This window comes from Limanda limanda, chromosome 6 (genome assembly GCF_963576545.1).
Source record: "Limanda limanda chromosome 6, fLimLim1.1, whole genome shotgun sequence".
Classification (NCBI taxonomy): domain Eukaryota; kingdom Metazoa; phylum Chordata; class Actinopteri; order Pleuronectiformes; family Pleuronectidae; genus Limanda; species Limanda limanda.
This window is the reverse complement of record NC_083641.1, coordinates 16,531,755-16,582,822: the sequence shown is the minus strand read 5'-3', so window position 1 is coordinate 16,582,822 and position 51,068 is coordinate 16,531,755. Positions and strand designations below refer to the sequence as shown.

Here is a 51,068-nt window from a genome sequence, read left to right as displayed (position 1 = left end):
TGTCAGGGGGGTCGATGTTTGATTACAGGTTTTGCAAGGGAATGTCTTCATCTGGTGTTTTTGATTCATGTTGCAGGACCATCGTGCCTTGGAAGGTCTTCCGTCAGTCTCTGCACGAGTTCCATTCCATCAGCTCGGGACTGGAGGCCATGGCGCTCAAGTCCACCATAGACCTCACCTGCAATGACTACATCTCTGTGTTTGAGTTTGACATCTTCACAAGGCTATTTCAGGTAGGGAACACTCACGCCGCTGCAAACACTGCACCGTCTCTCTTTGTTTTGTCAATCGCTTGCGAGTCAGTTAGAGAAGAAATGTGCAAAGGATTACAGTGACGTAGAGTGCCAGTCATTCATTGCAGTTTGTTCTCCTTGGTGAAAGGAAACAAATTTAATTTAAAGCTGCACATAATGAACTTAAACTAATCTGCCACATCTTTTTTCGGCTAACTCTATCAAGTCGTTAGCAGGACGTCTGCTGACATATTCACACTGTCAGACGCAGCAGAAGTTGGAACTTTGTGTGACTCCGCTCACACAGTGCAGACAGGAACGTTTGAAAGTGATTTTGTCCTTTTTCATGGTCGTCTGTTGTTGCCTCACAAGGTCCAGACAAGTATGTGTTCTACCTTCTAAAGTCACACTGAGTTCCATCTCAAGGACAGTCTTCTTATATATTCTCCCCGGAGGTTGCTCTTTCTGACACTTGGATGAATAATAAACCGCTAGAATGAACATTTTGGGACAAGACTCTGCACATTCTCAGTTTATCAGTTGTTGTACTTTGCCCAACCCTGACTCAGCTTGTAAGTGATAGACCACAGGAGAAGCACACTGCACATACCCTGTAAATTGTACTGATGTAAAGGGAATTCATTTATACTTTGTAATGAAATATAAGACAGAAGACGGAAGGAAACAGCTCATTTGTTTTAAAAAATGTGGTAGAGGAAGTGAAGGGCAGTTCATCAGGCAGCATCTTCAGCTTGTCCTTTTCTATTGAAACATGTTGTATCAGCATCAGATATTATTAAATGAATAAAAAACGTAAGCGTTTCCTAGATTAACCTGACTCGCTGTTTTAATTCGTATTATATAAAACCTCTGGCATTTTATCTGGTTTCCATTAGTGTATGTTATTTACTCCCTCAGTAGCATTATCCCTGGCTGCTTGTGCACAGGGCACCAACAGGCTTAATGAAGCCTAAACAGATTACAGACATTTCCTATAACACTCCCTCATACAGAAAAAGACCTCCTCTAAATGCCCTTAAACTCAGAAGAGGAAGTGAGCCTGTGGCCATTTTAAGCTGTCTCTTTGATATGCAGTAGACTGTGCTTTTTATTACATCAAGGGCCCTTCAAAGGTCTCATTTCATGCTGTATCTTACAGCTGAAGGATGCCATGGTGATTATAAACCAATATCGTTTGAGCAGTGTTTGCTTGCTGTGCTCAGTAAACTGTACACAGAGCTGGTCTGGAGTGAGCTGATGTCCAAGTGACAAGAGGCAACTAAAAATACATGTACTGGATCTAACATTACTGAGCACACATTTGTTTACCCACAGAGCTAGTCTGTTATCACATTAAACCAAAGGTCATAGGATGCATCCAAACCGGAGTCCAGTCAAGGAGACGATTATGACTTCTCATTTCCTGTGTGCATAAATAACAGAGGGAGAGAACAACCCCTCTTTGTCATTCAGTCTAATAAAGATAGTGTGATTTTATATATTAATAACTCTTGTAAAGTTGTAACCATGGTTTGACCCGTGCAGCTCATTTTCACTGTTGTGTTAATTCTACTTCCTTTCACACACCAGACACATTGGTGAGAGCAACTGCAGCACTTCTTACTCACTGCTGCACTCGGTCAACGTGCCTATGAGTGCTATGAATTATATTTAAAAAAAATTCACCTTTAACTGCTAGAATGGTTTGAATTGATTTTGAGTTTTTAGAGAAAGTTGTCTTTCACCTGCTTTATATAGTTTATGGTGAACAGTCTTCTAGTTTCCATATAACCTTCCTAATTCTGTGACTCTGTATGATACCAAATAAGTTCAAATGAGTTGTGTTCTGTGTTACGAATTCATCTTAAACAACCTTTTTATGTTGTGTGAGTGACCCAGATTGAAATGACCCACTGATGTTTAAGCTGCTCCATTACTCTCCTCTTGCTGTTACTGCTGTGGCGAATCACTCACTCATCAGATGAGTCACTCACCTCTCTATCTCTCTCTCATGTGTGTGTGTGAATTTGTTTGTACGTGCGTACGTGTGTGTAGCCTTGGTCGTCCCTGCTGCGAAACTGGAACAGCTTGGCAGTTACTCACCCAGGGTACATGGCCTTCCTCACCTACGATGAGGTCAAAGCACGGCTACAGAAGTTCATTCACAAGCCTGGCAGGTGAGACACACAAATGTAAACAAATGTGCTTCGAAATCTATTCAAATTTCAGGAGCATGTTCTTGGGGCAGTGCGAGTGACACAGTTCATTTTGCCAATTTCGGTAATGAGATGCATCAGTTAAACCATGTTAATGTGTTTCCGTGGGCAGGATTATGGTTCACTGTAGTTCTCAGTTCGTATTTTCACCCCCACTCTTGAGATCGCAGATTTTAGTCTCATCTCTCACACTGCACATGAACACATTGTATATAAATGCAAATTATCAATGCTTAGTTTTGCATAAATACAATGACAGACAGGGCTCATGTTCAGTGTTGGTTTCACAGACAATTATGCTTCACTGTGTGTCTGCGTGTGTGTGGCACACTGCAGTACTGGCACCTAGCATCAATGGTCTGATTGTACACTGAAGGCGGATGTCACTGTTTAGGCCTGGCCTGTGTACAGCCATGTTGACATCTGAGTGGTTATTGGCCAATTTGGGTGCAGCATTTGGAAACTACAAATTACAGCTTACTGTCAGGAGTCACCTTTTTGTATTTCGGGTACACCACTCGTTCCACTTCTAAACTAAACACCAAGACTTAGTTTTCCACTTGTTTAGTATATGGAAGTAAATCAGTCATCAGAATTTAAATTTTAAAATTGCCAGTGTATGTTTTTGCCAAAAATTCGGTTGCAAAAATTCAGTTGCAAAACCTGATGAGACTGATTTACTTCCCTAGTAGTATCTCCATTCTCCCTCCTGTCCCATCAGGAAATGTTTGTGTCAGCATCAATCGATTAATGTGATGCTCAGTCACCAGTGGTCTCAAGCTTGCCCTGAATGCCTCTAACAAAGACAGGCTGCTTTGCACGGGGACTTATTAACCCCTAGAGCGGATTTTGTTCATTTCCTGTTACAAATTTGTATATTTTGTTCATGCATACAAATAAGCAGCCAGGAAATATTAGATAATAAAGTGAGTGGCCCATGTCAGACTCATGCAGCCTCTTATAGCCACTCTTACGTTTCCATTCTCTGTCTATATCATGATCATAAGCAGCAGTGCCTCAACATATTCCAGTTTACCTGCCTATGGACTGATGAACCAGCAAAGTATAGCACCCTTTTGACTATACTGATGAACTATGCCACAGTTTGATCCTGGCTACTTCCTGTAGCATTGACAAGCTTTTTGTGTGATACATGTTCAGACCATTTTGCAGAGGGGCTATTTTCATGCATATTTCCTACTATATGTACTTTAATTTGGTTCATAAAAAGTGCAATTCAAAGAATGTGTTTCTTCTTGTGCACAAGTTGCAGAAACTATTTGTAGTCCCTGATATTTGATATATTGAATGTAACAACGTGTGACCCTTTTTTGTCCCTCCCCAGTTACATCTTCCGCCTGAGTTGTACGCGGCTGGGCCAGTGGGCGATCGGCTACGTGACAGCAGATGGAAACATACTGCAGACCATTCCTCACAATAAACCTCTCTTCCAGGCCCTTATAGATGGCTTCAGGGAAGGATTGTAAGTGCACTGGCATTTTGTTTGGCACTCCTATATCTGTCATTTTCTTGGGGGTTTACATCTGGACCTCCGATCAGCCATTTTGTGGCTGGGTTTCAGTCTTCCATTTGATGCAGTTCAAAAAAAGGATATATAAGTCAAACTTCCTTTCATGTGTAGGGCTCTTTTGTCATTTCTCCTTTTCTCTCCTCTCCCCACAAGGCACGCATGGCTGCAGCTGTTTCGCATCCCACAACTGAGTCTGCCCTCAGCCTTAAACCAATCCAGCCGTATCATATTGCTTGTTCCCATAATTCTGCTGTTATCACAACCAGAATATAACTGTTGGTTTCTCATATACAGCTCAGTCAGTGGTCTACGTGGCTGGCGTGAAACTCATCTTCTCGTGCCAGCGTTGAAAATTGTGTCTAATGAATGCTATGGTTGGCCTGTCACAACCTGTAATCAAGTGCTAATTTGAACTGGGAAATCCTATACAGTAAATCGCTGGCATGCACAAAACATTTATCAGATGATAATTACAGCATGTGACCCACTTATGAAATGGTCACATACTGTTCATGCATCAACTCGGTGTTCATTCAAACACGTTTCATTAATGTATTGAACAGATGTTTTCATTATCTTTGCCTGTTAAGCTTATATGCAGTACAATCATACTAACTAATAATGATGATAATGATTTTTAAAGGAAAATGCCTGTGGAACTACCCGAAGATACTTAATGGGAACTTCTCTGTGTAGCCTCTAAGTGTATGTTCTTGTGCTCCTGCAGCTATTTATTCCCTGACGGCCGGACGCAAAACCCTGACCTGACAGGACTGTGTGAGCCTTCGCCTCAAGACCACATCAAAGTCACACAGGTCAGAGCAGTGTTCTTCTCGGGCTGCATCCTCAGTCACTTATATCTTATACAAATCTGTTGGTCTTTGGCATTTTATTATAAAGGTCAAATGTTTTTGTTTTTTTTGGCGGGTGGACACACAGGAAAGGAAAGATCTAAGTTGAAAAAAGAGATGTGGCAGTGCAGAGCACAGCCGAAAGGAGAAGTAGAAGACTTGATAAGTCAGCCCACAGGAACTGAGTTGGTCGAGCTCAAGAAACAGAATAAGGAATAGATTTTAACAAGTCAGTCAGAGAGCTCATACCGCCCAACAGTCCCCACTGCAATATATTTTTTTTCTTCACCCATATTAAAATTTACTTGATGCAGATCTTTATATATAGATTTTTTTCACACTCATAAACATCTGTCCCCTAAACATGCATGATTTTTTTCCATCAAGACCCATGATTCATTCTCTGAGAAATCAACATAAATGTTGAAAAACACAATGTTATCCTTGATCTGCACCCTGATGGGTTCTTCCATGACCCGTACCACATCCTTCCAATTTTGTATCGTGTTTGTGTCATGATGCCATCAGACGAATAAATGTCAATGGAAACAAAACCTCCTGTTTAAAATCTTGACTCAGATCATTGCCTTGTTTAGAAAGAACAGAGATAGTGAAATAAAACTGCAAATACAGAGAAGAAGGCAAAGCGTTAACATTTGCAGTGCAAGGACCGTTTTTAACCTTCTATAATATTTTATGCAGGATGTTTTGGCTCGAATGATGAGTCATCTTGTTTTAAGAGCGTGACAGTTAACCTCAAGTAAAATATAAGGACTTGACTTTTGAGTGTAAAATAAGGATAAAAAAAAGAAGATGCAGTACAGAAGGCGTATGCGGAAAACAAAATGGTCCTTTGTCAGTGCAGGCTGTCTAATTTGTTAACTTTAACAGGAAATCCGTATCTGGCCTAAGATGAGTCATTCTGTAATCACATGAAAAGGCTCCTTTTGAATATGAAAAAAACATATCTGTAAATTGTAAAATATTGTCAAAGAATATCCACTTGTTGAACCCTAAACAGTCTTTAACTTGTTAGGTTGATATATCTGCTCAGAATTCTGTGAGGGATTTTCTGAACAGACTAATTTGCTTGAGAACAGGACAGAAACTAAAAACACGCCCCCGCACTTTGACTCTGCTTCAGATCCTCCTAGGCTCTTTGGAAATGATCTCCGATGGTGTTATTATCGTATCATTTTACTCTGCGTTCAGGAACCGTGGGCTCATATCTGTCTCTTTCTTTCTTTACCCCCCCAGGAGCAATATGAGCTGTACTGTGAGATGGGCTCCACTTTCCAGCTGTGTAAGATCTGTGCGGAGAATGACAAGGATGTGAAGATTGAGCCCTGTGGCCATCTCATGTGCACCTCCTGTCTCACCGCCTGGCAGGTAAGAGAGTGGGCGGATTGAAGGGGTTTGTGTGGGTTGCTTGCTCCGAGTTAAGTGGCATAACTCAAACCTGTTAAGAGGAAAACTTTCAGTTGAAGTGCTCTTGTGTACAGACATAACGGGCAAATAGAAGCACACAACCCGCTTTCATCTCCTGTGTGCTGCTGCATCTGCTTGTGTTCCAGGAATCCGAGGGTCAGGGGACGGGCTGCCCCTTCTGTCGCTGTGAGATAAAGGGGACAGAGCCCATTGTCGTGGATCCTTTTGACCCCAAGGACCCCAACAGCGGAGGCACCATCAGGAGCTTGTTCGGTGCCGAAGGATCCCCATCACCTTGCTATGACGACGACGATGACGACAGACTTGAAGACCCCCACCTAATGATGAGCAAACTTGCTTGCACAAAGGTACGGCCTTGAAAAGACCATGACATAATTGAGACAAATATGATTTGCTCAAAGTTTCCATTCATGACACTGGGCGAGCTGGTATTTTCCACTGATAAAACACAGCAGCACTCGGTTGAGTTGGTTTGATGCCCGCGGTGCTGTTCGTGGGTTCCTGCTGTCCTCCTCTCTTCTCTGTTTTTCTCAGAGACCCATCGCAGATAAAACACTCCCTGCTTTGCCCTTTTCACTTTTTGTGCACTTCAAGCTCTCGGCTCATATCTGAAGTCTTTCATCTCCATCTTTCATGGTGCCACGGTAGCAGCTTTTTTTTGGTGCCTCTCGGTGTTTGATATGTGGGGCATTCTCCTACCCTGCATCTTTTATGTGCCTCTGGAGGAGCTCTGTGTGCATTAGACTGCTTATAGAGGAGATGAATACCTGAGATCACACACCCTTTGATGTGGTCCCTGGAATTTCATGGGCTTTGTTTGCTGACCCAGTCTCTGTCTCATCCTTGACTACTACTATATCGTTAAATGTACTCCTTCACTGTGAAGTACTTGGCTGTGCTTCATAAGTACTTTGTGTAGATTTGTGTTTGTTCCACTTTATTAGTTACTACTGTAAAATCGGTGTATTTCATTGAGATGCGTAAAATACATTTCAATTCAAACGAGTCCAGTACCACACCACCAATGACCATGGCCTCAGTAATAAGCATATAAACCTAAACAAGAAAAAATCTAATCTAATTTAAATAGCAGGTTAAGACGCAACAGTCATCAGGTAAAGAGAATAAAAATATTATAATACAATGTAATGATAACTATAGCCTTTTTCTTCATTAAAAAATGAGAAATAAACAAATGCCACTTTCAATCTGAAATATTGTTATTATTGTGCGACGTTACCTGACATGATTTATAAAGCACTGTCATCTTGCTCTAGATAGAGATAACCTCAGACCATTCAAAGAGAAATAAGACGATCACTGTAGTGTTGTGTGCTCCTTTTAATCCATACACAACACTGATAGTTTACATTAAAACTCAGTGTGGTTGTGTAGCACTAGCTGTATCTCACATCTGCAGCTGCATTCATCATTGGGTTCATCTCCAGAGCAAAAGCTGATTGTGTGAAGTTGTTTCCAGTGTAGCAGAATTGATCGTATGTCCTGCTCTGCTGTTGTGAATGTGATCCAGGTGGAGCGGCCCCCGTCACCCATGTCCATGGCTCCTCAGTCCTCTCTCCCCCCTGTGCCACCGAGGCTGGACCTGCTCCCACCACACAGAACGCCCAACCCCCCTGGTGCCTCCAGCCCTGGAGTCACCTCGAAGGTAAATACACAACCAGGGTAACACCTTGTTCAAGCAGGGGAGGACTTTCAAATAATAGTTTGGTCAAAATGTTTGTGTTTCACCATCACCGATTTGTGGGCAAATTCACCATAAATGTAGATAAATGGAAATTAGATAAATCAGATATCGTTGTATTCATCTAAATAATGTTTATTGTTGATTGTAGCCACAAATGGTTTCGCTACTAAATGGATAATCTATGTGTGGAAGACAACAGCACGGAGTTGGATTTCACATCTAAACTGTGTTTCGTCTTAATGGGCTCCCTGCATCTCCGTTTCATCCCCTCAGGCAGCTTCTCACCACAAAGACAAGCCTCTCCCCCTCCTCCCGGCGCTGAGGGACCTTCCCCCCCCTCCTCCTCCAGACCGGCCCCACGCTTCTGGAGCGGGCCCCGATGGACGGCTGCAGAGGCGTCCCTTACCCTGCACTCCTGGGGAGCCCCCTCGAGATAAGCTCCCGCCTACACCACCAAACCGGCTGCTGGCCGACTGGAACTCCAGGCCTGTTCCCAAGGCCCCCACCTCCTCTTCCTCGTCGTCCTCGTCATCCTCCTCCTCCCAAGTGTCCAGTCTTGGAGGGGACATCCGAGCAGGTGTCAGGGAACTCTCCAACCGACACTCCCTCCCGTTGGCGCTGCCCTCGGCTCTGGACACCCGCTCCGATTCTCAGAAGAACAACAGCTCCCTCAGTCTGGATCACCAGCTGGTGAGGAGCCACAAAACACTGCTCACTTAACTATCAGTTGATTTAATGTGTAGCACTGGTTACTACTACAAGCTCAAAGATAGTAGGAAAGTAAAACAACGGAAATTATCCCGTATATGGTTATAGTTTATGTAGCCGGTCATTCCTGACAGATCACTAACCAGTAACTGTGTGATCACAACAGCAGAGCCATGACATTCAAAGTGTTTTTGTCTCTTCTGGAACAGCCGTCAGAAGGGATAACATTATTTGCAATATGCCAATTCGCTCTCTTTCCAAATCATAGCAAGAAAACAAATGTGTTCCCAAAATACAAAAATATTCCATTAATGTGATTTGTGTTTTTTTGTTTTTATATTTTGATTGTGAAAATATTCTTATTAAAATAAGATTTGTCTGCTCTATTTCCAGAATTTTGCTGCAATAGGTGCTCAAGATTATGACAGCCCCAAAGTTAAGCCCTCATCCTCAGCCAACGCACTCTACGCACTGGCAAACAGGTACGTTGTATTGGCCCCATAATGGAGAGGAAATTATTTTAGTTAACTTGATGATCACAATGTATATTAATGATTTCTACAAAGCAACACATTTGACTTAATTTAGGAAGTTTGTTCCTCTCAGAAAACTCAGCCCTTAGTGTTTAAGGTTTTCTATTTCCAGTTCTACGGTTAATATTCTGGGGGGTTTTATTTGCAGATCATCTCAAACCCTGAGGGCAGTGGCAGGAGAGGAGGCACGTGACAGTGAGGAAGAGTCGGAGTACATGATCCCGTCCTCTCGCCCTGTCCTGCCCCCCATCGCCTCACCACCTGTAGGGGAGATCCCACCAGTACCGAGGCCTCCGCAACCTCAGCCTCTCTCTGCACTCCAGACACAGACCCAAACTTCCACACACAACTCAAGGTATTCACACTTAATTAATCCACTTCCAGGTTAGTTGTTGCCGGGCTGTATTGCACTGTTATTTAATTGTTGTTGTTTTCTATGGAAGGTTGGCAATGGCTGAACTGGAGGATGGACCTCAAATGTATGAAGCCATGTACAACATCCAGGCCAGGTCGCAACAAGCCAGAGATTCAGGTATTTGGATTCACCAACCTTTTTTTACCTGCGCCAAAGTTTTTTTTCTCTCTGTGTTTGTTTGTTGGATTGTTTTCTTTTATGCCTCTGTGCCGGCAACAGCGATTGGCCGGAGACATAATGTTCTCGGGTTGTCCCATTCCGGTGAACACAATATCTCAAGAATGCTTTGACATTTATTTATCTGAGAGTAATTCATCGATTTAGATGTAATTCAGTGGAATATGGTGCTGCTCTAAATACAAATCCAGACCTAGTAGAATTTAGGGTGGTTTTAAAAGGGAACATTTGGCCTTAGTGGAGGTATGAGCTCTACTGACTGTAGTTCTACTTCAAACTAGGATTGACCGGACAAGATTATTTGAGATCAGTATTTACGATTGTGCAAAATGGAGTGTAAACTGTTATCGTCATATCATTCAGACACATACATTCTTTTAAATCTCGCTCAAACCTCCTCACCCACCAGTCAACATGTGCTCATAAGCTGTTTTTAACAAAATATAAAACATTTATGGATTCATGAATCTGAACATCAGAATATTAGATTGACTCAAAAACAAGATTCTCCCTTTAGTCTGTGTTTGCCTTAACGTAAATAATAATATTTCTGTGCACAATTGTGAGTCATCTGAAGCTGAATTAGAGAATATAATGATGAGTGATTTTGTTAATGAAAGAGAGTCTTTTTGAGGCTGTATTTGATTTGATTTAATTTAGATCTCTCTCTGTCAAATACCGTAGTGCTTATGAATCATTTGTCTTCCCTCCAGATTACTCGGAGTTGCCCCCTCTGGCATTGACCAACGGTCCCGTAGACCACACAGCCGAGGACAGGGAAGAGGAGGAAAACGGCTACGACTTCCCTAAACCACGGATCCCCGTAGCCCCTGCCCGACGGACCCTTTCAGAACTGGCAGGATCCTCTTCGTCCTCATCATCCTCATCATCATCCTCCATGGTTGCTTTCGGCCGCCTTTCTTTAGATTCAGACGGTGGAGCTGCAGCACGTAAGTACAATTAGCTTTGAAAATGAACTACCAAAAACCTGCATTATTGGTGACTCAGTGCTTCCTTCCCTTCCGTTCCTTTTTTGTTATTACACATATTGTTTCTGATATCGACAGAACTAGAGACAGCAGCTTTATTTTCAGGTACTATGAATGAATAAGGAAATGACACACAGAGCTTTTAGGTACATACAAACCTCTCCCAGCATATGAAGAACGTTGTTTTATTTTTGTACGGTAGTGATGTAATCATTTTGAATGAGCGGGACTTCAGTGCAACATGGGAGTGTTCCTTTAAAGGATTTCTGTTGAGTCAGTATCCCAGAGCTTACTGAAGGAGTGATGACGAGACATTTCCCTCTCGACGGTGCTGATGTGAAGCCTTTTAGTGGTGAAAGCCACCGTTCTAAACGGTTGTCTGTGTCTTCATGCTTCAATCTTCTCGAGAGTAATCTGAGCGTCGGAGCAGCCAGCTGACATTTACCTCCTGTGGTGATTGCCAGGTGTCTGAGTTCCACTTGAGACCTGAACCTCTGTAATTGAGGAGCAATTAACAAGCTCTCGCATCATAATTGGTCCCTTTGAGTGGTTTATTAAAGGTCACTGCAGTGGAAAGGTCAACCAGTTCACCATATATACAGTTTAATTAACACGTAGCTTACCCCAGACATACTCAGCATGTTGTCTGAGGCAGACTCCAAACTCTTTCTCAAGTTAAACTGTCATTCACATGAACCTTTTAACTATTTACAAGTAGTTGTTCTTGTTTCATATGTAACCCCACGTCAAAGCTAGAGTGTGTTAAACCCTTTGGCTTCTTCTCGTTTCTTCAGCCTTCTCAGAGCCGGTGGAAGCACCAGAGAGACCTCCCAAGCCTCTGCCCAGACGAATCAACTCCGAGCGGCGACCGAGCCCCGTCCCGCCCTTCTCTGCACCGCCCACTGGTGGAGCAGCGGGCGGAGAAGCCAACTCTCAAATCAGTAGCGAGATCGAGCACCTCATGAGTCAGGGATACTCTTACCAGGACATCCAGAAAGCACTGATGATTGCACAGAACAATATTGAAATGGCCAAGAATATCCTACGCGAGTTTGTCTCCATTCCCTCCACCGCCCATGTTCTGACATAGCACACTCCCTGTGCCTGTCTCTCGTGTTTGCTCTCCCCTGTGCCTGTCTCTCGTGTTTGCTCTCTCGCCCTAGCTTGGCCCGGCCCGGTGGGGGTTAGGAGCCCAGGCCAAAGCCCATCGCCTGCAGCACTACCTCTGGTGCTGGCCGACGCCCCTTGTGGATTTTAACTGGCTGTCTATCCAGCGAGCTCACGGCATCTCTGGGACCCAGCGTCCTGCACTCCATGCGCTTTCAACAGTGTCTGGCCTTCTTAAAAACTGTTAGAGCAGGCCTCCTTTTCAAGAACATCTCCGTGGAACCGGCCGAGCACATGTGGAACAATGACAGGACGCCACAAGACGCGAGACTTTTCGTGAGAAATGTTGAGAAGACGGATTCTTCTCTTTTGTCGAAGCATTTCGCGGAAAATGTAACCAACACCTCACAAATTAAACTAAAAATGTATATCTATATGAAAATTTAATATATGAGTAAATATATATTAAATGTGTATAATATATACAGTACGTGCATATACAGTATGCGAAAATGATTTCAGCTTTGAGGGTCGCTGTTGGTACAAGTGATATGAGTGGACAGGGACCAGATCAAAGGGGGGTGTGGCCCTCTGTCGGACTAAGGGATGTGAGAGTGTGGAGACGTGAGGAAGAGTCGGGGAGTCTTCCTCACGAGGACGTGTTGGTCAGCAGCAGCTTAGAAGACATGCAGCAGAGCTTTTTTCCATGATGAATTCAGTCTGTTATGGCCTTTGAATAACAACGTTGCTTTGGTACTTTTTCTGTTTTTTAGAAAGACATCCTTGTTTTTATCGTGTTGTGTTTTTCAAAGTAGCATGACGATGGTTTCGGGTCTGGGCGGCTGTCTGGCAGCGTGTGTGTCCACGTGTGAGTGTGCGTCTGTGTGTGTGAGCATGCATGACGACTGTCTGTCTGCCAGACCTGCTCCTTTGTGACCTGCTCTTAAACGAACCCTGCTCCTGTACATCATGAATGTGGAATTAGAGTCTGTGTGTTCAGACTCGCGCTCTGTAAACGTACTACTGCTCTAACTCGTGGCAGGGCCTAGTGTAGCTCCGAGCCTGACAATGAGATTATTAGAGGACGTACTGATGTTGACAACCCTGCAGTACCAAACGGGCTCGTGCTGCGTGATCCGTGGCGGCTGAAATTTGTTTTCGTTTTGTCTTCGTCTAACTTCGCTGGCCGGCTGGTTCAGGTTTCTGTCTCCAGCTCAGGCCAATGATTTTTGAAACAACAAAAAAAAACTGTTATTGATTTACTTTGGTAATATATTATTGTACTATGATCATCAATATTGTTATTATAATTCATTCAGAAGTGCTTCACTGCTGCTACTATTGTTAGTGCTAAACAATTAAGCCTTAAATGTACATTTGTGAATATTGTGTTTAACAGTCATCCTGTTTCTTTAAAGTGACAGTATCACCCATGTTCTAGTCCGTAATGTAGCATACTTGAAAGTACAAGCGGCTTGTGAGCTTGCAGCCCTCTCAAGCTGTCGACTCCTTTTTTGTTTTCTTGTTGAGGTAGACTCTGTTATAGCAACAGTAATAAAGCAAACAAATTGCTTTGTGTTTGGAAAGCAGCCATTTTCTAATAGATTCAGGCTTCTCCTTCACATCAGTTTCCTTTCGCACCTCTGATCTGAAAGAGTAAGGCTATTAAAAAAGTAGGCTCATGGGTTTTCTGGCCCGCCCCCAAGTCTACACTGAAACCAGTATTTGGGCCGACTGTAAGAATTAACTCAGGAATTAAGTTGATCTGAACTTGTGGAGTTCACCCTGGCTGTCAAAGAAAAGAAAAGGAGGAGATCCATTGGCTGAGACAGCAGCTCACCTGTCAGGTGACATGTTGCCAAAAGCATCCGCTCAATGAAGTCACACAAGTAGCCTATTACCTTTATTTTCTCACATTATAACTTGCACATTTTTTGTTATTACGCATATTGTTTCTGATATCGACAGAACTAGAGACAGCAGCTTTATTTCCAGGTACTATGAATGAATAAGGAAATGACACACAGAGCTTTTAGGTACATACAAACCTCTGCCAGCATATGAAGAATGTTGTTTTATTTTTTTTACGGGAGGGTATCGAAGACACATCAATAGCTAATCCGCCCTGGTTGACTCTGGGTTTCACTGTGTGTTGACTGGAAGCTATCTCCGCGCTGTCTGACCATCCTCTAGTTCTAATTATTTCTGTTCCCAGTTGCCTTGAGAAACGTCTTGAATGATGGGTAATGAACGGGGAGGCCCCCAAAACTCAATACTGTACCAATGTTTTGTTGATGTTTTTGAGGACAGCGCTGTCCTGTATTTTTTTTTACCGTTTTTTGTTTTTTCGCACAGCATACCAATTTGTGCTTTGATACTGTCACTCTAAAGAAGAAGAAGAAAAAAGCAAATTGTATAAAGTCAGTGATATGAATAGGAAAAAAAGTTGCTGTTTTGTCTCATTTTGCATTCCTGTACATGTATTTTGTTCCAAAGGATTTGTTTACTTCTGTGAATAATTCTGTGAGCAGTGCCATACGTTTAGAGATCTTCACCATGTGTTGAGTCGGGCCTTGTTTGTTTTTTTAGGAGAGTTTATAGGTATTGGTTTGTACCTCATTATCTCTGAAGGCAAGATTGTGCAGTATTGCTTGTATTAATGTGTCTCCTCTGAATCGTCGGTCGCATCCGGCCTCATCTGAGGGAGCTGACGTGCTGATCTGTGAATAGCTTTGTTTCCCTCTCACCTAAAAGATGGATCGTGTCCCAGATCAGTTCTTGGCCTCAGTGATGCTCGACGCCTACCAGCGCCCCCCCCCCCCCCCCCCCCCGGGGCCTCTGCTGGGGTACTTCAGGTTTCTTCCAGGAGAGGGAGATGTTGTTCCATGTAGCTGTGTTGCTTCTCATCAGTAAAAGGCATTCATTAACTTTTTGATGGTTTTTAAAGCTCATATCACTTTGGAAGTATGCACAGTGCTGTTAATAAAAGGATAAGCAAAAGCCATCACATGCCTCTCTAATTATTTATTCATAGATGTTCAGCTTGTAAATTTCATTGTATTATTATTATAATAACAATTGTCCCAATGCATGCAAATGGTGTAAAAACATTTATTAACCTGTTAATAAAAGTTTCTTTTTGACAGTAAAACCACAACAATATACTATTCACGATTTCTCAGTATTTTACTTGACTTAACGAGTTGAATTTATGAACTGACATTTGAACGAGTTAATAATGTAAAATTGAAAGCAAAAATGTACTGTCAAGGCTAAATGCCACAGAGCCAACATTTATGTTATTCACACAAGTTTTTCCTCCATTGACGAGAGTCTAGTGAAGGAGAGGAGGAGGAATCAGAAACTGTACAGGACTCAGTGTGACTCACTTCTCTGCTGACGGTCTTGTGAAAGTTCAGTAATGCAGCGATAATTGCATTCAAAACAACGAAATCTGATTTGACTGCCCGGCTGCTAGATCTAATCAGCATCATATCTGAGAGCCATATTGTTTCAAAGTATTACAAGATTTAATAAACCTCTATTCTGTGCACCAACACACTGCTAAAGGTGCATCTATTTCTGCAGAAGAGAAACAATATGACAGCATGCTGTTACTTGCAGGAACATTTATTTACAGGTTAGTATTTTCCCAATGCTTCCTATAAAAGTTTTTAATAATTATAGCAAAAATGTAGCTTGCAGATGTATAAGAGGGGGCGACATTGAGAGACATTCTAACTAACCTAAGCTTCATGTCTTTAGAAGCCAGAGAACCCAACGCACACAGACATGGGGAGAACATGCAAACTCCACACAGAAAGATCCCAGTTGAGCAAGGATTCAAACCAAGAACCTTCTTGCCGGGAGGGGACAGTACCAGCAACTGCAACCTGCCTCTATTCTGTCCATGATTAGGATCTAATTACCCACATAGTTCTTACTGAGGAAACTTCCTTGGAAAATGATTAAGAAACTTTGGACAGAAATAATAAAAAAAAACCAAATACATCTGTCTGAGAAGAAAAATATAATTTTCACTCAAACAGACACTTTCTCATTTCCTCTTTCAATTAACAGTCAATCTTTATTTGGTATAATTCTCAAAAACTACAAACAGTGGCTTTGTTGGTGAATTGGTTTGAATGCCATCGATGACATTGACTTAAACTCTGAGGCATTAAAAGGCATTTAACAGATTTCATAAATCCACATCAATTTGACAGTGGTAGTTCTTAAAACAATAAAAACAGCAGGAACAGAAAACAGACCCACAGGGAAGAGGAAGGGAGAGTTAGTGGGCTGCACGGAGCAGCTTGATTGGTTGCTCGTCCAAATTGATTTGCATATCTGGAGTCACAGTTCCCCCTCCTCAGTAGTCACACATGTTATATTGTCACAACATGAAAATACACATACACAGAACGTGTGTTGATTTCACGCGTCTCACGTCTGAGGTGGAATCCGTCTGTTTCTCTCTGATCCAACAGATTGTTTCATGTTTCAGTCAACACATGAATTCATTCATTCATTAAACAGAAATGTGTCTTTTTCTGATAACGAGGTCGACTTCATGCCGTGAACCATATTTATCATGGACCGATAATCCTCATCCTTCCTCTTCCCCTAATTCTCATTCACATTAAAACAAGACGGCGGTTTCACATTAGAGAAACACAACACACCACTGCATGGAGGATAAAAACAAAAACAAATCAGTGCACTGAACATTAAAAGTGAACGTAACTAAATAGATAATGTTTCAAAAACACACGTAAGATACAAAACTAGATTGTGAAGGAAAGAAACGACCAAGAAACCAGAACCAGAAATAATGTTAATCCTTAATAGTCAAATCCTGAACAGATTATTCACCCGTCTTTTAAAAAATATTCTCATTAGTATACACAAAGTGTGAGGCGTACAGACAGGAGCGTAAAATGTAGATGGAGAAAAATCTGATGTGAACGATGTGGGAGTAAATTACCTCAATTTTGATTTCAGAGCTAAAAGGCAACATTATTGAGAAAGGCTGGAGATCGTTTAGTGAGGGAAACATCTCCCATAAACTTCAGTGTGCAGACTTGAGCAGAACAGAAAACGTTAAAAAAAAGAAAATACAAACAGGAAGACTACTACTTTCCAAACTCTCCCTGCTCTGTGTCAGGAGCACCAGAACGACATAAAACACTACCTGGTCATCTATTTTTGGTTGTTGTTTTTTTTTCTATTGTTATTTTAAATAAAGAAATATATACACAGATTATAATATATACACTTTTGATAAAGAGGCGTGTCAAGCTGCTCTGCAGTGATTGCTTTGCCTGAGTCGACGCTCAGTCACATATAAAAACAGTCCCTGGTCAACTTTGTGCTCTATATGTTTGTTCTACGGATGATCAGCATTTTACACGGCTCGTGCAAACGAGAGCTACGGTCTAAGGTCCGTCCTTTCGTTTGGAGGCAGAAGATTTATTCGCAGGATGTGTCGCTAAAGCTCGAGGTGCATTCCAGGAGAAATGTGCGTGGATTGTGACGGAACAGGAAGCAGAAGTTGCAGCTCAAATCAACTGTCGTCCATTGGGATATTAACTGACGGACGACTGATCTGATAAGGAGATCTGGTGGAAACTTGAAGGCATCAGCAGGTACGAGCCTGAGAGGGAAGAGCAGGAGCAGCAGCTGAAATCACCTCCTCACTTCTGCACGTCCAGGGGCTCACCAGCCTTTACTGCAGAAACAAACACAGGGGAGGGGTGGAGGGTGTTCAATTTAAAAAGGGAATGGTGTGTTCAGAAACAAGTTCATCTTTGGCCTGAGCTCAATCCCTTTAACGTACCTAGTCGCTGGGAGATAGTTTTTCTCCGTTGACCCCGAGGAGAATGGCTTCCTCTGTGTTGTCACTTTTCATCTCCACCACGATGTTGTCTTTGCTGGATTTCTCTTTGGTGCTGTTAAAAAACAAACAAACAGACAAAATCATAAACCCATTGACAAAGGTAATAAAACCACTGAGGGGGATGTTGCTACATTTTGGAAACACATCATGCATTATCTCAGTGGCCTGTACAAGTGGTAATAAGATGATATGAGGTGGCTCTGAAGAGTAGGTAAAACAGAAGATTAAAAACTGATCCTATTCTAAAACACATTTTAATTTAAAGCGCAAACTTTCTCTTGCACTCACAGGTCTTGTTTTCCTGATCGACCGCAGATTTTGCCCTTTTTGTAGAAGAAGTAGAGCACACTCCCCAAGAGGGCAAGCAGCAGGACGCAGATAATGATGACTGGAATGACCACACCATTGCCCTCTGGTGGAGAAAGAACACAAGAACAACCACAGGGTCACTGACTGTAACAGGAGTGAGATGACGGGGTCGGATACAGGAGGATCCCGTTTGGCAGGTGATGCAGCATTCCACAGTGCGTCGCAGCAGGAGATGGCCTTTTACAGAGTGTCTAAAAAGAGTGCAGCACATAGCATCATTCAGGTGACCTAAACCTGGCAACCTAAAGAAAGGAAAGTGCAGGAGGAGTGTAGGAGGAGACCTGGGTGCTCTTATAACAGCATGACAACATGCACAGGAGGAGGTGGAGATGAACAACTCAGTGATGGTTGGATGTGTTGTTCATCGGAAGACAGAAAGGGGGAGGGTCAGATGAGAGAAAGGTGCTGTGGAGGAGAAGAAGATGGAAGCTTTTTTGCGTTGGACATCGAGAGGTGCGGATCATACAAACCTTTCTTTATCTGGATATCTGTTGCTCCTTTAACTGAGAAAAACCACAAAAACAAACTTATCAGAGGGCGGCTGGATGTGATATTGAGCATATATCTGCAGGCCAACAGTACACACACACAAACACACACACACACACATCCCTGTGATTCTAAGTCAGTGAGGACACTTGTTTGGCCTAATTCAATCCAAAGCCCCTTACAACTGAATATATCACCCTAAATCAGGGGCGCTTGAACCTTTCACCTATTTATCCACCTACATCTACCCACACATAGTCCCCTACAGTCACATTACCAGGGGGACATTCTGGGTCAGAAACACATTAGTGACTCCGCCTCAGCCAGCCTAACCCTAACCTACAGACCCTAACCCTTACCCTAACCCAACACTTACACCAGCCTAACCCCACAGCCCTTACCCCAATTCCAACCCTAACCCCAAACTAAACACTTACCCAAACCCTTAACCCTACAATAAAATCTTAATCCTCAAACATGCATTTGGAAAAGTGAGGACCTGCTAATATCCCACTTTCCCAAAAGGTCCTCACTTTGTAACTTCTATGCTAAGGTCCTCACAAAGATACAAAAACAAGTGCACACATACACACACATTCGTCAGAGGTCAGAACTCAGCACAACAGATGTTTCATTTGATCTTATCTCATCTTATTTGTCATCCGAAGCTAAACATCGACTGTGGTCAGTAGCCCAGCAGTCATATGCCCCGAGCAGAGAGCATCTCTGTTTAATCTCATGTAACTGGTGCTTTGCAAGAAACAACAACACAGAGCAGTTTTTCTCTGAGGGGCTGGATATTTCCTGGCATGACTTACAAGAGAGAGGGGACGGAGAGGGAGAGGGAGAGAGAGAGAGAGAGAGTGAGAGCACAAGGCAGCAGCAGTAATGGGAGTCAGGAGACTCTCTTTGAGTGCATTTAAAGCATCAGCTGCTTTCTAGAGTCACATTGATCTCGTGTGTGTTTGCGGTTGTGTGCTGTGTATGTATCTGCACGTCCTAAAATACCCATTACTCATAACGTTCCTCTTTGGAGATGGTAAACCATGTCAGTAATTTCAAAATCAATTTGGTAGAAACCTCCTGTTATACAGCAAAGTTTGCCTTTCGCACATTTTTTAATTCATATGTAATAATCACGTATTTATAAGTCAAATAAGTCAAATAATGTAATAACTACAAGAAAAAAATGTAGGGGCGGTGCCAACAAATAAGCCAATAGAGCTAAGTTAAAAACCTGAGTCTGTGTGACTCTCTGAGGAATATTTCATGATTCTTGATGAACGTTTAGGGGATTGATATGTATGAGTGTGTGCAGATCTAAATAAAAATCTGAATCTACTGAATTAAAATTTTACATTGTGGGAACGTTGTTCCACTGAATGATATTTTAGTATTAAGTCGGATTTTAGTGGATCTTATCTTTTTTTAAACTCCTTGTAGGAGATTTTTTGCTTTCTTTAAACGGGGCAGTACAGACTTGACTGTGGTCTTACCTGTGGTAGAGGAAATAGTAGTGCTAGTGGTGTTGGTGGCTTGTGTGGTCGTGTGTATAGCTGAAAACAGGTAGAGGCACAGAGGGGAGGACACTCATGGTTAACACACAGGGGGAGGAAGGGGGAGACTTTGACACATACACAGCTTCATGACACAACATGGACAACAACGCTGGTTAAAAACGACAACACGGCAACACGTTCCAGCGTGTGGCAGAGACGGACACCTTCAGACAAAGTCAAAATAAAACAAATAATTGACAAGAGGCTGGAAGGGGGGGGGGGGCAAGAGAAAGAAACCTACACACATATAAACACAAAGGAGAGCGACAGGAAGGGCGAGCAGCGGGGACTCACTGGTTTTGATGTGGAAGGCCACCGTGTCGGTGCCGTGCTCGTTGAAGGCGTTGCAGACAGCGGTGACGTCAGAGGTGACCTTGAAACTGACCTCACTCTGAACGCCCTCCCCCGTCAGCTTGGATTTTGAATCGTGCACCTGGCACAAAAACACACAGGTGAGTCAGGAGGGGGGGTTCCAGAGCATAAGGTGCAGCACTGACACGTCCTTTCACCGACTGAAGATGCTGCACCGCACCGCTCTGTTCTCAGGGCCAGTCAGGGGTTTATTTTGACACAGTTAAAATAATCCGGTGAGTTTTGTCAAAATCAGGTCAGTTGAAGTTGTTGAAGAGATCTCACACATCAGGACTAAGCCTGAGAGCCAGGCTGACGGCTCTGGAAGGCTTTACCTGGACATGAGATGAATGCTAATATTTTTATTCTCACAGTTGAGCTGAGGTTTAGCATATTTCATGTTCAGCACTTTATTTTAGCATGTTACATGGACCATATCTGTGTAGTGCTTTTCTATTCTAAAGAATAAAAGCTTTAACTGCAAAAGTGACCGTTGATGGTGACCTGAATGACTTGTTGGATTCGTCAGAACTGCAGAGTGTGAGCACACATTAGACAAAAATGCATTTGTGAATACACAATGTGAAGCTTCCCTCTGCTGTACCTTTCCATCAGAGGTTGTCCAGTTGACGATGGGAGCTGGGAAACCTCTGACGCTGCAGCTGAGATGGACCGACGTCTCAACGCTCTCTTCAATCTCTGTGTTGTCTGGCCTCTCGATCTCTGGTGGGCCTGCAGAGAGAGGAGCGGGAGGTCACCTCAAACGTTTTCCCATGACCGATATAACTACTGCTGCAAACCCACAAACACAACTACCCTACATATCGGATGCCATACAACTATACGTCTCTTTAAGTACTTATACACTGACGGAAAATAAACTGAAAATACTCAGAAATGCAGAAAAAAACTTAAAACTCACAAAAAAACCGACACTGTCTGTGATCAGACTCACCTTTGACATTAACTTGAAGTGTGCCGCTCGTCTCCATTCCGTCGATATCAGGAACAGTCACCACACACACATACGTCCCTGTTGTGTCGAATGTAGCGTTCCTTAGGGTCAAGGTGTGACCCTTAAATATCTCCTTTCCATTCTACACACACACCGGGGCAGAAACAGGAGCATTTATCACATGTGCAAACGAAACACACAATATCCACTTAACTTGTTTTCTTTGTATTATCCATATCTATAAAGTAACTAAGTAATGTAATGATTGAAGTCGGTAACTATTATCAAAAAGTACATCATATGCCTCTGAACTGTCATGGATCAGAGGTGTAAAGTAGCAGAAAATTAAAGTACTTAAAAACTCTATTTATTGTAAGTACAGTGCTTGATGTCCGATACAGTAGCTGAGGCCATGAACTACAAGTGAGAACTTCTGGATAGATTTCCACTAAAATTGTTGGAAGATTAGACTTGGCCCCAGAAAGAAATCATTCAATTTTGAATGTGCGGATCCACACAAAAGGCTTATCCCTCTCTTTGACAGCAAGAGGAAGGACGTTTTTTGAAATTTTCCCCAATTTCTCACGAAAAATAAACCATGGTTAATGAAAAAAAATCAGGCATAGTTAGGTATCTGATATCTATGAGTGTGAGATTTGGTGTGGCTTCATTGAGCACTGTCGGGAGTTGTTAAAGATACAAAGCTTGTCAGGGTCCAAAGCACAAACTGAGTACACACTACACTGTAAGACAACGCGCGTGTGTGTGTGTCACCTTAAACCAGGCAGTGCTTGTCGGGAGAGACGAGAGGGCGTTGCAGGTGGCTGTCAGCCCCTTTCCAAGGGCTACCACCGCAATGTCTTCAGGTATCACCACAGCAGGGTCGAGAACTACACACGCATCAAAAAGAAACAAGAGACAGAACAAATCATTCAAACTGGGCTCAATGCAGACTGCTGATTAACTTATTTGTTGTCATGGTGCAGGCTCCTCACAGTTCACCACCACAGTGGTATTTGCAGAGATCTCTTCACCGGTTTCCAGGTCTAGAGAATTGCAATTATAAACTCCATTGTTCCGACGGGTCACGTTTTTTAGCACCTTGGACTCTTCAATGGGGTCGCCCTGCAAAAAGCCATTGTAATCTCATCAACACATAAACAAAGCATTTAACTCAACAAGAGGTCCTTAAAGGGCGTCCACCCACTGCAGAAGATGATACCATACAATCAAAACCTCCAGAACAGCTACTAATGGATCCTGTGATGAAACACAAAGTGGGACTAGACTGCAGCACGCTGCTTCCTTTGGCGCATGAAGCACGAGCAGAAAAATTTGTTGTTATTGTGTTCTTACCCGTTCATCGGTGATTGTAAATGATGAAGCACTATTCCCGTTGTCATGGCAGTGAAACTCTATTGAGTCCCCTTCCTTGATTTTGCCCTTTGGTGACTCCACCCACAAACTTACGGCTGTGGCTGGGTCTGAAACAGAGAGAGAGAGGAATTCAACGTCAGAGCACAAACAGCAGTTAATGAAACGAGAAAATGATTTCAACAAGAGGGAATCTCAAGCTGCAGTTTCCTTCAGCAAACACATGTAGGACACCAGATAGTTCGAGTCAGTGGACAGAGGGATGGAGAGGGACGTCCTGAACCTGAACATTCAGGTCATAGTGAAACCTTTGCTGACAGGTGAAAAAAGTAACCGTCAACTATCAGAAAACGTAAGAGATTTACTCCAAGAGGTGTATTGAGTTTTATTTGGGCTAACCCTTATCCCCTGCCGTAACCCGTCAGTGGGAGTCATTTATAAGCCCCTCCAATATAAAATATCCATTAAAGGCGTCTAAATCAGGTAATTTATTTTAGTTTTAGAAGTTCTGACAGATCTGAAGCACTTGCATTTCATCCATACCTGAGATAAAATGCAAGATAATTGGAATTTGTGAATAACACCAATTCTTCTTTAAACACTTGTGCATGTCCCTTTTTAATGAATTGGTTAATTAAATATGTTTTCAAATTATGCCTGATGTTCCCACTCTCAATCACACCTACAAAGTTCTGACTGGTCAGATATTTGTACATTTTGTTACTTCATTACTTCCAGTTAAGGGAAACATTGGTGTTGTAACAATCAATAATATTTCATTACTTAGTAAACTTTAAAATAAATGAAACATACACATTGAAAATAACATTTGAATAATGCATGTTAGTTCAGAGTGTGAAACTCACAGTGTACAGTGATGTTGATTCGGTTTGTTTCTGTCATCCTAGTCTCTCCAGGAACAAAGTAGTTGACCTCGCAGTAGAACTCCGCGTCCTTGTCCTCCTTCGTCACCTGCAGGCTCAGCTCACTCTTCACTGAGAACAGACCACTGGACTCAGTGGTGGTGCTGGATATCACTTTCACTTCTGGAGGACAAAACCATTTGTTAAGCACATGAGATGAGGAGAAAGAGGGAAATACAGGAAGATACATGAAGCACAGTCAAAGGAGAGAAATGCATCACTCATGTTGATCTGTCTCACCATCCGGAACATTGTGCAGTGGAGTGTTGTCTCTGTACCAAGTGACGTTCGGCTTGGGGAAGCCGTTTTTGACATCACAGACCCCAATCTGTGGGAGAGGAGAGGAGACAGAGTCAGAGAAAAACACACTCAGAGAAGGAAACAGTCATTTCACAATGAATACACTCGTCACAATGTGAAGCTTGTTTACCTTGGACAGGCCGGTTTCGCTGACTGAGATCCCTGTTCGAACAGCATCTATCGTGGGAAACTTTGGTGTTTCTGCACAGGAATTAAAAAGCAATTAAAAGCACAGGATTTAACAACAAAAACTGCAAAAAGGTTTGTGTGCTCTAATCGTTTTGAAACACTTTCACACTGTTTTAACATCTTAAATTTTTCAGCTGAAGTGGAAGGAGACTGATGGAGAGACGGACAAGAAGCTAAAAACTGCTGAAGTGAAACAACTTGATGTTAGTTTAAGAAAGAAAAATCAAACAGGGTAGAGTGGGATTATCTTTTTTTTACTTTAGGGAAATTTGGTTTTGGGGTTTCATGGGTCAGGTTATTATATGCTTCTCCTCAGGCTTTGGTCAGGACAAATGGCACCAATTCTGAATATTTTCAGTTACATCGTTCTACAAGGCAGGGTTGCCCTTTAAGTCCGCTCTTATTTGCCATTGTGATGGAGCCTCTAGCAATTGCTCTGCGGTCTCATCCTGATATATGTGGTATGGCCAGAAATGGAGTAGAGCTGAAGGTGGCGCTGTACGCGGATGATCTTTTGTTGTTTTTGTCTCATCTGTCACGTTCTATTCCTGCAGCCCTCTCAGTCCTAGACGAATTTAGTAGATTCTCAGGATATAAGCTTAATCTGGGCAAAAGTGAAATGTTTACTGTTAATGGAGAGGTTAATGACGACTCACTTCAACTCCCAAATGTACCATTTAAGATTGTGAACTCTGGCTTTGTTTATCTCGGAGTACATGTTACCAAAACGTTGGCTAATATCTATAGGAATAAATATCTCTCTCTGCTCACAAAAATTAAACAAGATTTTGAGCGATGGTCACTACTTAATCTTTCCATAGCTGCCAGAATCAATGCAATTAAAATGAACATTTTCCCGCGCTTTTTATATTTATTCCAATGCATTCCGATCTTCCTTCCTCTTTCATTCTTTCGTAAAGTAGATAGTCTTATTCTTGATTTTATTTGGAACAGAAAAACTCCTAGGTTGCGTTTACAAGTCTTACAGAGGCCCAAGGCTCTGGGCGGAATGGTGTTGCCAAACTTCCTTTACTATTATTGGGCAACAAACATTAGAAACTTGAATTATTGGGTTAAATATGAAGATATTGAGGTCCCTCCTTCATGGTTGATCCTGGAAGCAAATTCTGTTCATCCGGTATCATTGAAAGCCTTACTGTACTCTCCCATGCCTTTTTCTATTTCTGGTTATACTAACAATGTGATTGTGGCCTCCAGTATTAAAATATGGACTCAATTTAGACGTCATTTTGGCCTGCAAACACTTTCTATTGGTGCTCCACTTGCAACTAATCCTACTTTTCCCCCATCGTTATTGGATAGCACTTTCTCTATATGGCCTAGGCTGGGCATAAAAACTCTTAGAGACCTGTATGTCGATTCTATTTTTGCTTCTTTTCAGCAATTGATAGATACATTTTTGCTTCCTAAAGGACATTTTTTTAGATATCTTCAAATTCGAAATTTTGTCCGTAGCTCATTTCCACAATTCCCTGCTCTTCCTAGGCCTTCAGATCTCGAAACATTTCTGAAGCCTCTGTCTTCATTAAAGGGGGCAATCTCTTCTATTTATTTAAATATTCATAACCTTCGTCAAGGCTCTTCTGTTGTACTTAAAACAGTTTGGGAGACAGATCTTGGTGAGGTGATTTCAGATGATGTTTGGGAGGGGATTTTACGGAGGGTACATAGATCTTCAATCTGTGCAGGGCACAGCTTTATGCAATGCCGAATCCTCCATCGAGCTCACTACACTAAAGCTCGGCTTGCAAGAATATTTGATACAGTGTCTCCCCTATGCGAACGATGTCAACAAGCCACAGCAAATTATTCACATATGTTTTGGAGCTGTTCCTCTCTGGCTAGATTTTGGTCTGAGATCTTTAGCACTTTATCCAAGGTAATTGGAAAGGATGTGTCTCCCAATGCCTTAACTGTCCTGTTTGGTGTATGGCCTTTCCCACTTACTCTTTCCCCAGCTGATAAGGACTTGATGGCATTCACAACTCTGCTGGCCAGGAGGCTGATATTACTAAAATGGAAATCCCCAGTCCCACCCACCTATACTCACTGGGTTAAGGAGGTGCTCTATTTTCTTAAACTAGAAAAAATTAGACTGACTTTGATTGGTAAGGCTGTTTCTTTTGAGAAGTCCTGGAGTCCCTTTCTGTCTTTTGTCAATAGCACAAGCTGCCGGATCACTGTGTGCTAAGTACTGCCTTGCTGAACTTGTGTTTCTTTTCTTTTATTTCTTTTATTATATATATATATATATATATATATATTTTTTCTCTCTTTATTTTTTATTTCATTTATTTTTATTTTTTTAGTATTGATCATATGTTTCTATTTATTTATTGATTTATTTATTTTTAGTATTACTATTATAATGTTATTGTTATTATTATTATTAAGATTTATGTCATTATTCTTTTCAATTCTTGATTTTTTAACAATATTTGGGGGGTTTGTATCTGTTCTGCTGTATGTTGGAATTACATTTGTAATTGTTATTGATGGAACAGTATTGTTTGTTTGTTAAATATGTAAAAATTCAATAAACAGATTGTTAAAAAAAAAAAAAGAAAGAAAAATCAGATGATGGAGAGCAGTTGAAGTGTCAGTCTTTGTAAATTAAATTGAATGAAATTTAAATTAAGTTTGAGAAATATAATAAGGTCCATTGCTTTCGCTGTGGTGAACACACGTATTATATGTCTTTCAGAAATCATCTTTTTTTTCCTAGATCCTGAATCTTACCGAACACCCTTAGCTTTGTGCGTCCCTCCCCTTTCCCGTCTGTTAGACTCTTGATGAAACAGATAAATTCCAGTTCATCCTTCAGCTTCACTTCGTTGATGGTCAGCACCACCACTCCATTGGCCCCGGTGCCGTTCACGCTGATGCGGTCGGTGAACGGCGTGCCTCGATCAACAAGCTTCATGGTGGAGTCTTGGAAGTAGATTTTCTGCCTATCTCCAGTACGTGCCGTCTACAGGTCACAGGATGAGCAGATCAAACTTCACATTCATAGAAACATCATAGTTATATCTGTGTACGTGTGCATCATGAAACTCACGTAGAACCACACGATGTCAATGGCGCCGATGCCGTCTTCTGATGTGAACTTGCAGTAGATCTGAGCTGTGTCTCCCCTGAACACCTCCACTATGTCCTCCATTTCCACCTCCACAACGGCCCATGCTGAAAGACAGACACAGAGGAGGGTGGTTGTTGAATACATTCCGTCAGCATTTAAATGGATCATCAGCTTCATATTTGATCAAAACAGAGAATATTTACTTTATTTTTTTTAAACAAAAACAAAGTTTTCAATGTATTCCTCAATTCCCCTTTGTATTAAAGAAGAAAGAAATGATTATTTCTTTGGTCTTCAATTATCTGAGTGTGCAGGTGGGTGTCGGAGCTGTTAACAGTTATTTTGTCATATGTTGTCATTTGAGAAAATTCATGATACAAGGGAATTCTTGATTGAATCACGAAATAAATGCTTTTAATGATATCAGAAGATCAACCTGTGTACATTTTTCCAGAAATATTATGACTTTAGCCGCAAATATTTTTCTTCAATCTGGCCCTAATACTCTGTCGTAGATTTGTAATGTACACTGGTCGTGGAAAAAGAAAAGGTACTTGTAACTATGTATAGACAGAGATGTTTTACAGTTTGACAGAATGTTTGTCATTGGAAAGACTAATTCTTCTAATCTATATAGTATTACACGCCCATACATGATATATCCACCTGATAGATCAAGACTCAATTCCAATAAAGCTTCATTGAACTCATCCATAAATGGACAATTGGACAGAACCTGAGGGTGACGACCTTTGTCTAATGACCGTCATCCTGGAGAAACACACAACTTCTGCATATACACCGTGTGGACTCCGACCCAAAGGAGCCTTGGAGGCAAAGAAGAGAGAAGAGAGTCATGGTGGGTCAAAGAGAGGAGAGAGATGCTATGTAAGGAATGAGAAGCCCACCCATGTCCACATTAATGTGCCGCATTCCAACATGTCACCCTCTCACAGGAAGAAAGGCTCAATTTACAGGCTGCATAGTAGCTCCACTGTTCCTTCGTTATGTGTCTCCGACTGGTTTTCCCCTTCAGAGTCTCTGGCCGTGACGCATCCTATAGTCCATAGGAAGGACTCCCAGTCACGCGTTACATTGCAGTGTTTCCGAAGATGCGTGAGACGCAAACGGCGGCTGTAGCCTGGAGGTATGAGGCCGTCAGGTTTGATTTAGCGTTTAGTGAGCATAGCTGGTGAACATAGCTTCTCTCAAGGAAGAGGAAGAAGCGATGGCGGGAAATTTCTGAGTTTATATCAAGTGCTGCACAAGAAAATGGAAATTTGAGTCAGCTGTGTCCTGCACTGACCTCTACTAAATGCATTCATTATAGAGTTATAAACACCCTACAAATCCTTTTAGTTGTGTATTCTACATCATGTGCAATTAAATATTAAAATCTGATTCTTTTCACGACGGTGAAGGTTTATTCATGACATTGAAGTTAGTAAAGAAAAAATCACAGCAGGATGTGCATTTAGAAAATCTTTCAAGAACTTTCAGCTGCATCTCGTGGTCTTCTTCAGCAGAGCAAGTTTCCTCGGTTGTCATCATTCTGAGGACTTTCATGTGCTTCTGTGACAATGTTTCAACACTTAAGTGGTATCTCAATAACAGGTGTCAGAGTATTACCTAAAACTAAACCATGGAAACTTGTCATTAAAGTTTTGCCATTTCATCTGCTCATCAACACAGTACTATTTAACTGCAGATTTTAGATTTGCTAGACTAATAAACTTTCTTCTTCTTACTCATACGCTTCCAAAAACAAAACCAACAATTGAAATCGATCTTAATGTTTTATTATAAAGTATGTTCTATATGTTTTATGTGATTATGATTTGTATTGTACATTAACAGTTAGTCGATTAAATTTTCGTTGTTTTCCAACCTATGTTAAGTGTCTTTGAGCATTGTTACAGCACAGTACAGTGTGTCATCCAGGATAATGATCTTGTGTTTAAATGAATTTTACACCATAACAGCAGCCTGCAGCTGAGCTCATTAACCACACAAACTTTATTGTATTTTCTTCCATCTGCATCTGCTCAGATGATGATGATGATGCAGCTGTCTCCCAAACTAAACCTCTGCTGCACGTTGGCCTGTAAATCACCCTCTCCTTCACTTGCTTGATTCTCTCTTCCCATCCAAAGTCCCTCCCTGCCTCTCTCCCCCCTGCCTCCGCTGTGTGTTGCTGTTTAGCCCTGGCTAATGGAGCTGGACGGATGTTTTCCTGTTAAAGAAATCCAATTAGTCCCTCCAACATAGACATTTTCTGGCCATTAGCGATGGAAAGCCAACGCTGACTCACTTGCAGAATCCCACCCATCCCCCCTGCCACTGCCTGAGGGTTCACCTACAGGAAGAAGTGAGATAATACTTTGCAGCTCAAACCAAATGTTTCACAAACTCTCTCCTCAAGCTGCTGGAGTCAATTTGCTCATGGGAACCTCAATCAAATCTCATTAGAAACGTGATCATCTCCATAGTGCATCAGTCGGAGACGCTGGCAGTCCAAGGCCTCAGATCGATCCTCTCTGATGATGATAGTGCAACGTCCATTCACCTCGGATAATAGTCCTCAATCAGTATGACAGAAGATATGATGGCATGGCCTCCAACAGCTGAGAAAACTGGACCTCTCCAGCTTTATGAGCTCCACTCAGCAAACAATGTGAGAGTGTGTGTGTTTGACCCTGAGACAACATTTTCACGTACACAGTGGTTGGTTTCCATGAAAGAGAGAGAAAGAAATCCACTCTTTAGTAAATATCTGCTTATAGCCCAGCGGAGAGGAGAGTTTAGTTAATTATCTCATAAATCAAAGACGTGTAGCAAATTAAGCATCATTATCAGCTGGAGTTGGTGTGTTTGGAATTTTAACTCAAATGAACAAGAAATCCTGAATAATTTCACCTGGTGTGAATCCGCAGTGGGAAAACATTTACTACCTTTTGTGCCAGGAGATTGGCACAAAAGAAGGACATGAGACTACAGTTAGTAAAGCTTAGCTGACTGCAACTGGCCCCAAATCTTGCAAATTTACCCCCACAAACCAGAAGCATGTTGTGTCTTTAATCCTCTTCTGAGAAAGAGGAAAAACCAAAACGCGACTTAAGAAATAAAATACATTAAAATGACGGCTCTGCTTACTTACTCTACTTAGTTCAATACAAATATTCCCCCATGACAGGATGGGTAAATTGCTTATTTCAAGAGCAGCCCTGTTATATTCCCTCAGAGAAAAAAAATGTAAGTGATATTTTGCTTTGATTTCCGAGGCTAATAGAGTTGGGCTGACGCAAAGAAAAACAAACACACGTGCACATCTCAGTCGTTTCTGATCATTAAGGTTCAAAGAGGCTGCAGGTGATGTCTCTAAACATCTCGGTTCAGCTGTTCCCCTGTAGAACACAGCTCATCCCAAGAGTAGGCTGGATTGTATTCAAAGGCAGGACTAAATTAGGTGCATGTACAGATAAGAGGACAAAATAATCCCCAAAACCCAAGAGAGCAAAGGCAGATGGGATAAGATCATCTCGGGGGGGAAGTCGTATCAAAGACACTGTGTATCCTCACAATAGGCTCTGATTTCATTGTAGACATAACAATCAGTTTGAGTCCGTGGGGAGAGATGATAACAAAGCTTCCTGCCAGAATCTGAGCTTCCGCGGCTGCTGATCCACACAAGCACATCAAATCTCATCTCTCGCACACAGTGTAAAACTATTGTCAGGTGATTGGCAGCAAATAACTTATTTTATATACCCAGATGGCTCAGCCCTCCCTCTGACGGGTACAGTAGACGGATGAGATGAGCCATGTGTTTGTTCAAAGGCTGGAATCTGCTTTGACTTTTAAACTGTGAAAGATTCATTGAAGAGCCCCCCCCCCGCCCGCCCATACCACAGATGGTGATGGGTGAGGCCGAGGACGTCTACACCTCCAGCAACTGAACTGGCATTCAAACCAGGTGAGCTTCATGTGAACTGTTTGACATGAATCTAACTGGATGACAGAATGGGGGCTCAGGTGCACAGCATGGTCCCATCACTGAAAAGGTATAAAGGTTTTTCTTTCTTACTTCCTGACTTACTGACAAAATATTTCATGAACCATTAACCCTTCAATTTATCATAATCATATTACTGTATACCATAATATGTTATAGATGTGCTACATTAGATCATTAGTTAGGTGATGGGTGTCTCAATGAACTCTTTAAAACAGTCCACAGAAATACACAGAACATGGAACAATATTAAAACCAGTTACATTATGTGTCTGGATGATAATCTATATTCATCATAAAACGAATTTACAATACAATCAGCTGAAGTCCCTCGACTTACACACAAGTGATCAGGCTGCATCAGCAATGATTTAGATGTGTCCTAGTTATTTACAATCCTATAATAGAAATAAATTTGCTTTCCCTTTCCGAGTCTCTTTGGTTGTTGATCAGTGTCATAGAAAAAATTGAAAACGTTTTTTATGAGCATCAATTAAAATTTAAAAAATACTTCTTTTTTACTTTCGAAACTTTTACTGCTATGACATTTGAACAAGACAAACCAAAATAAACAAAACCTATTTATATGCTGGTATTTGTTTGTGGCTGCTAATTATATTTTGACAGAAGATAAAGCACAGGACAGTGACACCACTGACACCATGGTTTTGTTTCAGTGACAATAAAGTAAAGTAAACACATCCTGTTGTTGTCTTAAGCTTAACCAAGTTCTGAGTGCCTCAACAGAAGCACAAGAATAGATCCCGTCTTGTCACGGCCTGTGAACTCAATTACTCATCCGGCGAGATCAAGGCATCGCAGCATCAGTTCCACCTGGCTACAATTGTCAGTAAATGTTGTGGGATGATCAACATAAAATAACCGTTTCAAAAAATTAATTGGAAACACTTAATCATTAGGGTTCCTAAAAAGTGTCACTACTCCACTCTAAATGCATTTGAGTTTCTTTTAAAAACCACTTGCAGTTGCAGATCAGTATAGAAACTTAATGTAAACAAGTGGCAACAAGAACAAAAGCCAGCAGCCTTGAGAGTCAACAGGATACTGATTGGGGTGTGCTACAGGAAAGGTAATTACAACAGGAAGTGCCCCCTCTCAGAAAATTCCATTGCAGTTAGGCTTTCAGATAAAGAAACATTCTGCCTGCACACTTGACATTCTGACCCCAGGATTGGGCGATAAAGGAAAAGCTTATGGAATGTATCACATGACAGGGTTTCATCTTCAGGGGAACATGAAAATACTGAATAAGTATCATCACAATCTTTTGATCTGATTAAATTTTTATTGGAGATGTTCTGATACCCTAAATAGCTCGGAACTGAAGTCTTGCATAAAAAATCACTTATTTTTCTTTTTGCAGAAGAGCAAACTGTTGTTTTAGCGCAAAGATTTCTGGAAAGATAACATCACATTTTTATCTGGGTTAAGCTAATATACATTAAAGACCAAGTATCAGATCGGTATATATATATTTGCATACTCGACGATCCCCGATCAGACATTTTCAGCAGTAAATGAGGCATTTCCGATGTCGTTATTGGTATCAGAACATCTCTAATTTTCATGTGGCCTGATGGTGGCGCTAGAGGAAAGGTCAGCAGGTCACCAAAATCACGTCCACTGTTCAGCAGCTGTCAGACAGACCAACATCGGTTTCCTTAGGTCCTGCTGCTGGTGAGGAAGAAGGCACTTTATCAATTCTAAGAAAAACTCAGATCAAAACAGCAGCAGTGACTGACAGGATGATGGCTGAGTTCAAAGGGAAACAGACACACACACACGAGTCTGTCTGTCTGAGAGGTGTAAAGTGAACACACACACACACACACACACAACTCATTCGATCAGGGGGAAAGTGAATACTGGCCTGAACTCGAGATTCCTAAAATGTCTCAGAGCACAACTAACACATGACGCAGGTCCCCACTCTGCTGCGTTTCATTCACTACAGTCCAGACACTTGTTTAGGTGACAGAGCAGCAGAAGCTCTGCTCTCTAAATGTTCTCCACAATCCATTAGTCCAAAGGAGAGAGTGCACCGTTTTGTTTTCATTACAAGCGTCGTTATTTAATCTGTTTCCTCAATATTTTAAGGCTCCATATTAATATTTACATACCAAGGACCGCCCCACCATTTGACTCCAACTCATGTTTGAATTACGTTTGGCGTGGCCCCTCGAAAATAAATAAAAAGTTGAGAGTCTGTTGAACTTGAAAGAGGACAAGTTTGAATATTGTATTAAAAGAGAGGACAGAAATCAAGAGAGCTGAGCTAGCAGTGTGTGTGTGTGTGTGTGTGTGTGTGTGTGTGTGTGTGTGTGTGTGTGTGTGTGTGTGTGTGTGTGTGTGTGTGTGTGTGTGTGTGTGTGTGTGTGTGTGTGTGTGTGTGTGTGTGTGTGTGTGTGTGTGTGTGGTGTGAGAGTTTGTGTACTCAAACCTTTGTGAGGACCATTAAAGCATAGCATAGACTCTACAGAGTGAGGACATTTTTGGAAGATGAGGACATTTTATGTGTGAGTGTGTGTGCGTGTGTGTGTCATGAACCTAGTTTTAATTGCTCGCTATGATCACCCACTAGCTTATTGTTAGCAACGCCGAGAGACAGTTTGAACATCAAGGCAGAAACAGAATTTGAATCATCTCCAAAATTATTTTGACCGTTTTGCATTTGATTAGAGCGAATATATACATTCGCCCACTGTCAGTTTTGTACACAGCGCAGATGACCACGGTGTACATTAGCAGCTGGAACCGAGTCATGTACTTCCATCCAGACTCGGAGATGACAGCTCGGGGACATGTTTCCAGCCCTGTCACATCTAAGAATAACAGTGGCCTATCAAGCTTGTTTGCTTACATGATACAGCAGAATTACAGTGCACTGACCCGAGTGGCACCAGAAATAGCAGCTCTACTTCAGGACAGGGTGAGACGGAGAGAGAGAGGGAGCATGAGAAAACTGTGCCTCCGTCAGGCTGCTCTTTGTATACATGTAAATGGGCCTGAGAAGAGTGAATAGAGAGGTTACAGTGAGAAAACAGATAAATGAAAAGCAAGTCGGAGGAAGAAAAGGAGAAATCAATGTGGCAGATATGTATTTATAAAGTGTTTGGTTCTCTGACGACTGCTGAGGCCTCTGACATTTATCACCCTAATCCCTCAATGGCACACTTACAGAGAGAAGGCGACTTTATCAAGCTGAAAATAACAACTCTCGTGTGGTGAGAGGAGAAACACGCAGAGGTTTGAAATGCCAAAAAGAAATCTCTGACTTCCCAATGTCATTAGCTTCTGACGAGCTGCAGGATGTGAGCTTTATTAAAGTCAGGTCACACAAAGACACTTTGTCTGAAAGGCTGCGTTTATTCCAGTCGGTAGCTCTTGGATTAATGACAGGACGTATGTGTCATTTTTTTGACACACAAATGTGCTGCGGACAAAAATACATGATGTCCTCAACCTGTCTCAAGCTGCACATTTAGCATGTTGCAGGTGCAATTTAGAGCTTAAAGCAAATCTGTCCATGTCCTGTAAGTCAATGAGTGTTGATAAAGTGTTGAACCATAGAATCAGTTCAGACCAGTGATTTTGACTATTATGAACCTAATCGTGTTGGAAAGATTTTTAAGAGTACCAAGTATTTTTCCTTTCGTCCTGTTTTTGTATTTAAGTGTAAACACAACAAGGAAGGAAATAATAAATTGTCTGCGACGTCCTACTTTTAGATGTCAAAGGTCCAGGATGACTGAGACGACTCGGACCCACCCCCCCTCTCACAGATCCAGTTACTGGAACACAAGCCTGTCTCAGTTTGGGGCAACTCAGCTTGGCTAAATGGCGCAAAGGAATGTTATGAGAAGCTCTTGAAAACGTGGACACTAAAGGTTTTTGTCACACGTTCATCAATCCCATTATTCCTGTGACGCGCCCCAAGGCATTTTAACACACAAAGAAACACAACACAGGACTCTGAGATTGGCATACCGGAAGAAATTGACTCTCAGTGACTCACAAATCCCCCCTCGCAGCTCCTGGCACCACAGACACATCATTTCTCCATCAACTCAAACATGCAACACAAATACGTCACTCAAAAAAATACATTGACTAATGTTTCTGCACGAGAAACATGTGTCGCTATTGTTTTCCATGAAGACTTTGTTCTGCAAATTTCAAATTAACTCTAACAATCCTCTAAAGTTTAGAGTCTAAACTGTAATTCAGCACATGATGTCCAACAACAGGCTCTTATCACCAGCGTTGTACTCTTTCCTCTTCATGCTTTTTATCCTGTTTGCTTGCTTAAGATGTTACCAAAGACTAAACTTTCATTTTATTAAAGAATACTCTATTGAACTGATTCAGTCTACATAGAGAGGAGACATTTCTAAAACTGCTCTTGTTGCAGTGACCTTGTTTGGGTGGATGGCTCCGTTCCCACACTGTTGGCTGCACACAGTAATTCTCCTGAAGAAGAGAGGACTGGCCGACAGCCTCGTACAGACATGGCATCTAGAAACTGGACTCCAAAGGAATGACAGAGTTGAAGCTGCGTTTAGAAAAGAGGAGAAGTGGATGAATCAGAAGCACCAAACCTCATTATCTAAAAACGACTAAAATGTCTGCGTTCTGCGTTCTTATGATCAACTTTGAGGCTCTTGACCAGATTTCGCATATTTCTTCAACATGCAAATACTTACTTTGTCTCTTCAACCAATCAATTGGTTGAAGAGAAGGTATGGATTGAAAAAGTGAGAGAAAGGGAGCTATATGCTATTTGTTATAGTGAAAAACAGAAAATTAATATGTGACGTGATGCTGTTTACATTATGGCGAACTGCCACAATCTGAATAGTGTGTCTGTCAGCGTCGCCCAGGACACGGTTGTGTTTTCTCTGCTGTGGCAACATGGAGCCCAGGAGAATCTCACCTGCATCTTGGTTGCGCTCACGCCAGTTTTAGAGTTGTCCACTGACCAGATCATCTGAGATAGATATTAATACCTGGTCTAAACTGAACCAAAGAAAACTGCCGGTAATGTGGGATTGGCCTTGTTGACCTGCATGTTGCATTGCAGAGGTCTGGTTGAACTCTGTTGCTGCCAAGTGCTGCTCAGTTTGAATGAAACCAGTAGCGTTGGGGTTACAGTATTTGATAAGCAGCCTAATTACTTGGGCCTCAAGGATTCCCCAAGACAGTTTAACACTTAACATAAATAAACACTACAGAGTACAGAGTGGTCCTGTGGTCCTGTAGGGGTCTTTGAGGGCTTCAGGTGGTTTTAGCTGCTTGTGCAGACAATGAGACAGACAGTGACAGCTGCAGCAGCCAAGCGACACATTCCCACGATGCCTCAGAGAAAACAAGGTCAGCTTGTCACACACTGACCAACCAGACACTTTCCCCAACACACACACACACACACGCACACACACATACAAACATATCCCCAGGGTGCTGGAGCCAAATGCCGGCGGAATCCTCCCAACAGGCCACATGAATTAACGATTTCCAAAAGGCGAGGGGGACGAGGGATATAAAGAATGTAAATACAGTGGAGAGGATCAGAGCGGACCACACAACAGGGGAGGAGGAGAGGGCGTCACGTCACTCTCTGATTTCTCCTGGTGATTTGATGCTATATTCCATTTCAGCTCACCACCTGTTGCAGGGATCAACCCAGGCGAGAAGTGACTCTGTTTCTCAGCACACCGGACTCCACTTCATCCATCATCCAGGGGGGTCTCCTGACTCACAACTGTTACAACAGCACAGTAATAAAGCTCTGAGCGGGTCACTGATAAGGTCACTTCTAATACCAGGGGTGGTGGGGCATTCAAGGTCAGAGTTGTAGGTTTAGATTGAGATGAGAAAGAACTATCAAACCCAACTATACAGAAAGAAAAATCACTTCTACCCACAGCTGTGAAGATACAGCCTCAGGCGTTGAGCTGTGAGGAGCAGCACAGCTTCTCTAACCTGAGGCTAAATCCTCTTTGATAAGCAGCTCTTTGCTCTTTACTCAGCAGTTACATTTCAAAGAGAGTTCACTCTGTTCTCAAGCCTTTGATAACTACTTGGCAACAAGACCAATTCCCCTTTGCTCAAAGTCTCCACACTCAGCTATTTTGATATGCCCCTACACACACACACACACACACACACAAAGAATATATATGTTGAATATATGCCTTGTGACTTCACTGACTTCACGTGGGACGCGGTCATCTTCCCATGTCCCAATGCCTCTTGTAAAAAAATGCTCTCACATCCATGCCTACTTGAGTACGTGCATCTATATGTTTGTGTTTCAGCAATTTCAGTGAGTCTCAGTGGGCCATTTCCTTAAGTCTGCTCCCATGGTGAAACAAACGCCCCCTCCATCCTCTTTCCCACGTCCCTTATACGAGAAAATTGTCTTCATATCAGCCGCTCTGTGAGCGGGCAGACATAAAATAACACAAGATTCAGGGAAGTATGGGAAAGGCCAACGGAGACAGTATTTTTTTTCTACTCTGATTGTGACTGTGACTGGGGGTGTATGTGTGTGTGACCGAGAAAAAGAGAGAGAGAGAGAGAGAGAGAGAGAGAGAGAGAGAGAGAGAGAGAGAGAGAGAGAGAGAGAGAGAGAGAGAGAGAGAGAGAGAGAGAGAGAGGTCCCATGACATGGCCTCACAAGTATGAGATGTGCATTGCTTGCTGCTGGCATCAAATGGCTAAAGATAGATTGCAGATACTCACACATACAAACGCACTGAAAGCTTTTACCCATTGGCTCACAGGATAAGGTGCTCAGCAGCAGCTCTCTCCTTATTTGGTGGCGGCGACAAGTAGCCAGAGTGAAAAAAATAATAATTGAAAGACATTCATTAGAATCTTGCATGCCATGGTATAGGTTTGTTAAATATGGGGTTAGGATAAGGGTTAGCCCTAACTAAAATCTCCCTGTTATAGGGCCATTGTAACCAAGACAAACAATCTGATGGATAAAGGGCAAACATTTTAATTATGTGTTACATAACATGTAACACCACCAGAGAGTGAGCTTACAGTACAAAACAACAGGTGTGTGTATTTCTCAAATGTAGTATAGAAATCTGGAATTTGTGTAGAATGTCATAAGTAGGATGAAATTCCAATGAAACTCAACATCAGCATCTTGGTGGTGACTTAAAGCAGAGTTCATGTTAGGGGTAGAGCAGCAGCCAATCCCAGCTGACATTGAACGAGAGGCGTGGCCCACCCTGGGCAGGTTGCCAGTTTAATGCAGGACTGACATTTAGGGACAAATTCATACTGACATTCACACCTATGGGTAATCTAGAGCCACAGATTAGGCTACATGGCTTCGGACTGTGGGAGGAAAAAACCCACGCAGATACAGGGAGAACATATATAACATTATACATATACATTCCATCACACCTCTGAGCTCGGCACTCAGAATGACGTCAGAGCGAAATAACCCGAGTTGATAGCGTACCAGTTGCACAGGAACAATGTTTAGTTAACCCACTAGCCATTGTTACGCTTGTTTATGAATTGCATGCTCTCAAACATGACAAATCAAGCCAGTTGTATCATTAACGATTTGATTAAGTGAGGGTTAAGAATACCATTCATTAGCAATATAATACAATGATAACTCCATTGAAACTGGAGCACGTTGAACAACATCTCATAGTGTTAAAGAAAGTTCAAAAACATTCCTGGATCTTTTCCCCCTGATCTAGAATCAAACCAAAGTCTAAATCTAAGGACCTCGTGATATAGTTATTTCAACTTCATGGAAAAACTGAACTTTTTGTGTATTTATCGGCCCACTCATACTGTTCTAATTATAACAAAAATCCTTTGTCACATACTTTAGCATGTGTTCTCCTTTATACACGTAGACATGCCTTTTTGTTTATACTTGAAATAATAAGTGTATAACTGATCTGTCACTGAGCTGTGGCCAACCACACATCCTGTTTCAGTGCATAGCAGCGGAAACAAGCTAGAATGTCTTCATTCACTGGCTGCATGAGCACAAATCAACACAAAGCCGGAAAGTGATTCACAGGTGAAAATTGAAACGTAAACCTGTGCGATCTGTCCAAATTAAAACGTGTTCCTCATCACACCAACGTCACTGTGAGTTCTTGCACAGACAAAAAACAGTGTTGATGTGAACTCATCTCTTTCTCACATGCTCTACTTGCCAAAAGCCTCGCCTGTTTATCACAGGACAAATAAAAAGGTCGATTTATCTCTCACATGCTGCGATCTGAGGATGATTGTGCAGCATGATGAAGCAGCACAGTGACAACAATGATCTCTTTTGACTGTATCGGCTGTCTCTACTTGGAGGAGGCTTATTTAAACGAAATGAATGAAACTGAGTCAAACCATATCAGCTTATTTTCCACTGGATGTCTGCTCTGACCTAGATGGACAAAATATTTCACTTATCAGAGCTTCATCACAGCAGAAAGAAACCGCAGCACGGAAATAATTAGCTGGAAATAACTTAGACTTTAAGATAAGACCATCAATTAAGGCCTTAATAATCCCACAGACAAACACTAGAGCCAGAGAGGAGTGCAAACCATAAAAGTTAACTACTAACAGTGATCTGCTGTAAGTAAACACTGTGAATCCACAGAAAACACATCCGTCTGCTCTGTGGAGTCAGTGGTGGTAGCTGGATGCTGATAGGTTGCATTAGGTTAAAAGGATCCTAATGTGCAATAGATCAGCACAAAGCATTATTTCAGGAAAACAACATCTATTATTAAAGCAGGGTGTCGAGCTAACAGGGAACAGACAGAGATCCTGACAGGGGTCGACTTGAGTCTCCAGTGCAGATCCCACAGGACAGGTTCAGATCTGAGGATCAACCAGGACCTCTGCTCCTCCAGCTTTGAACTCTTTCTAGGACATAGAGTATCTGTGGTGTGACTGAGAGCTCAACACGCTGCAACAAAAACCTCTTCACCAACTCAAATCTGGAGAATTTTTTGCTCAATATTGGCTGTTCAACCACAAATAAAAACTTTGATTTAAGTATCTAGTCCCGAACCGTCAGGGTTGTACAGAAATATCCAAGATGAAAACACATATATTCTAGCTTTACTGTATTTTGTTATGCACTTAATGTATATCAAATATTTATGAAGAATTGATTTTATAGGCTAACTTAGGCTGTATGGTGCAAAGTCATGTAGTTTGCTACTTACTCCATCACTCGTGCCAAGCTGCCCCCCCGATATCCTGTATTAAGCTGCAAGGGACAGATTGCACAAACACATAACGCATGTATACAATAAGCCTATGTTGTATTTGTGTAATGTTGTTGTGTATTCAATGCCTATTTTATCTTATTTATTGGAGTCCGAGTCTTTTCTTTTATTCTAACTACCTTTCTCCCACTGCTACTGAGTCAAATTGAATTTCCGCTACAAAGGGTCAACAAAGGTATATCATACTTTATCAAATGTTATCTTATCTTATCCCGTGGTAACACCACACACTAAACGTCACAACTTGTGTGTCCAGGCATGTAGAGCAGGTTTTAGCGTCCGCTGGAACCTTTTTTTTGTGACTGAATTGGAAGTGTTTCCTGATTTTGTCATGTTTTCTATATTTGCCTGAATTTTCTAACCTTGCTCATTTTGTTATGCTGGTTGTGTCTGTGATATGAAATTATTGGGTTGTGTGCTTTAGTTACATTGTGTTAAGCTCTGGCATTCTCATTGCTCATTGGATTTGACGTTGTCCACCAGGTCCAAGGTCGGACTTGTCTCTTTGGCCTGACTATAGACTTACACTGTCTTAACTTCACCCTCTGGCTACATTTCTTTGGCCACTTCCCCCTAAGGAAACAAAGTGATATATCACCCTCCCTAGACAATGACCCAGTATTGAGCCCTGTGCAGAAATTAGCCACAGTCCCTGGTGAACAAGCAGCAGTGGAGTCTCATCTTCATCACTGTAAAAGCCAAAAGACACCAGAAGGTGAAAGGAGAGCCCCCCTTCTGTCTGAGCAGTGGGTGTTTTTCTCACATTGACAATACTCAGCAGAGGGACACAGAGGGCTCTGTGTGTGTTTGACCTGAGAGCAGAGACGAGAGGTGGAGAAACACATGAATCACAGCAGCAGAGTGCAGCAGCCAGTGATGGAGGACATGTCAATGCATGAGATTGCCACCAAGCGAGGGTTTTTACTCACACCCAATAAATAACATCTCATAGTCGTTATAGAGTATGTGATGTTTCTTTAATAATGTCCAACATTAGTTCAATAACAGAGAGTTGCCCTCTCCACTCCCAGTTTGACATCACAAAACTAAAAAACTGTTTGCATGTTTTTCCTGGTCAGGACTATATCAGGTGAAGACACTTGCTTGAGTATCATGGATAAAATCAATCCCACACAGTGAAAGAGTTTCAGGTGTATTTCATGCTGATGTCTGAAAACCACACCTCTTTCCGAAACTTCCAGCCCATCTTTCTTGCTCCATCTTTTTACCATCTTATCAGTAAACGACACCACTTCCTCCGGTACTGTTTTTTTTTTTATACATCTTACTTTGAAATTTGTGAGGCATTAATGTCATTTTTGATGCTTTGCAGTGTCACTGACATGCTGCCCATGCGTCCTGCAGCTCTGTGGAGGATCTCCTCTGACTGCATTACACAGATAAAAACTTTTAGTTCCTGTTAGTGGTAACTGGTAACAAACAAATAAATTCCCTCCAAAGTCATTAATTTGTTTTACTTTTGTCTATGTTTACCTATGTACCTTCGTCTCCCAAAAAGGCAAGGACAATATAATACAATGACAGATCAAAGTAAAAGCTACTAGTTAATATTTTGTAAGAGGTTATACTTTTTATATGGCACAAGAAGTTTAAGATCAAAGTGGCTCTGTCTAAACAACACTATCTGTATTAAATCAGCTTACAGCCATTTGCGCCCGCTCGTCTGTGCAGTTAATGCCTGTGGAGTTAATGGCTGTATTATTAGAATTTAATTTGGCTCATAGAGTCCCACCACATTTTATTCCTTAAATAGTCTGAGGCAAACAACTTCGGCTCTAATCACCGATGGAAATAAATCTGAGGCAGGAGATCAACAATGGAGAATCCAAAGACTTTTGTACTTAAGGCATTAAAGCAGATGATTTTGGGATAATAAAGCATTAAGTAAATTACTGCTAAGGAATCCGACAAACTCTTTCTCTTAAAGCTGAAATATGAGTCTCAAACTCTCCTGTGATGAAACCATTTAAAAAGGGCGTAAATAAATGTACAAGCTAATGGTAAAAACTGCATTTTATGAAAGAGTGGAAACGCTGTTTATTTATAGCAACAAGTGATGTCATTGTAAAAATTCAGTGGTATATTGTGGAACATAAATCAGTTTTTTTTCCCACAAATTAAATAAATTAGATTAAGAGTGAATTGTGCAATGCACACTAAAGTGAAATGACATTTGGCCCAGAGGCATTTTTCTAATTCACATATAGCTTGTGTATCATGAATCATGTATCGCATCCCTGACAGTGTGAATAGTGTCAATTTCAACATTTCGGTAAAACTTCCTGCAACATTCCTGCAACGCCGAAGAATGTTCCCTATTTCTCAAAGCTGCGCGACCGTGTAGAAAGCATCATTTTGACACTGGATTCAGTGCGACTGACAAGATGGAACAACTGGCTCGTCTGGGGGCCACTAACCAACCTCTGACCCAGTGTGAGGGAGGAACAAAGTGAAATGGAGCATTCATAAGTAAAAATGCAGCTTTTATCAAACATTGAGACCAATATCTTTCGGTTTCTGAAGTTGCTTCAGGAGTGTTTAAAACTGTAGGTTTATCGTTGTGCTATTCTGACAGCTCTGTATTACTGGTGATTCTGCTCCTCATGATATTAATCTAATGCTTACATTCAGTGCAGGAAGCAATTATCTCAATGTAGCAAGAAAAACAAAAAGAGTATGTGGGTGGAGGTGGTGGATAGACGTGTAGCTTCCCACAGGAGACTGTAATTACAATTCAGGTACCTAACCCCTACAATAAAGAGTTAATTCACCATAACAATGATCTTTCCTGAAGCTTAAACCAACCGTAGCTGCCTTAGAGTGCCAGGATTTTCATAAAAAAATGAGTACAAAATGTTGTATGTGGACATAAATTTATGGCAAATGCTCTAATGTTGACAGAGCTACGAGCCTATTTCTCTATGATCAGCACGACTGTAAGAGAACATTTCAACAAGGCACAAGATAATAATAGATAATAAGATCATTCAAATCTCTAGCTCATTGGCCCCAGTCTTTACTCCTCCACCTCTTGCAAAACCTCAAGAGACCTCAGACTCAATGTTGATGTTTTGGCCGATGAGTTTTCTCAATTTATTTAGAGGAGTTTATTTCAGGGCTGATTCGACACAGCACAGCTTGGTTTGGTTTGTTGCTTCAAAGGTGACCCCAGTTCAACTTAGCAAATCTCCCCACAGAGTAGAGTTACATATAGTACAGTAACCTCACCGCAGTCAATGAGCGGGAGTGTGGCAGAGAAGATAAAATGATGCAATCCTTTCCTAATTCTAGAGACATTTACAGTGTTACAGCAGTCATGAAGGATAAAAGAACAACTGATAACAGGTTTCCAGCTGGTTTTCTGTGCTTTGGTTTGAACTTTGCAGATATTTAACATTAATTAAAAAGCCTTGAACACACTAGAGGAAAGAGAACGGAAAAAGCAAAATATGTCTCCTTTAATTACCTAAAAATTACAAATAAGTTAAGTCAAAGTGAACTTAAACAGTGGGGTTCTACAGTCGGTGTCACCAGCAGTGAAACAATAACCCTGTTCTGACAAGTTACACATAATGACAGCAGGTCAGTGTTTGTGTGTGTGTGTGTGTGTGTGTGTGTGTGTGTGTGTGTGTGTGTGTGTGTGTGTGTGTGTGTGTGTGTGTGTGTGTGTGTGTGTGTGTGTGAACCAGGTGCACACAGCTGTCAATCTGATCAGGGAACTTCAAAGCTGCAGTAAGTGGTACCAGTCAGAGGGGAGCTGCCTCCTCAGAGGCTGCACTTGCTGAAAAAGTGATCTCTAAACCCCCTGATACGAATGGATTTGCCCTGCAGCCAAACATAGAGCAATGCATCAGATACCCTGAAGCTATGCAATGCTCTCAGATATGACCTACAGATGAAATGACTCATTCCACATCCTCACACAAGGCTGATATTGTGTTAACGCTTTCACATGGGCATCACTGATCGGGCGTTTCGCTTTATGAAAACCAAGCTGTGCTGAAGAATGTTGGGAGAAGCTTTGATACTAAAAGTAGTCATGCTGCAGATGTTTGCCCATTTCAGGCCAACGGGACTGGGAGGAAAAATGTTGACAAAAGGTTGTTATTTCTTCTGTTCTGATAAGCCAAGACTAGACTGCTTCCTTCTTTTTACACTCCAAGCCGGAGTTAGACCCTACGCCTCTGCAACATAAAGTCCTGATACTAAGATATCATTCAATGAGGCAAATCTGCTGAGGATTTATCTTCCTGAGGCACATTATACAAACAATATTTTGCTGCTACTCTGGGAGAACACACAAAATGGCCCTGATGACAACAGCACAAAGGAGTGTGAGCTTTTTCTCCCAGTAACACCCCCCACCATGAATCTACCTTCTCCATCACTGGTTTGCTGTATTGACCCAAGTAATGGTGATAATGGATGTTATTCACATCAATAGGAAGATCAAACAGTAAAAGGAAACCTTTTATTTCTACAGTGCAGGCTCCCAAATGCACAGCTTCAATCCATTACATGGCTCTGCAGGGAGACACTGCAGCAAGATGGTGTTTCCATATAAACACTTTAGAAAAATGTGGCTTTTCTTCTGCTTTCATTGTTCAACATTCACAAAAACACAGACTAATCAGTAATGTGTGTTTACATTTCTGCTCCCATTGTTTTATGATGCATGTATAACTTTCCAAAGCACAAACTGGAGCTGTCCTTTGCCTGATCGTCTATAAACAGTAAAACTAGAGTCGAAGAAAAAGAACACACCATGTACACTGACAAATCCATCACACATACATGTTATCTTCCGATTTTATCAGCAAGTTACTCAGGAAATACCTTCCCCATGGTAATTTCACTCAGTAACCTGGTCATGACATAAGATAATGAACAGACTACTGTTACCAGTGTCTGGTATGACTGTACATACCACAGCAGTGGAGTTAGAGGGTGAGAAGGCTGCTGGCATTCACATGTTATTAATCATATGTCTGAAACTGCTGTTTCTTTCTCCATCACAACATGGTGCATGTACCATACTTTACTTTAGTTCTGCTTCAGTGCTTTTACACTTATTAATCAATGTTGGATGGTTCAAACATCACAATTCTTCTTTATTATTTTGTCACCAAACCGTTTTCATGTATATTTGTGATTAAGAGAGGTTGTGTGCATATATTAAATAATAGAAAATCATATTTTTTCTGTGCACTCTGTGAACCGTGTCAAAGACATATTTCCGCTGCTTTGCGGCTGATATTGAGGTTTACATTAATGCTAACATCTACTATTACAAAAGAGAACTGCGAAATATTACAGTAAGAAGTTCACAGTATTCTTCTAATCTTTTAGCAACAGGCTATAGGTTAAACATCCATGTCTTTTATTGAGGTATAAAACCACTGACGTTTAGGAGACATACTGAATACACAAGAGGAGACATCTCCAGAATTGTCCAAACAACAGCCACTGGGCACCCCCAACCAAATAAGGAGGGCTCATTGATGATTGATGATTGATGATGTTCTCCATCAAAAGTTGTACAGTAACCATACTGAACTCTTACTTTCATCACGTGTGTTACTGTTACCCTTTCAGTTCACTATTGACAGAAAGAGGTAAAATTGCCCAAGTTGCCATGTTTAAGAACAACCATGGTTATTCAAGATATATATTGTCAAAACTGTTATATTCATTGTCATTTACCTTAATATGTTCCACTGTATTATAATGTTAAACGGCACAGCACTAACATTCACTCCTGTTTCCTTTCCAGAATCACTGAGCATCTGGATAATGTTTCACTAACATTAACAACCGTTAATTCACCAAAACAATTTGAGACATCTCCAGATTGATGTTGCACTGTCAAGGGGCAGATCAGAAGCAGTGGTGGACTGCTCCTTTTCTCTGTGCTGTCCTCAGGAGGCTGTTGCATGGGAACACAAACACAGAGTGCTTGAACAGCTCAGGGCTTTATTTTAGGAGAAAGATAAGACACCATGTGCCGATGACAAACTTTCTCTGGACAAGGACCTGGTTTCAAGGCAGTCGTCATCACTTCCTTCATCTGTTCACAAAAACAATTTGAAGAAAAAGGTTTTTTATGCCAAAAGTTTACGAGTATGTTCTGCAATAATCTGCTAGAGGTGATATAGTTGGCTGCATATAAAGTGAGAGCAAAATTACTTTCAGTGATGGAAAAAAACATGTTAGAAAATCAAAGAAGAACAAAGTCCGCCAAACGCAGCCATTTAAAAAAAGAATGTCTAACCTGCTTCACAAACTAACAGCTGTTCATAGACTCCTATTGGAAATAAAACAGTCACGGTCCTCGTACTTGTGGCGGAAGAGAGTTCCGAAGTTAGGGACTTTCATTTCAGGCCGCTCTGTTGATCCTCGGCCAGATTGCCGGGCCTCATTTTCTGTGCTGGGGCCGAGACACAACAAGGACATTTATTGTCCGTGACCAGCTCACTTCTACTGAGGAGCAGCAGTTGTTGGAAGCAAGTCTCAGAGCCTCAGATGCAGCAGAAAGTGATGACCTTTAAGTCAGCAAGGTCTAATGAGGCTGCTCTTTGGCTCGGCTTGATTAGCTGATGTCACAGGAAATGAATGACATCTTTATCGAGGGTCACTACTACTGCTCGACAGCATGTCCGTCTTTCCTCCGATGTCATCCCAGGCTGGAGACAGAGTTTTGGCACAGACACAATCGCACTCATTTGCGCCCCAAGTGCATATGTATTCAAACAGAGCGTCTTTGCAGATCCGGCAAGGCGTGAGTGGGCGTTAACAAACATCATCAGATGCTTGAGAATATTTCACCACAAAGGCGTTTCCCACAGAAATCTGCCTAACACAGATTAGAACAGTTTACAATCCGTTAATTTACCAATAAATTGACATTTAAAGATTTCACTGGAAAAACTGATGGCCATTCTTTTTTGTAATTTCACAGACTAAATTATGAGTCCATTTATTGGATATCTTATAAAGACTGCTCAAAAGCTGTTGAAAAGATCTACACCTTTAACGGACATATCAATATATTTATATCACACTTTGAAATCTAGCCCAATGGAAACAGCTCCATTGAGAAAATAATGTCGAATTTATGAATGTGATAAATTATGTAATAAATCAAAAAGAATGGGAAAACTTGAGGCGATAAGAAAGCCAGAAAACCGGTGCTCCAGGAAGTGAACTTGATTAAGGTCAGAGAGTTGGATGAGATCATAGACAATGGTCAAGCTGAACCTAAACAGGAGATCAACACAATGCAGAGAGGTGAGTAAAGGAGGCTCGACAAAAAGGAACAAAGAAAGGTGAAGACATGGGGGAGAGGAGGGAAGTCCGGCTCAAAGAGAGGAAAGGTTGAGAGGGTACACACTGACCTGAGTCAGAGCAGACCGACCCAGGAGAAGTAAAGTGAAGCAGTGATGTGGAGAGCAGAGGTAGTGCGCCCTTCTCACCCACATAACACAATGTATAAATCCACACTGTCACACTCGCCTCTGATAATAAACAGCCCACATCTGCGCCTCAACGTGCATCCCACACAAAACAACTAATTTATTAGTCTCTCAGAGATGATTTACAGACATGGTCTGTTTAATAATAAACGAGATGACAAGATAACCGTGAACATTTCTTTTTGCAGCCACCGAGCACCTCGCACAGGGCACCTCAGTGTTTGTGTGTGAAAGAAACACGGTAGAGGTATTTACCAGGCAAGGCGCTGACAGAACTCAGAGAGACAGTTTCCTTCACTGTACAACTGCACCTCTGTGCATGACAGCGGCTGAAAATACACCCCTGCAAACTTCTCGAACTAACCAGCTTAGCCATGGAAATTAGCAAAGTACAGCCTCTCGTTATGGTCGTTTCATTCAGAGGGTTTTACAGTACGGATGCCCCAACAATCCTGGTGCCACAACGTGAAAGTACGTTTAAACTAAAAGAGATAGGATTGGAAATGGCACTTTCACTTCAAGAATACTTTACTAAAGCATAATATACTATATATTTCCAATTTGAGATACTAAACCACAACTTTCATCATACATTTTTCTTGCTTAAAAAAAGTTTCTTCCCTGTAAACTCTACTTTGTGTGAGATTAAATAAAGAGAACACACACACACAAAAGCAAACACAGCCAGGTACCAGCCTCTGTTGATTTTCTGAAAAAATAATGTAAGCAAGAGGAGCCTGTGCAGTGTCACATCTCTGCAGTTATATAGCAGCGGCACCTGGACCATCAGCACTGAGAGGATTTATGTGCAGCCAACAGTTGTCATCAACAGGCCGGCTGTTTGATTCCACGATGCCTCTTAAAAACTTGATGAAACCAGGCAAAGACTGTGAGACACATGAATCTTCCAATTGCCTATTTTCAAAATAAACCTTTGAATTCGTTTTCTGTGAGAGGGCGTCCATCTGCATCTAAGTGTGATGTTGCATTGGATAAAAGTTTGCAAAGACACCACTGACTCCCCATCAAGCACAGCCCAAAAACTGCAAAGCCCTATAGTTGCACCGGTTGGGTACTCACCTCTCCAGGTGTGAAAGAGGAGCAGGAGTCCGAGGAGCCGAGAGGCAATGTCCCAAACAGCCATGGTTGATGGTCGGTGCTGCAGCTGTCTGTGCTCGGGTGTGTGTGTGTGTGGAGAGAGTGTGTGAAGAGGGAGTCTGCCAGGGACTGAGAGAGAGAGAGAGAGAGAGAGAGAGAGAGAGAGAGAGAGAGAGAGAGAGAGAGAGAGAGAGAGAGAGAGAGAGAGAGAGAGAGAGAGAGAGAGAGAGGCAGATGAAGAGACAGGAGGTCTACACTGTAAAAAGTGACCATGTGTACAACTCATTATTACTGTGCAGTTGTTCTCAAATTCAATATATATTTCATTACCACATGACTCAGTTCCAGCACTTTCACGGCTTGTTTAGGCAGATTCTTTGTAAACACATTTAGGGATACGTTAGGGTTAACGTTAAGGTTAACACAATTAAAAAGCCTGAGTATATGTGAGTTATGTTGCAGGATACTTTTTACAGCGTGCAGAGGAGGAACCCAGTGAATGAGAGAGAGAGAGAGAGACAGAGAGCAGGAGGGCGGATGTCTGCAGCCACATACATACAGTTATTATGAGTATTACAGTCTCTCTGCTGTAACGCAACACATCTTCTCAGCAGGAGAATAATAAAAGTACGTTTCCTCAGCAGGAAGCCACGGCTGATGAAGTGTGGTTTAGTGTGATTGGCTGACAGGAAGCGTGGGTGTGAGTCTGGGGTGTGAAGGTGTGGCACCCTTGTTGGATAGGGCGGCTCCAGCTTGTATTACTTAGGACATATGGTGCATGCATCAGCTGTGTGGATGCACTGAGACTCCATGATCTCAGGACTCATGTCTGCTGTGATGTGTCGGGGGGGAGACAGCACCGTCATGATCACAGTTATCGACCATGTATTTAAACACACAACTCATCGCTGTTGACCCCCTGGGCAGCGCTACCAACAAAACACAGACTGTATATAAAAAGATACAGACAATGTACACAGTGTGCAAGGCATTACATGGAAAAAAAAAATATTGGTTATATGGCACATGGAAATGAAATTGTAATGAGGATTCATACCAGAGGTGGAGGAAGAACTAAGTATAAGTAAATGTCAATATACAAAAAGCAAAGTAAAAATATTAGATACAGAATTCAAATACAAAGCTTAGTGTTTATTTATATATAAGCACAAGTTTATATGGTCCAAAAGTCTGAGACCACTTGCCAAATCAGGTATTCTCTCATTGTCTTATAGTATGTCAGTAGATAATCTATCAATTAACGGTTACACAGATCATCTTTATCTACACACTCGTAAAAATGGGGATACGGCCCCCCCTTTGTGTGAGAGGCAAAGCTTAATATGGACATAAAAAGAGGAATTGAATCAGGCTGACTCCCAGAAAACATGTGAGAACACAGAGCTTGCCAGAAGAGATTATATCATCAATGTGACACTGACCTCCTCCGCTTTGGCTGCAGGAATACTGCACTGTTGACTCCCGTATTCAGTGTTTGCCAAACTGTAAGAAAGCACCCAACGGTACTGGACACGATGAAGACATGATCTCACAGAACTAAAGGTGGTTCCAGCTGTTTTGATTCAAGTCTGCCTTGTTTCAAAATGTTGTCTGCCCAGACTGACACAGACTGGATAGAGTTAAGATGAGTAAAACACTTTCAAGCTAATGGGTTAATGACATCGTGATTCCAATTCATGTAAAGCGAACAGATTTTTGAGGCTGATACAATATT

General features: G+C 41.8%; 2 protein-coding genes across 3 annotated transcripts in view; one reads left to right on the top strand and one right to left on the bottom strand.

Moving 5' to 3' along the window:
- Positions 1 to 11,922, top strand: part of cbl (Cbl proto-oncogene, E3 ubiquitin protein ligase) — a 31,451-nt gene extending 19,529 nt beyond the window's left edge. Inside the window, exons 4-16 of the mRNA XM_061072717.1 lie at positions 77 to 233; positions 2,289 to 2,410; positions 3,795 to 3,932; positions 4,708 to 4,795; positions 6,089 to 6,220; positions 6,406 to 6,627; positions 7,812 to 7,946; positions 8,259 to 8,675; positions 9,087 to 9,175; positions 9,375 to 9,581; positions 9,670 to 9,758; positions 10,532 to 10,768; positions 11,602 to 11,922. Coding sequence (XP_060928700.1) covers positions 77 to 233; positions 2,289 to 2,410; positions 3,795 to 3,932; positions 4,708 to 4,795; positions 6,089 to 6,220; positions 6,406 to 6,627; positions 7,812 to 7,946; positions 8,259 to 8,675; positions 9,087 to 9,175; positions 9,375 to 9,581; positions 9,670 to 9,758; positions 10,532 to 10,768; positions 11,602 to 11,897 — 2,329 coding nt within the window. The 3' untranslated portion in view covers positions 11,898 to 11,922. The remainder of the gene's footprint in view (positions 1 to 76; positions 234 to 2,288; positions 2,411 to 3,794; positions 3,933 to 4,707; positions 4,796 to 6,088; positions 6,221 to 6,405; positions 6,628 to 7,811; positions 7,947 to 8,258; positions 8,676 to 9,086; positions 9,176 to 9,374; positions 9,582 to 9,669; positions 9,759 to 10,531; positions 10,769 to 11,601) is intronic.
- A 4,059-nt stretch (positions 11,923 to 15,981) lies between these two features.
- Positions 15,982 to 49,421, bottom strand: mcamb (melanoma cell adhesion molecule b). Of its 2 annotated transcripts, XM_061072718.1 has the most exons (17): positions 49,316 to 49,421; positions 27,402 to 27,526; positions 27,083 to 27,314; positions 24,264 to 24,334; positions 24,074 to 24,161; positions 23,777 to 23,956; positions 22,893 to 23,020; positions 22,532 to 22,661; positions 22,311 to 22,426; positions 21,537 to 21,678; positions 21,186 to 21,313; positions 20,525 to 20,663; positions 20,168 to 20,227; positions 18,653 to 18,685; positions 18,102 to 18,225; positions 17,754 to 17,865; positions 15,982 to 17,645 (listed from the first exon to the last, which is right to left on the bottom strand). In XM_061072718.1, the coding sequence occupies exons 1-16, from the start codon at positions 49,377 to 49,379 to the stop codon at positions 17,754 to 17,756; spliced, it is 1,872 nt and encodes a 623-aa protein (XP_060928701.1). In that variant the 5' UTR covers positions 49,380 to 49,421; the 3' UTR covers positions 15,982 to 17,645. The 2 variants fall into 2 exon arrangements, with proteins under 2 accessions (XP_060928701.1, XP_060928702.1); XM_061072719.1 differs by lacking the exon at positions 20,168 to 20,227.
- Between the last annotated feature and the right edge of the window lie 1,647 nt (positions 49,422 to 51,068).

Coding starts and splice junctions, on each gene's coding strand:
- mcamb (XM_061072718.1), bottom strand. CDS start 49,379: ATGGCTGTTTGGGACATTGCCTCTCGGCTCCTCGGACTCCTGCTCCTC. Junction 27,315..27,401: donor TTGACATCGTGTGGTTCTAC/GTGAGTTTCATG, acceptor TGTGACCTGTAG/ACGGCACGTACTGGAGATAG. Junction 20,664..21,185: donor GGACAACCTCTGATGGAAAG/GTACAGCAGAGG, acceptor TTTTTGTGCCAG/GTGCACGATTCAAAATCCAA.